The 72,089-nt window shown below is 38.3% G+C and overlaps 1 long non-coding RNA gene and 1 other non-coding gene across 3 annotated transcripts; one reads left to right on the top strand and one right to left on the bottom strand.

The window, feature by feature from the left end:
- The first annotated feature begins 4,548 nt into the window (after positions 1 to 4,548).
- On the top strand, positions 4,549 to 51,092 carry LOC129657180 (uncharacterized). Of its 2 annotated transcripts, none has more exons than XR_008716585.1 (4): positions 4,549 to 4,865; positions 6,416 to 6,579; positions 6,741 to 6,815; positions 50,490 to 51,092. It is a non-coding gene; the product is annotated as an uncharacterized LOC129657180 (long non-coding RNA). The 2 variants fall into 2 exon arrangements; XR_008716586.1 differs by lacking the exon at positions 50,490 to 51,092 and adding an exon at positions 43,135 to 43,221.
- TRNAS-GGA (transfer RNA serine (anticodon GGA)) lies at positions 15,354 to 15,425 on the bottom strand. The gene has a single exon. It is a non-coding gene; the product is annotated as a tRNA-Ser (tRNA).
- Positions 51,093 to 72,089: the final 20,997 nt, after the last annotated feature.

Consider the following 72,089-nt stretch of genomic DNA (forward strand, 5'->3'; position numbering starts at 1 on the left):
CACTAACACAGATTTGGGAACTGCTGAGGTATGTAAAGCAGAGATCAATTCTTGATGGCAAGGTTGACCATGGTCAGGATGGGTAAGAAATTGAGTGAGGTCAGGAGAGGAACTGGGAGATAGGACTAGATGAGAGGGGCTGGACACACAGGAAAGGTCAAGCTTTGACGGATACACATGTTGGAAGGTTTCATGTGGGCAGCTGAAATGGAGATGATGGTCCTTAGGGTCAAGATGTTTTGAAACTTACGGGCTCTGCTGTGACAAATGTTATCAATGTGAGCATCCATATAAATTGTAGTAGAGTGAAGAGTGGACATTAATTATGTAATCCAGTTGCCAAAACTGAAGATTGTAGAGTACTGGATTGGTAAATAGATCATTTAGATGATGGTCAGAGAAAGTATGGTGACTATATATGTAGATTATGAAACAGAGGAAATGGAAAGAGAATAGAGAATAAAAGGATGTCGGCTTGTTATTCTTACGAGAAGAAAATTTATATGACATATAAAGCAATTTAAGCAAGTGGTAAATTAACTTATGCTTAAAATAATTGTGAAGGCAGCAATTTCTGATGAATTAAAGAAGAACAGTTTATTTATAGAGTTACTTAAGGCTAGATCTTAATATGTGAATCCAGGAGAATTAGATTAGTATTGAGGCATTTAAATTACTTCCATTAATATAGATCATTGCAAAAATAACCAAGTGGAAAGTTTGTGGTCTTCAATTTATAAGTAAATTAAGTAAGAGTGGTGAAACTGAATAGACAGTAATGGTCAAGAGCGTGAGTTAAATATTGGCTCTGTTACCTTGGATCCTACTGAATGACTTAAATTATCTTTCTAAGAGCTTTGGTACTGAGTATGTTTAGGGTAAAAAATGTGACAAATATGTTTACACTATCCTTTTTTCCTTTTTCTTTTGAAACAATTTCAGACTTACAGAAAGCTATGAATATTTTATAGAATTTATATATGCCCTTCCCCTGACCTTCCTCTTGTTGTTGTTTGGTCATTAAGTTGTGTCTGACTCTTTTGTGACACTATGGACCAGACCAGGCTTCTCTGTCCATGGCATTTCCCAGGCAAGAAGAGTGGAGTGAGTTACCATTTCCTTCTCCAGGAGATCTTCCCTCCCCAGGGAACAAACCTGGTTATCCTGAATTGGCAGGCAGATTCTTTACCACTGAGCCAGCAGGGAAGCCTGAGCTTCCTTTAGTGTTAACTATTTATATAACCATAGAACAGTTAATGGCAACCCACTCCAGTACTCTTGCCTGGAAAATCCCATGGATGGAGGAGCCTGGTGGGCTGCCATCTATGGGGTCACACAGAGTCAGACACGACTGAGCGACTTCACTTTCACTTTTCACTTTCCTGCATTGGAGAAGGAAATGGCAACCCACTCCAGTGTTCTTGCCTGGAGAATCCCAGGGACGGGGGAGCCTCTTGGGCTGCCATCTATGGGGTCACACAGAGTTGGACAAGACTGAAACGACTTAGAAGCAGCAGCAGCAGAACAGTTATTGTTAAAATTAACATAATGCTATTATCTAAATTATAGACTTTATTCAAATTTAGTCTAAACTATAGATACTATTCCAGTTCACTATTTGTGTGTGTGTGTGTGTGTGTGTGTTTCCTTACATTAACTTTATTATTATTATTTTTTTACTTTACAATATTGTATTGGTTTTTTTCTGCTAATATATTTGCTTCTGTACCAGAATCTGACCTAGAGTTTTACGTTGCATTTAGTTTTTGTTTCCATATTCCTCTTCAATATGTGACAGTTCCTCAATTTTTTCTTGTGTTTCACTCTTTGACTATTTTGATGAGTACCTATCAGTTGTTTTGTAGAATGTCTCTGCATTTGACTTTGTCTGATGTTTTCTTGTGTTAGGTAGTTAGCATAGGAAAAAGAAGTCCAGAATGGCGGTGGCTAAAAGACAAGGACGGGAAAAGCCCATGAAACAGAACAAAGGAAGGTCTAAGGACCAGAGTGAGGACCTCACGTACCCTTGCCTAGCCCAGTTTACATAGGGCAGGCCCAGGGGGAGGAATAAAACATAAAAAGAGGAGCCAAAGAGTCGGGGGTCTTTCTCTCTCATGCACACACACTTGCTCTCACTCTTTCCCGCTCTCTTCTCTTCGTGTCTTTTGGGTCAGCATGCCCTCATGCCTCGGGGATATATTTTCCTTTATTTTCTAAATAAAACTGACCTGTAACACGGAGCTGTGACACTGGTCTGTCTGAGGGCTGTAACGCTGGTCTGTCGCTTCAAATTTTTGTTGTGATGAGACAGATCCGAGGACATTACACAACCCCCTACATCTATGGTGCTGTGACTCTGATTTAACCTGGCTGAAACAACCTCAGAGTGGACCCCGCAAGGAGGAGGCCAAGCACAGCAGGAACCCAACTCAGTGAAAGCTCCCACGGTGGAAGCTGAATGCGAAGAAAACCCAGCCCAGGGGAAGTGACAAGAAGCCCAGTGTGCTGCAAACCCGGACAGTGAAAAACGTACTCAGCAGAAAGCTCGTGAGGCTCAGTCTCAGATTCCAGAAGACCTCTGGTTAAGGTAGGAGGTCCTTGCTCCTATGGCTGGAAGGACATATGCCTAGGAAAATCTTAATTCCTTTACAGTCTCTCATTTCTTGTTTCCTTGAACCCCCTGCGAACAGGCAAGTGGCAGTGGGTGCAGTTGAGGGACTCTGGAGAGGCTACTCCTCAGTGTGTCCTGAAGACTGCACTATCTGCTGAGCCCCAGTAGTTGTTACCAAGGCTGGAGAGGGTTCTTCTGTCTTTAATCTTCTTTGTGCCAAGGATCAGGCCAATGAAAACTGTGAGCACAGATCAGGTATTTAGCAGATTTTCCAGCAGGTTATGAAGGGGATTCCTTGGCATGTTTTTCCCACTGCATTTTCTTCCCATCCTTCAGCTCATCTCTCCCAGGACTTGAGCCTGGCCAAAACCCATGATGCCTGGCTTCAGAACATAATGAAGCTCAGGTTCTTGATGTCTCATTGCAAAAATTCAGTTGGAGACACAGTGATAGGTAAGAGGTGGATTTGTTCAGATTCAGAGAGAAGCACACTCTGTGGGTGTGGGCCATTGCAGAGGGCAAGTGTTTCGGCCATGGAATATGGTGTGGCTAGTTTTTGTGATCTGGGTGAATTCATATGCTAATGAGTGGGAACCTCCCACTCCTCTGTCTCTTGACAGTGCCTGGGAACTGTCCTGCCACCTCTGGGTGTGTCATTTAGCTTACAGATGGGGGAATCAAGGTTTCATTAAATCTGACTTGTCACCTTAGACCCATTGATTTTAATAAGTTTATGCTATGCCCTTGTGCGGTGTCATTATTTCAAAAGTTGTGCCATGCCCCCTTCCCTTCTCCTTCATGCTCTTTTCCTGAGCCACATGTAGGCCCACAATGTTGCCTGTACAATCTTCTGGATGGTCAACCAGCAAACAGCTGGCCTTTGGGAAGGATATTCTATATAATATTCAAATCCCTCTAGATATTCAGGCCTTCATCTTCCATGTTTCTTGCAATATGTGCAACAATAGTATCTCTCAGTGAACCCGCTAGGGCGGGCAACAGGCCACAATGCCTGCTAGAAGTCCATCTGTCTGCATCCCTTCAAAGGCAGTTGGGCTTCCAGGGATAATGTTTGCCACTTTGGGAGTTAGCCTTGCAGGCCATTTGGGCACAAACCCTTTAACACCCTTCTCCTAAAGTTTCAAACATACCCCCGGACCAAATCTCCACTCCACTCTTATGGGACATCTGGTCTGTTGCCTCTTATCAATTTGTTCTTAAGCCACTTACTAACTCCTACAACCAGGCCCTGCCCCCTTGTAGGCAACATTGCTCCAACCCACTTACTATTAAAATACTCTTAATGTCCCTGACAGGGCCAGATAACCCATTCGTTTGTCATTACTTCTTTTATTACCTAAAGTGGGTCTATGACAATGAAATGTTTACCATTGGAAAGCCCTAAGCTGCTCTTATGGAGGACTAGGGGAGGAAATCAGTGACTTAAAATCCCTTAGAGCAGTAAGAGGATAAGGCTTATGACTATTTCACCAGGTTCTCAGTCTCAGGGCACAGGCTTGGATTGCTTTACATCATGATATCTATTCCCATCTGCAGTAAACAAACTGGCAATGAGTTAAAATTACAACCCCTTAATCCTACCCAGCACTGGTCACACTGGAGACCTTGGGATTGCCCAACTCCAGTCCGGGGGTCCCAGGAGGTCGACCTGCCTAGGGATCTGGTCCTCGAAAGGTTATCATGCCTCAACCTGCTTGGGGATCTGCCAGTCCAGGAGTCCCAGGAGGTCATCACGCCTCGACCCGCCCAGGGAACCAATTCTCAGGCGGCTGACCTGCCTCGACCTGCCCAGGGATTCGAGCTCCAGGAGGAGGTCACACCTCAGCTTCCCTGGGATTTGCACCCTGACCAAGGGATGCCTGGCTCTCAGGTTGCAACAGGAATGGGAGAAGAAGAAAGAAACAAGGCATCCCAGATACTGGCCACCCTCTAGGGAAGCTCTATGGCAAACCTCGAGTCCTTAAATGACAAGGCACGAACAAGCCAGATGCCTAATCTGTGGACAGGCGAGGCATTGGGCCAAAGAGTGTCCAAACCATGACAAGTCTCCTGAAACAGCTTACTACAAATGCCATCAATGGAGACATTGGGCGGCACTCTGCCCTCAGGATCCAAGAGCCTCAGGGTCAAGCTCCAAGACTTATCTCATGATGGTTCAACAGGACTGAAGCGGCCTGCCTGTCATAGATAACCATCACAGGGCTGGAGCCAAGGGAGTAACTGAATGTGGCAGGTAGGTCTGAGAATTTCTTGTTTGACACAGGGACTACTTACTCTTTCCTGACCTCCTACCCTGGAGCCTTCTCCTCCCAAACCTGTACCATTTTGGGTGCTACAGGAAAAACAATTACTAAAAGATTGACCCAGGCACTTCTTTTTTGTTGGGATGGACAAATATTTTCCCACCAGTTTCTTGTGGACCCTGAGTGTCCTACTCCCTTATTGGGAAGAGATATACTCACTAAACTGGGGTCCACCCTTGTGATGGGAAGCTTTTTAGCCCCTAGAGCCCTACAGCTTCTGGTTACTACTGAGGAACCCACTACACCCTCTTCAATAGAGAGGGACCAAAAACTATAGGAGGACAAAGTTAACCACCAGGTGTGGGACCAGGGGACTCCTGGACGAGCCCACCCAGCTGAAGCAGTCATCATTGTCCTCAGAGATTCAGCTCGGTTTCCTAACTGGAAACAATATCCCCTCAGAAGAGAAACTCTGGAGGGACTACAGCCTCTAATAAATAAATTCCTTGCCTGTGGGCTATTCGTCCCCACCAGTTAGCCATGGAACACTCCCTTTTTGGGGCCCTTTACAGTGGGAGACTGAAACCTCAGCAGGCAGATGGACTGCCTCCAGGAGCCTAAGGATTTGATCACCATATTTGATTGGGGACCCTCGGGTAGTCAATTAGCTTCTTTCTTTCCAAATAGCAGCATGTACATGTAGCACCAGAAAGGCATACTTGGAGTCAGTGTCAATGGCTACTCTTTTTCCTTTTCCCGGCTTTAAAGCTTGAGTTAGGGCTATGAGCTCAGCTAATTGGGCTGAAGTACCTGGTGGCAAAGGTTTAGTCTCTATGGTCTCAAAATTGGAGACTACTGCATATCTGACTCTTCTTTCTCCATCCAAGATAAAGATGCTTCCATCAATATACTAGATTTCCTCAGGATTGGTCAGAGGATCTTCTGACAATCCCTATCAGAGTTTTCTCCAGTGGTCCAAGGTTTCTAGGCAAGAGTGAAAGGGGAGAGAGCCCTTGGGGGTAGGTAGAAGGGTTGGCTGGGTTAAGAACCTTACAAGGGGATGTAGTGAGGCCTGGATTTTCCATTAGCACTAACTTGATATCTGAGGATCAGACACCTGATGTCTGATCCTTTGGTCAGATATCCATAAATGGCCTCTCCAATTCAGGAGTTGTTTCACTTGGTGACTGCTAAAAATATAATTAGTTTGCCTCCAAGAGAGAGATATAAGCATCTTCTATTAGGATTGCAAGATACCAAAGGCAGGGAGGCCAGTCTTGGGCGGTTGGGTTGAGCCTCTTGGATAAGTAAGCTACAGGCTGGGGCTCAGCCTGTAGCTTAGATCCCAACCTTTGAGTGAACACTCCCAAGGCTATTCCTTCCTTTTTGTGGTAAAAGTTGGGATTCTTTTTCTGCGTCTGGCAACCTCAAGGCAGGTGCTTGAGTTAAGGTTTGTTTTAGAATAGCCTCTGCCTTCTTCTGAGGGGTTCCCCACATCAGTGGAATTGAATCATCCCATACCTTCAAACTTTCATATAAGGGCTCAGCAATTAGACCATCATTGGGTATCCAGATTCTACAATATCCAGTTAGCACCAGGAAAACTCGCAATTGTTTTCAAGTTGTGGGAGAAGACACCTGGAGGATTCCTTGTACTTGATCAGAGCACAGCTTCCTGGACCCGTGTGTAATATGAACTCCCAGGTAAGTGACCTTTGTCTTGGCCATCTGTGCTTTAGCATGAGAGACTTGATATTCCCTATCTACCAAAAAGTTTAGAACCTGAATTGCATGTTGTTTGGCATTTTTCTCATCTGGAGAGCAGATTAGTAAGTCATCTACATATTGTAATATTTTCTCATTAGGTCCCAGGTCCAGATCTAGGAGATCCCAGCTGAGAGCCTGCCCAAACAAGTGGGGGCTATCTCTGAACCCCTGAGGTAATACTATCCAAGTCATCTCTTGATGTTTTTCTCCTGGAGCCTCCCACTGGAAGGCAAAAAGATATTGGGATTCTTTAGCCAGTGGTATGCAAAAGAATGTATCTTTGAGATCCAGGACTGTAAACCACTTGGCACTGGATGGGATTTCTCCCAAGATTACCTAGAGATTGGGTACTGTGGGATGGAGGGGGACTACAACTTCATATATGATCCAGAGATCTTGAACCATTTGCCAGGTTCTGTCCTTTTTCTTTACAGGGAGAATTGGGGTGTTCCACGGTGAATTTATGGGGACCTATAGGCCACAGGCAAGGAATTTATTTATTAGAAAAGCTGTAGTCCTTCCTGAGGGGATGTTGTTTCTGGTTTGGAAACTGAGTGGAATCTCAGAGGACAATGACAACCAGTTCACCTTGGTGGGCTCATCCAGGAGTCCCCTGGTCCCATACCTGGTGGTAAATTTCTCCTCCCATAGCTTCTGATCCCTCCCTATTGGAGAGGGTGTAATGGGTTCCTTAGTAGTAACCAGAAGCTGTAGGGCTCTGGGGCTGAAAAGCTTCCCACCACAAGAGTGATCCCCAGTTTAGTTAATATATCTCTTCCCAATAAGGGAGTAGGACACTCAGAGACAAGACGAAACTGGTGGGAAAATATTTGACCACCCCAGCAACAAGAAGTGCTCAGATGAATCTTTGAGTAATTGTTTTACCTGTAGCCCCCCAAATGGTACAGGTTTGGAAGGAGAAGGCTCCGGTAGGAGGTCAGGAGAGAGTAGGTAGTCCCTGTGTCAACCAAGACATTCTCGGACTTACCTGGCATATCCAGGTGCACCCTTGACTCCGGCCCCATGATGGTTATCTGTGACAGGCAGGCTGGCTGGAGCGGGCCGCTTCAATCCTGTTGAACCATCGTGAGGGTAGGCTTGGCGCTTGACCTTGAGGCTCTTGAGTCCCGAGGGCAGAGTGCTGCCCATTGTCCCCACTGATGGCATTTGTAGCAAGCCGTTTTAGGAGACTTGTCATGGTTTGGACACTCTGGCCCAGTGCCCTGCCTGTCCACAGATTAGGCATTTGCCTCCTGCCTAATCCTTCTAGGACTCAAGGTTTGCCATAGGGTTTCCCTGGAGGGCGGCCAGCATCTGGGATGCCTTGTCTCTTTCCTTTTCTCCCTTTCCTGGGCCTTGGCCTCCTTCTCCTGTTCTCTCTTATAAAAGGTACTGGTGGCTGTCTGGACCATCTCATCTAAAGAGGCAGCAGGGTCTTGCTGCTGTAGCTGTTGTGACTTTATCCTGATGTCTGATGCACATTGGGACAGGAATTTGTCCTTTAAAATCACCTTTTCCTCATAAAAGTCTAAGGCCAGACTGGTAAACTTTTGGAGGGCCTCTTTTAGCCTTTCCAGAAAGGCAATGGGGTTTTCATTGGGTTCCTGAGTTATTGCTGAGACCTGGGCATAGCTGGTTACTTTTTGCTGTGGTGCTTTTAGTTCTGCCTTTACACAGATCAGAAAATGATCCATTTCCCAGATGTGCTCAGGGTCATTATAATTCCAATTAGGATCTGAAGAGGGGACAGCAGTTTCCCCTACTGGGTATTTTAACATTTGATATGTTAAGCCCCGTAGCATACCTTCAGGCTTCCTTTAAGACCGTAGCATGCTCAGGGTCAGATAAAGTTTGACTAAATATGACCGTGATGTCCTTCCATGTCAAGTCAAAGACCAAGGTAATGTGTTGGACTGTATCTGTATATTTGCCTGGGTTATCTGTATAGCTTCCCAGGTCTTGTTTGATCTGTCTTGGTTCTAAGCGGGAGAAGGGCTTATGGACCCAGGTTCGTCCAAATTTTTCTCCAGTTTCAACTAAGGGACATACTCGAGTTGGCTTTTGTGGAGGGGGTGCTCCCAGATATGGGGGCATGTTTGGATACAAGGAAGGGGCACCAGGCACCTCGGGTGCCATGGGAGGTGAGCCTTCATGGGGGGCTTCCTTCTCTTGGTTGTCTGTTCCTAACACCATTTGCCTAGTAGGCTCACTTTTAGGGCACACAACAATCCCATACTTCAGACAGAGTTCCTTCATATCTTAGAAGAAAATTTGGACATAGGGGATCTCTGTCCATTTCCCTTGTCTTTTGCAAAATAATTCTAGCTGCAGGATGGTATTGTAATTTAAACTCCTATCCTCAGGCCAGTGTTCCTTGTCCCCAGAAGATACTATGGCCATGCAGTGGCATAAAAGAATTTTAAGTGACTTCTCCTTAGAGGATCAGACATCTTCCAGTTATCAAAGATGCATCTCAAAGGCATCAGTCAGGAAGTGGATTGGTTATTTCCCATCTGAAAGACAGTGATGACAGGGAGGAAAGGAAAAAAAACTAATAGGCCTCCTTCTATTTTATGAGTGGACTTCCTTAGCGGTGAATCTTTGTGAAGCTTATCCTACCCAGTAATGTTGCAACCTGAGAGCTGGGCATCCCCAAGTCAGGGTGCAGATCCCCAGGCAGGCTGAAACATGACAGCTCCCTGGAGATCAAATCCCTGGGCAGGCTGAAGCAGGTCAGCCTCCCAAAAACTGGGTCCCTGGGCAGGTCGAGGCATGTCGACCTCCTTGGACCCCTGGACTGGCGGATCACTGAGCAGGTTGAGGTGTGACAGCTTTCCGAGGACCAGATCCCTAGGCAGGTTGAAGCAGGTCGACCTCCTGGGACCACTAGACTGGAGTTGGGCAACCCCAAGTTCTCCAGAATGACCAGTGCTGGGTAGGATTAAGGGGTTGTAATCTTAACTCATTGCTGGTTCATTTACTGTGGATGGGCATAGATATGATGTAAAGCAATCCAAACCTGTGCTCTGAGATTGGGAAGCTGGTGAAACCGCCATAAGCCTTATCCTTTTATTGCTCTGATGGAACATAAGTCAGTAATTTCCTCCCTTAGTCCTCCATAACAGCAGTTTAGGATGTTTCCAATAGTAAACATTTCATTGTCATATTTAGGTAATAGTAGAAGTAGTGACAAAGGAGTGGGTTATCTGGTCCTGTTAGGGACATTAAGAGTATTTTAATAATAAGCGAGGTGGAGTAACGTTGCCTACAAGGGGGCAGGGTCCTGGTTGTAGGAGTTAGTAAGTGGCTTAAGAACAAATTGATAAGAGGCAATAGACCAGCTGTCCCATAAAAGTGGAGTGGAGATTTGGTCTGGGGGTAGGTTTGTAACTTTAGGAGAAGGGTGTTAAACGTTTGTGCCCAAATGGCCTGCAGGGCTAACTCCCAAAGTGGCAAACATTATCCTTGGAAGCCCAATTGCCCTTGAAATGATGCCACCAATAGATGGACTTCTAGCAGGCATTGTGTGCCTGTCAGCCACCCTAGTGGGTTCACTGAGAGATGCTATTGTTGCACATGTTGTAGGAAACACAGAAGATGAAGGCCTGAATATCTGGAGGGATTGGATGTTATACAGTATTTCCCTTCCAAGGGCCAGCTATTTTCTGGTTGACCATCCAGAAGATTGTAGAGGCAACATTGTGTGCTCAGGAAAAGAGCATGAAGGCACAACTTTTGAAAGAATGACATAGCCCAAGGGCATACCATAAACCAATTTAAATCAAATGGATCCAAGAGGACAAATCAAATTCAAGTAAACCTTGATCCTCAATCTGCAAGCTAAATGACACACCCAGAGGTGCCAGGACAGGTCCAAGTCACTGTCAAAAGACAGAGGAGTGGGTGGCTCCCTGATTGTTGGAATGATCCTCACACTCATTAGCATATGAATTTACCCAGCTAGCAAAAACTAACCACACCACATTCCATGGCTGTTGCACTCCCTTCTGTGATGGCTGACACTCTAGAAGTGTGTCTTTCTTCGAGTCTGAACAAATCCACCTCTTACCTGTCTGTGTGTCTCAGTGAATTTTTGCAATGAGACATCAAGAGCCTGAGCTTCATTAGATCCTGAAGCCAGGCAGCATGGATTTTGGCCAGGCTCAAGCCCCAGGAGAGAGGACTGAAGGACGGGAGGAAAAAGTAGTGGGAAAAACATGTCAAGGAATCCCCTTCATAACCTGCTGGAATATTGCTAAATACCTGACCTGTGCTTACAGTTTTCATTGTCCTGATCCTTGGCACAAAGAAAATTAAGGAAAGAAGAACCCCCACCCACTTGGGCAACAGCTACTAAGTAGCCCCTGCCACTTAGTGAGAAGTTCCTCAATTGCTCCCGCTGCTGCTAGCCTTTTTGTGGTGGGTTGGAGGAAACAAGAAACAAGAGATTGCAAAAAAATTAAGATTTTTTTTTAGCCATATGTCCCTCCAGCCATAGGAGTGAGGACCTCCTTCCTTAATCAGAGGTCTGCTGGAATCGGAGACTGAGCCACGTGAGCTTTCTGCTAAGTTTGTTTTTGCTATCCCAGTTTCCGCTATGCTGGGCTTCTTGTCACTTCCACTGCACTGGGTTTTCTTTGTGTTCATCTTCCACTGTGGGAGCTTTCACCGAGTTGGGCTTCTGCTGTGCTTGGCCTCAGCCTTGCCAGGGCCAAGCCAGAGTTGTTTCAGCTAGGTTAAATCCGAGAAACAGCACCATATATGTCAGGGAAGTTTGTAATTTCCTCGGTTCTGTCTCGCTGAAGCAAAAATTTGAAGTGATGGGCGGACCAGTGTTACAGCTCAGTTTTATTTGGCAATCAAAGGAAAATACATCCTCTAGGGTTGAGCGCAGGCCGACACAAAAGAGGTGAAGAGATGAGAGAGAAAGCTCAATTTTGGCTCCTCTTTTTATGTGTTTTTTCCTCCTCCTCCTGAGCCTGCTCTGGGTAAATTGGGCTAGCCAGGAAGGCTGTTCACTTCACCTGAGGTTCTCACTCCGGTCCTCTGACCTTCCTTTGTTCTATTTTCATGGGCTTTTCCCTTCTTTGTCTTTTAGCCACTGCCATTCTGGACTCCTTTTTCCTATTCTAACTACCTAACAATAGGAATTTAGGTTAATGCCTCATTACTGGAACCTCTAAAACTACTTAATACTATTTCAGCATGGATTTCAAAAGTTGAAATAATAATTTAGTCAAGCCCTTTTATGATAAGTCTTGGCTCATTTCCTGGAAATCTAACTTGCCGGGGTCCAGCCCCAGTGGATCCAGGGAATTCGAAGCGGAGATGGCTTTGGCAATCAGGATACGATAGAATTAAAGATATGAAGAGTGGCTAAATAGGGATAGCTCAGCGAAGAAATTCAGTGAAGAAAAGAGGCTGAATAACTTGGTTTACGTGGAAAGCCAATAAAACTCCAAGACAAGGAGTTTGCGTCACCTACGTAGGCCACAGGCGTCCTCCCGTTCTCCTGAAGGAGAGGAGACACTAAGGCCTCCCTGGTTAGATCTTAGAAGCCCAGGCAAAATTAGTAGGCTTGACGAGCCTCCACTCTCCAGATGGTAATTCAGCCAGAAGTTGAGAGAAAGAACTACATGGGGAGACCAAGCTTCAGTGAGCAAGGCCCGCACTTTATTTTCTGAAGTAGTTTTTATACCTTAAGTTGTACATAGAGGATAATGGGGGATGGGGTAGAGTCATGCAAGGACAGCAGTCCTTGATCCTTATTGAAGCCAGGCTTTCAAACTTATCATATGCAAAAGTTTAGGTGATTTACATCATCTTCTGGCCAGGAGGCCTGTTAACATTTTATGATGCTTTCTTCAGAAAACTTATTTTTCTCTAAAGGTGATTATTCTATAGTCAGGCGCCACCCTCCGAAAGCATTAGATAAAGTTGCATTCCTATAGGGCAAAAGTGTGGTGGGCTATAACAAGAAAAGAATTAACTCAAGGGTCCAAGGTTACAAACATTAAAGCTATTACTTACATTCTTATACACCAATTATATTAATCAATACACTCCCAGGGACACAGTAGGTAAGGGATATGGAAACTTAGCAGCAAACATTGGCCCAACAAGTGAAAAACCCATCACCAATACAATTTCTAATCAACCCACTATACTATACTAATAATCTTCTAACTGCTCAAAGGAATCTGTATTTAGAAAGTTTAGAACATCTCGTGCCTCTCACAGTTGGGAGGCTGTGAACAATCACATGTGGCCAGAAGAACCTGTTCAGGCAGGCTAGAGGACTTCCAAAGGAGTTTGTGAACTAAAACACTCTTGTCACACCCAGAAACTTTATTAACTTGAGCTGTAAGTTAACTCTTTTTCAGAGAGAGGTGGTGGGGGACAGCCCCCCGTAAAGTCAGAGGTATAGGTGAGAGCACAAAGCAGTAAGGTAGGCAGACTCTGGCTTTGGGGGTAGATGCTCGAGAATTTCCAGGGGTACTCCTGAGGCTCGATCCCACCTTTGCACATGCCGAGCCTCCTTCCTCATGACCTTTGCCATGGGCAGGGTTCCTCACGCTGGCTCCCAGCACTAACTGAATGATTATTAGAAACTAAAAAGACTCAGATTGGCTATTTGAAATTTTTAAATATGTATTTCATTAAATCTCTTGCCCATATGCCCATTTGTTTCATAAGTGCAAAATGCAGATATAAAGTGTCTGATAATATTATTGTTCAAAGATGGTCCTTCAAAACAGACTTTCAAAAAATGTTTAATAAAATAGTGTTGAATGAGTTTGAATTAATAAAAACTAAAGATTTTTTTTCTTTTCCACATTAACTCCAAACATTAGGTGGTTTTAATTGACAAGCAGCAGTACACATATCAAATGTAATTCTCAAGGCATGAAAACAAATATTATTTAATCTTATACCAGTGTCTCCACATAATGATACCTAGTTTAAGATTCTAAAAATTTTAAAGTGGGTATTTAAATACTTCCTGGGCATTCAGCTTTATCATTCTGGATAGATTTATATGTCTTTTCCTGGCATTAATATCTTCAAATTCAGTGTCCCTATATAAAAATTTTTAACAAGACCTCAGCACTTTGTTAATTATAAAACACATACTCTTTAAATTTATCTTAAAATATAGATTTTTATATTATGGTTATGTTTCATAGTTGTGTAACACGGAGGCAATCTTCTTCTGTTTATTTTATTTTGGATGAAAATATCAAATATTAGCAAATATAGGTATACGTTTGCACCTATTTACATGCTTTTTTTTTTTTTTTTTTTACTTTTTTGATGCCTCTGTAAATACTACATAGTACAAAAGAAATCACAAAATAGAGATATCCCAGAAAGTTACCAGATTTAATGTTGTTCTAATAACAAAAGCAATCTATTTAAAGATATTACAATTGATATGTATAGTTGCTAAGCAACAGAATAGAAAAACCTAGAGCAAGTTTAACTCAGAATATGTGGCTTGGTCTTCATTAGCCTCTGGCAAGGTTATACTTTGGGTGGCAATATCAAATTTTCAGGAATATATTTTGTATCATTAAAATATTGACATCCAGTTCTAGAATAAGATGCCATAGATTCATTCCTCACTGTTTCTCCCCTCTAAATATGACTAAATACCCAGAATATCATTCAGTAGACAGTAATAAAATGATTCTGGAAAATTGAAAGAAGAACATGAACTGCTTAGGAAACTTAGGAGTTGAAAATAGGAAAATGATAGAGGAATTCAATAAAATTAAAGGCCAATTCTTAAAAAAAAATGTCAATACAATTGATAAAACTCTACCAAGATTGGCAAAGATAAATGTTGAATTTTTAATATTCACCTTCATTTCATTTTATCCTATGCACATGAGGAGTTCTGGATTATAAACAAGATTTCTCATTAAATACCTTATAGAAAATAAATGCATCCTATTTACCCCCTTCCAACATTTTCCCTCATCCACATCCTTAGGGAAATGTGATAAATCAGGTAAACTGTCTTACATGAATAGATAGATACCCTGCAGGCGGGAGAAAAGGCAGAATGATTTTTCACTGCTTAATAAAAGGAAAGGAGGCAGCTGCTCCCCTTAGTTTACAGAATATCTTCTTACTGCGACTGTTTGATATGTAAATAATGTCTTTCCAGAAGCCAGATAGCCCTATGTGCCTCACACCTATAGATGTCTCCAAGTTTCTAGCTTCATTTCTTATTGAAATATAAATATCTAAGGAAATAATGTTGTAGAATTCCTGGGCTTTTGGAGCTTAACCTCAGAACCTAGTTCAGGGTAATAGCCACCAGCTCTATCTAGAAAATGAAAGAAGTTTTTAATCATTCTTCCTGATCACTGTAATTAGCAAGGGCCAAAGGATATAGATATCATTATTGTGATAGGCAAAATATTTCAGGAGGCTCAGGTTTTATTCAGGAACTTTGAAACGTCTAGGGAAGTCTTATTTCACTATGTAAGATAAGAGGAGACACAAATAACCAATGTGAGGAATGAAACAGGGAATAACAGAAGAATCCTGCAGCCATTAAAAAGTGAAAGTGAAAATGAGGTCGCTCAGTCGTGTCTGACTCTTTGCGGCCCCATGGACTGTAGCCTACCAGGCTCCTCCCTCCATGGGATTCTCCAGGCAAGAGTACAGGAGTGGGTTGCCATTTCCCTCTCCAGAGGATCTTCCCAACCCAGGGATCGAACCCGGGTCTCCTGTATTCCAGGCAGTCGCTCTAACCTCTGAGCTACCAGGGAAGCCCCATTTAAAGGACTGTTACAAATATCTTTATGCTCGTGAATTTGACAGTTTAGAAGGAATAGACGAATTCCTCAAAACAAACAAACTACCACAACTCAGCCAAAATTGAATTGATATCTTGAATAGTTCTGTAATTATTAAGGACATTGAATTTTAAATCTACTGTAAAGAAATATCCAGGAACAGGTGGTTTTAATGAAGAATTTTACCAAACATTTGATGAAAGTTAAAAATATTATGCAATGTCTTCCAGTAAATATACGTGTAGGGAATACTTCCTAACTTATTATAAGGCAAGTATTACCCTGACAACAAAAGGCAGCATACACAAAAACAAAAAGAAAACCACAAAGCAATATCTCTTATGAATATGGATGCAAAAATTCTCAATAAAATCTAACAACCAGAGGTGATAAAAATAAAAATCTAGCAACCTCTCCCTGATAAAAAAATTTCTCCCTGCAAAAAAATAGCGGAGTATAAAAATCATCTCTCCAGTAAAAGTGATAAGGACATTGGCAAAAACCATCAAAAACAACTTTTCAGAAATTTAAAAATTAACTGGAGTTACCTGGTGGCTCAGTGTTAAAGAATCTGCCTGCCTATGCAGGAGACACGAGTTCGATCCCTGGGTCAAGAAGTTCCCCTGGAGAAAGAAAGGGCAACCCACTCTAGTATTCTTGCTTGGGAAATACCCATGGATGGAGGAGCCAGGTGGGCTACAGTCTGTAGGGTCACATAAGAGTCAGGCAAGACTTAACAACTGAACAAGAAAAATTAACTAGGCTTGCAACTATCTGTGGACAATCTATTCAAGAAAAAATATAACCAAATCTTATGAAATTTATGGCATCTTATTTTGCCCTATTTTGATCCTTCCCTCTCCTCTCTAGTTCTGAGATAGCCTTGAAAGCTAATAGCTCAGAATCACAGTGAAAACTGTTAACCTGATACACAATGGAGCACTCAAAAGAGCAGTTGCATCTCTATCAAACACTTATTTTCAGGAAATTGTCATTTTTTTTTTTAACCTGTCTAGCAATATTCAGGAAATCTCCATTTCTAAGGATTTTATTTATTTGACTTGACTCAGAGATCACTTAGTGTGAACAGCCTTTTCCCCCAGGGGCATTTGTTGAAAACAATCAGTGGCAATTATTTAACGTCATACCATACTGCAGTGGTATTAAAAGTTGGGGCAAACAATTAGCTAAAAAAAAAAAAAAAAGGAAAAACTGAGTAGTGTAATTTCCAGAGGAGGCTTTGATAAGTGTTGACATATTCTTGGATATCTAAAAGGCCACACATAAATAGGATTCTGCACATGCTCAGAGAAGACCCAATGAGACCCTATGCTCTCTCACTTTTGACTGATCTTGAGACACCATAGAAAATGAAGATTAGGTCAGAGGAGTGACCTGCCTAGCAAAAGTGTTGAGGGTTTGCTCTATCACATGAACAGAACCCCTTAATAAAGACTGGGAGACTTTTTAGCTCTTTACATTTAAGGAAATCTTTGTCTTATATAAGTAGCTGGCCGCTAAGCTAACCAAGCACTGACTTCAATGAGTTTACACAACAGAGATTGGACTTTACAAAGTTAGTTCAGAAAGTGATTAAACAAACAGATGACAACAGGTCTTGGGGAGAGGGAAGAAAAAATTCCAGATTTGTCTCATATTTAAAATGTCCAGCTTTCCACAACAACAAAAAATACAAGACATGTAAAGAAACAAGCATGTATGACCTAACATAGAGGAAAAAAAGGGAACTATCCCTGGGGAAGTCTAAGTATTCAACTTACTAGACAAATACTTTAAAATAACTATCAAAGAACTAAAGAAAAGTATGAGAACAATGTTTCCTTAAATAGAGAATGTCAATTAAGAGGTAGAGCCATATTTAAAAACAATAGGTTTTGTGGAGTTGAAAAGTATGTTAACTGGAATGAAAAATTCAGCAGGGGTCACAACAGCAGATATAGGCAGCCAGAAGGAGGAATTTGCAAACTGGAAGATAAGGCAAGGCATTTGAGATTATCTTCTGGGAACAGAAAGATAAAGGATAAGGAAAAAAAATAAACAGAGACTTAGAGACCTGTGGAATGCCATCAGACATACCAACATAAATATAACAAGAGCCCCCAAAGGAGAGGAAAAACAGAGGCAAAAGTAATATTTCAATATTATTTGAAAACTTCTCAAATTTGGTAAGTAAAATTAATCTGCACATATAAGTAGCCCCATGATCTCTAAGTAGAATAACCTCAAAATGACCACCACCTACATACCATAATTAAAATGTTGAAAGCCAAAAACAAAAACAATCTTGAAAGAAGCCAGAGGAGTGACTCATCACATACAAACAACTCAGTAAGATCAATAGCTGCTATACAGTCAGAAACGATGGAGGCCACAAGGCAGTGGACTGACATAATAAAAGTGCTAAAATTTGTGATGGTTATATGAAGCTATACAACTGGTAAAATTCCAGGGTGCTACCTACATAAGTATACACACACATAAGTGCATATACAACTGGTAAAATATGAATAAGCTTCATGGTTTATACAAATGTCAAATTCCTATTTTGGTACTGTTGACACTGGGAAAGTCTAATGAAAAATCTAAGGACCTATTTATAAATTTCTTTGTAATGTTCTATAAATCTATACTTATTCCAAAGTGTATTTAAAATATGTACCAAACTTTAATTTTATGAGTACTCCATAAAATATTACTGTTAAAGAGAAAATTCTCAAAGTTCCTGAAATAATACTCATCAAAGCTGAGGCCAGTTGCCTTAATTTTACTTTTGTTTCTGTTCTCTGAAACTTTTAGAATGAGACAGTAAGTATACCATCAACCCAATGCCAAGATGCTACTGTTACATTCCTGAAGCTGTGCTTGAATTGTAGTGTGACCTTAAGCTAATCATTGAATTTATGTATCCCTAAGAATATTCAGCTGCTTCCTAACAAATGATTCTACACGTGATATTAGTCAACATGTATTTTAGTTTTTTTTTTAAAGAAATGGCATTTTATAAAAAGATTGATAGTCAAAAAGATTTTTTGAATAAAATTAAGTTTCTACTTACAGTAGAAAATTGTCCAACAATGTGCATAGAAAGTAAAGGCTTTCATGAACAAATGCTGTGTCTCAGTGATACTGACCTATTTCACTTTATAAATTGCATGATATTCAAATCTGTGACTCACAGTAATCTTAGTTATCTCTTTTTTGTTAATATTTTTCATAGGATCATTGAATCCATAGGCTTCTCTTTATCCCTAAAAATTATTTTCTCCTTTTTTAAAAAAAATTCTATGGTGTTTAATTTTGGAATATTCTGATGCAGCCTTCTCACTTTAAGTGCCACATTAAATTAAAATGCTTTTGATTTCATTAACTGAGCTCTTACCCATCAACAGCAAGGCAAGTCGTAACAAAAACCACAGTTTTTGCCTAAAATCTTAGCAGTTCACTTACAGCGTTTTGGGAAAATTTTAATTTACATAGTGACATGAAAAAATTTTGATTGCTTTTGGAGACTTTGAGAATTCTTTGATTGACTGTCATGATCGAACTAAGAAGATCATGGAATGTTCTTGCTTACATGATTTTCTCTTTACCCAATAAAATAAAATATTCTCCAAATTCTAGACTAAAAATGCACCTATGACACTGCTCAAATCATATTGAATGTGAAATGAAACAGGATATCTTCAATAATGTTCAATTCATGAAACATTAAAAAAAGTCTTTATAGTGCCTTCTCCCTTGTGATGTCAGAAATTCTTTTCCTTCCTTATGTAAATCTGAGCTTTAGACTTTAAAAGTTTCAGGGTCAGAAAAAGAAAACATAAAAATCTAGTGCGGTCACCTTTGGAATTTGAAGAAAATCCAAAGTATGCTAATATATTGGTCTTTATAGAACAAATGTTTCTTTAGAACAAATGTTTTATTTCACATTTTAGAATTTTTCTCTGCTTCTGATTTAATTTGTCCTTCTGACCACTTCAGGATAATCGGCACAATAATATAGTCATTTTTGGTGAATATGTAACTCAGAATTAGTACAAGATCCAGGAGCATTAATAGGTGGTCCTTACAGGAAGTCAATTTTGGAGAAATTTATGGTTGGAATCTAGTTTCAGTGAACACAAGAGTTTGTTTCAGGCTTAAAACAAAGATGGGCTTTTATGCACAAGAAAATCTTGAGAACTAAGGAGACTGCATTTTCTGAAAGATGTATGTAAAATATGACCCTTAGGAAAGAAAAGAAAAAGACTTGTAATGTCCTTTCTTAAGCAGGGTGACATTGTGTTACTGCTTGAGAATGTATGAGTTGCATTTACTGAAATTGCAAACACCAAAATATCTTTTAAGTGCCACCATGAGTGCTAAGTGCTAGGTTTTTTTTTACAAAGTAGTGTTTTAAACAGTGCAAAGGTTGTTTTTCATTAGAAGGTATCCAGTCACATCCAGTAGTGTAATCAACCCATTTTTTTCCTTTGTGATCGATTGAATTCAGTAAAGACCTGACCTAGTAGAAAATTTAGATGTATTATTATTTATATCTAGTGTTCATCCTGCTATATTAAAGGTGTGGTATGAATAGACTTCGGAGAAGGCAATGGCACCCCACTCCAGTACTCTTGCCTGGAAAATCCCATGGGTGGAGGAACCTGGTAGGCTGCAGTCCATGGGGTCGCTAAGAGTCGGACACGACTGAGCGACTTCACTTTCTCTTTTCACTTTCATGCATTGGAGAAGGAAATGGCAACTCACTCCAGTGTTCTTGCCTGGAGAATCCCAGGGACGGGGGAGCCTGGTGGGCTGCCGTCTATGGGGTCACACAGAGTCGGACACGACTGAAGTGACTTAGCATAGCATAGCATATGAATAGACTTTGCAATTATAATCCAATTTTCATGATTAAGAAGTTCCTTGTATTTACGTTTGTTTCTATTATCTGTTTTGTAGAACATCTCGTTCATTCTCTTTGAAAAAGTGGAGTGAAAAGTGCATTTGACCTATTCTCCCTGTCTTTAAAAAAAATGCGTGCATCAGGTATTCAGAATTAGTTTAATAATTAGCCTTGATTCATGACACACTGTCATCAGTGAGCCCTGCATGGCCACATGAAAAATTTTATTTTCGTATGACACAGATGAACCTATCTATGCAACAGAAACAGACTCACAGACATAGAGAAGAGACTTGTGGTTGCCAAGGGGGAAAGGGTGGTTGAAGGAAGAATTGGGAGTGTGGTATTAGCAGATGCAAAATAATGTATATAGAATGGATAAGCAACCAGGTCCTAGTGTACAGCACAGGGAGCTATATTCAATATCCTATGATAAACTGTATGAAAAAGAATACATATATGTATAACTGAGTCACTTTGCTCTATAGCAGAAATTAAACACACTGTAAGTCAACTTTAATAAGATTTAAAAATTTTAATAATATAATTATAATAATATTAGTGAATGTACTGCCAAATTAAAGATCTATAGGACTGACAATAACTTACATTTATTGTGATGTTCCTTCCACTGAGAAAAGTTTACTTAAGAAGTTTTTTGTTGTTGTTGTTATTGGTTGGTTCAACTTTTTATTGAAGTATAATTTATTTAAAATACCACATTAATTTCAGATAACACAATAATGATTTGATACTTTTATACATTACAAGATGATCACCACAAAAGTCCACATCGTTATTACAATGCCACTGATCATATTTCCTGTGCTGTGCATTACATACCTGTGACTTACCTAACTGGGAGCTTGTACCTCTTAATTTCCCTCAGATATTTCACTCATCTTCCACCCCATTCCCCTCTGAGAAACATCAGTTTATTCTCTGTATCTGTAGTCTGTTTCCATTTTCTTATGTTTGTCAATTTGTTTTGTTTTCAGATTTTGTGTATAAGTGAAATTATACAGTATAGTCTTTAAGTGTCTGATTTATTTCACTTAGAGTAATATGTTCTAGGTCCATTCCATGTTGTTGTAAATGGTAAGATTTCATTAAAAATTTTTTAATTCCATATATATATATATATGGAATCTTACTCAGCCATAGGAAGTGTATATATATATATATATGTGTGTGTATACACCACATCTTCTTTTCATTCATCTATCAATGGACACATAGGTTGTTGCCATATGATGGCTATTGCAAATAGTGCTGCTATTGAACACTGGGGTACACGGATCTTTCTAATTTATTTTTAGTTGAGGTATAGTTGATTTAGAGTGTTGTGTTACTTTCTGGTGTATAGCAAACTGATTCAGTTATACATATATATACATATTCTTTTCCACTATGGTTTTTATAGAATATTGACTACAGGTCCTTATACTATGAAGTAGGGCCTTATTGTTTATCCATTTTACACATGTATCTTTTTATTTTTATTTATTTTTAAATGTTGATTATTTATTTATTTTGGGGTGCTCTGGGACTTTGTTGCTATGTGTGGCTTTCTCTATTTGCAGCTGGTAGGACCAAGCTCTAGCTGCTGAACTTGGGCTTTACACTGCGTCAGCTTCTGCTGTTGCAGAGCATGTGCTCTATGGCACGTGGGATTCAGTAGTTGTGGCTCATGGGCTTAGTTGCTCTGTGGCATGTGAAATCTTCCCAGACCTGGGATCAGAACTGTGTCCTCTGCATTGGCAGGTGGATTCTTAACCACTGGACCACCAGGGAAGTCCCACATGGATCTTTTTAAACTAGCATTTTTTTTGTTTGTTTGTTTTCTTTGGCAAATACCCAGAAGTGGAGTCGCTGGATCATATATGGTAGTTCTATTTTTAATTTTTTGAGGAACTTCCATTCTATTTCATCATAGTGGATGCACCAATTTACATTCCCACAGTGCACGAGCGTTCCGTTTTCTCCATATCCTCAAAAACACTTACTGTCTTTTTGATAATAGCCATTCTGACAAGTGTGAGGTGGTATCTCATTATGATTTCAATTTGCGTTTCACTGATGATTAGCCATGCCGAGTATCTTTTTACATGTCTGTTGGCCATCTGTATTTCTATTTAGGTTCTCTGCCCATTTTTAAATTGGGTTGTTTGTATTTTTGATGTGGATTTGTATGAGTTCTTTACATATTTTGGATATTAACCCTTTATTAGATATAGCACTTGTATATGTTCTCTCATTCAGTAGGCTGCCTTTTCATTTTGCTAATAACTTCCTTCACTGTTCTGTTTTGTATCTTTATGATCATACCTTGAACTCTTTTTTAAAAATAATTTGCTATAACTATTAATGGTTATCCTTCCTCTGTAATATATTCCTCATTCTTCCTAAATCTCTGTGTTTATTTCTGTGTGTTTGGGATGTTGTTTGCCTTTCCTGATTTTGTTGCGGTGCCTTTGTGTAGGAGAAATCTTTATGGGGACTGACAGCACCTTTCCCTGTGGTCACCAGAGTTCTGTACTCCAGGGGTGCCCCCTGTGTGGGCAGGGTGAGCCCTTTTGTTCATGATGAGGCCAGATGCTGTGAGCAGGCCAGTAGGTGGAGCTGGTCTCTGGGCCAGTTGCTGCTAGGCCTTCCTCATCAGCAGATGCTGGCCCACTGGTGGGTGGGGCTGGGCCCCCAAATGGCTGGCTGCTTGCCTTGGGGGGTCTTAGGACCGCTGTTGACCTGCTGTTGAGCTGGTAAGCCCTTGGCACTAATAGGCCAGAGAGAAGACTCCAAAATGGCCCTTGCCACACGGTGTCCTCATGTTAGAATGAGCTCCTAAAAATGGCTGCTGCCAATGTCTGTTTTCTCGGGGAAAGTCCCCTTCTCCCCGTCTTGTGGTGGGGGGGGCGGGGAGGCCCTCCAGGACTAGCAGTGGGTCTGACTGAGGCTCCTATCAAATTATTGCCTCTGTGCTGGGACTAAGAGCACGGGAGATTTTTGCATGCACCTATTAAGAGATCTTCGGAGAAGGCAATGGCACCCCACTCCAGTACTCTTGCCTGGAAAATCCCATGGTCGGAGGAGCCTGCATGGGCTGCAGTCCATGGGGTCGCAAAGAGTTGGACATGACTGAGCAACTTCACTTTCACTTTTCACTTTCATGCATTGGAGAGGGAAATGGCAACCCACTCCAGTGTTCTTGCCTAGAGAATCCCAGGGATGGGGGAGCCTGGTGGGCTGCAGTCCATGGGATTGCTGGGAGTCGGGCACAACTGAGCGACTTCACTTTCACTTTTCACTTTCATGCATTGGAGAAGGAAATGGCAACCCACTCCAGTGTTCTTGCCTGGAGAATCCCAGGGATGGGGAGCCTGGTGGGCTGCTGTCTATGGGGTCGCACAGAGTTGGACACAACTGAAGCGACTTAGTAGTAGTAGTAGTATTAAGAGATCTTGCATTGTACAGTCTCGTCCTGGTTTCCAAACACAATTTTTGTTATAGAGAAGAGAGCTTCCTTTAGAATCCTTTTTCTAATTGGTATTCTGAGAGCTACAGAACACCACTTTGTTTCCAAGACAGTTTACGTTGTGTTAATACATGTGTCTCTTGTACAAGTCCACATAAAGGAGCACACGAGAATGTATAAATCCACATCTGTATACATCTGACTTAAAAGCAGACTTTCATAATGCTATTTACCCAAGAGCTAAAAGCAAGGTGTGCTTCTCCATACGTGTTTGTTGTTGCTTTTGCATCATCACCATTTCTTATTGATTGCCAATTTGTTTTCCCCTGCTTTTTCAGGCCTAAAGATTGATGCTGTTTTGGGGTCTAATTACCCAAGCTGTTCCCAATTACCTTTTCAATGTATTTTTTCTAAAATGCCTGCAGCTTATGGCACTACCCCAAATTGCCTGTTTAGCTGAGGTGCTTGCTCAGCATGTCTTCCTCCCACAAGCGTGTCACCTTCAATGAAGTCTCACTTCCCTACAGAATACTTTTTATTTGCATTTACATATGTCAGCCAAATCCTGTCCTTCTTTTGCACTTTGCATTTTAATTAGGCTTTTTCACCATGAAATAACCATAATTTACAGGGAATTGGTCAGAAAATGCAAAGGAGAAATTAATGGGAAGAAATATTTTAATGAACCAATATTTTTCCGTTTTTTATTAAAATGTATAAGTAATGTTTTTCAATCTAAAAGTGTTATGTTATTTCATAGTAATTGCATTTTCCTAGAGAGTGTTTCTTAATTAAATGATACATTTAAAAATTCTTTTCATAAGGAATGTCTGTAGCAACAGAATAGCTGAATTTGCGTCTCCTCAAAGGGACGGTTGTATCCGACTCTTTGTGACCCCATGGGCTATACGGTTCATGGAATTCTCCAGGCCAGAATACTGGAGTGTTACCTGTTTCCTTCTCCAGGGATCTTCCCAAACCAGGGATCAAACTCAGGTCTCCTGCATTGCAGGTGGATTCTTTACTAGCTGAGCCACCAGGGAAGTCCAAGAATACTGGAGTAGGTAGTCTATCTTTCTCTAGCAAATCTTCTCAACTCAGGCATCGAACCAGGGTCCCCTGCATTGAAGGCAGATTCTTTACCAGCTGAGCTATCAGGGAAGCCCTTTTCACTTAGGTATATATCATAAACTATATTTAAGAGTATTGAGGAAAAATTACAGAAACAGGAAACACAGCTTTGAGTATCAGTTTAGCTTCTAGATCCTGAAAAGTGATATTTATTCCCTTTGAGTGGTGGGGGGTGGGGATATGTTATGAACAAGAACTGGAAATTTTAGAGGATTTGCTCAAAAATTGTTGTGTCCAATACATAAAATATATGTAAAGGTATAGAAAAATTCAATAGCAATGTTAGTAAGCCTGTTATTTTATATATATATATATAGCTAGTATATATATATTTGTGTGTGTATATATAATATAGAATTTTTTTTCATTTCAAACACACATAAAGTATTTACAATCATTGATAATATGCTTGTCCCTCATAAAAACCCCAACAATTTTGAAAAGATTAATCATACAGGCTAGATTCCCTAATCAGAATGCACTAGGATTAAAAATCAGTAATAAATGGCTAGCTGTCAAATATACTATGTACTAGAAACATTTAAAAAATACTAAATAACTAGTTGAAGAGGATGTCAATAGTTAGGTTACTAAAATTTTAGAACCAAATGGCAAGGAAAGCATTTTATGTCAAAATATATGACATATATTTAATTTAGCACTTAGGAAAAGTGATACATTTCTATATATTCTAAGGTACAAAAATAACTGAAAAAAATGAGATAAATGGTCATTTCAAGAAGACTAAAAAGGAGTGATGAGTGAACTGAAAGAAATAAGAATTTTAAAAAAAGTTTCAGATATAAATTTCTATTGATTAGATTGACCAAAAAGTTACAAAATTAGTTAATATTAAGTACTGGCAGAAATGTTGGGAAGAGGGACCTTCATTCACTGCTGTTGGAGTGACAACAGGTGATGAGATTCTGTAAAACAGTTTGGTGGTTACTTAGTGAAGTGATGTCTATATATGTATATATATAAATATATTTGTTGTTATTTAGTTGGTAAGTTGCATCCAACTCTTTTGCAACCTCGTGGACTGTAGCCTGCCAGGCTCCTCTTTCCATGGGATTTCCCAGACAAGAATACTGGAGTGTATTGTCATTTTCTTCTCTAGGGTATCATCCCAGGAATTGAACCCGTGTCTTCTGCTTGGCAGGCACAATCTTTAGCAATGAGAAACCTGGGAAGCTCATATATGTATAGATACACACACACACACATATATCTTACATCTTTAGTGTAAACTGAGAAACTCAAAACTCTTGCAAAGATACACACTGAGAATGTGCAAGGATGTTCACTGCAGTGCTGTTTAGGGTAAACAGATGGAAATTGAATGGCATTTAAGAGATAACAATCTTTATGTATTTTTAAAAACAACATTAAGACTGTTATTTCTTTTTTAGAATACACACATTTAAATAAACATATAGACAGTGTTTAGAAGTTGTATTAGTGAAGGGACAGGCTAGACTGCTACTAAAAAGGGACTGAAATGTACAGAGACACAAATTAAATCAAAGTTTATCTTTGTCCCCAGTAGAAACCCAGAGGTAAGTTGTCACATGCTGGGAGGGTGGCTCTGCCATTGATACCTGGCTCCCAAGGTTCCACTAGCGCCACCATCCTCCCAGAGGTAAGAAGGTGTACTTTTGCAAATGTAAGACAACTAACAGGGCTTCTTCCTCTTCCAGCAGACCCTTAAGCATGTTTATTCTTATTAAACTGCTGTAAGTCTGAGTGCCTGTAATGTGTTCTAATAATTGAATGACTATCAATAACAACCAACCAAGTATAACTCAGTTCTTCTAAATTTTCTTTCCTGTGAAAACCAACATTAATAAGACACAGACATGTTTAATCTGCAAAGCTTTGGCATTTATGATATATTCGTGTACATTAACTTATTTCACTGATTTGAGAACATGAATAAAAAGCATTCATAATGCAGACATTTGCAGAAATTTGCTTGGAGTGTCTACAGTTTAGTATATTTCTTATTTGAAGAGCATCTTGGAATGCTGCTTATGCTTGGTCAATCAGTATGCTTCACCCTCCAGCTAAGATGGGTCCTCTTGCTGACTCTGATGTTTTGTTTTTATAGGGCAAACACAATTTACATAAAATTAAAAATCTACCTGGCCATCATAGACATGTCAGAGAGAAGTAAGCACAGAAATCTTCCTTCTAATAGTGTCAAACTTCCGTCTAGCTGGTAACACAGTCCCTACCATGTCACGGCATAAGCAGTTCACTGGTTAGTATCAAGTCCACACTGACTCTGCCAAGTCATTAGTCAGTCAGTCAATTGACTGATAACTGTCACCCAGTGAAGGGCAAATTAGTTTGGTGTTTTATGTTCTGCCTCTATCTTATGTTTGAGCATCCATTTAATATGTCATAGGACATAAGGAAGCAGGTTAGAAAAAAAAGATACAGAAAATTAATATACTTGAGAAGCAGCTCAAGGAGAAGTGCTTAAAAATATTTGAAATTTACTTATAAGACATGTTAAATATTTGCCTACATCACTTATGTTTAATATGATCAGTTTAGTCTGTTTATTTTACTTGATTTTTCCCTCTGAGGAAAATATAAGAATAACAGGTGTTGACCCTGATTTTATTTATATTTGTGCCATGATTGATAGCACAAATAGTTCAGTTTATTTTCTTTGTCAGAGCAGTTTTGATAAATGGGTTGCCCTGATTGTATGATACGGACCTTGCTTCTCACTTTTCTCAGTCATAAGGCTACCTCTGAACAGAACAGATTTATTGGTGACTCTCCAATTAGGTGAATAGATCAATAAAATAAAGATGACTGATAGAGACCAAAAAACCTTATAAGCTTTCCTTTGGTGCACTTCTTTCCAAATATGGGGGACATTTTCTGATATTCTGTCTATTCCTGGCTTTGTAATGAATTTTACTCTTAATTAATAAGACTTTATCATAAAACATGTTTGAATTATTTTTCTTACGTAAGGACTGAAGTGAGCTATTATGCATATTAGAATAGAGAGCAATGAAAAAAGAACAGAAGCACTGGCTTTTACCTCTTGTAGCTTTCTTGACAAGGCAAATTGCTCTAATAGAAAGGTGCTTGGAATCTGAAGAAGCCTGTTATTTATGCAGGGCATGGACCCCTATGGGCAGCCACAGGGGTACAGTTAAGGGGTACAGCGAGGTTTTGTTAAATCCTTTAAAGCTGGGCACATCCTGAGGATATGTCAAAGGGCAAGACAACCTTGTTTGTGAGGCTTCTCCTGTAAAGGCTGTCTTTGCACCCACACGGAAAACAGAACGTGCTTAATGTGGGAAAGGGTCTCGGTTAGTATTTAGCTGTATAATGTCTTTCTTTCAGAGAAATATTGGGTTAGGTGACAAAGACAATGTGGACATTGAGACTTTTTGCTTCTGGCAGTATTATTTCTATTTCCGAAAGCAGAAACAACTCTGCCCCCTACTCCTCAGGCAAGAGAAGCATCTCCTGAGCAGCAGATGGGGCTTCCGTGTCTTCACACGTTGCCCTGCACTTATCTTCAAGGGACATTTTAAATGCTTATCTTAAATATATTTGTGTCAAATGGAATAATGAGAAAATGTGCACGTTTACGTATACTTACGTAACTTAAGTAACTTACGTATACTTACGTATACTTACGTAACGTATATTACGCTGTTGTTGAAAAATGAAGTTTTCTATATGAGTGGTTTTTCCAGATCCCTCGTAATATACTCACTGAAGATCCCCATGTTTCCTCTAGCATTTACTAATGACAGTTTATGACAACGCTTTCCATCATCCTTCTTTCTAAAACGGTGACATGAAAAGATCTTGAGCTCTTCCCAGTGTCTCAGTGTGTTATAATCCTGGCTTGGGTGGTGGCAGGAAGGGACCACCAGGCTTGTGGTCAGACAGAGTCCTGGCAGTAGAATGAGGGTTGCTGTCAGGAAGCAGTGGGGGAAGGCTGGGCAAGAGGAAAGTGGGGATCAGTGATGAGCCTCCAAAAGCAACCTGCTCATACAGATAGGAGACATCACACTAGACCTGCCTGACAGGTGGCAGGCGTTTCAAATCCAGGTAGATGTGACTGCGGCAGCAGGGAGTTCTGACCAGAAAGAATGGGGATTTGGGCCACAGAGAAGGATCAAGCATCCAGGAAAACAGAATGAGGTAAGGTCTCAGAGATTCTAGAGCCCTGAACACAGGCCAGGTCAGCCACTAACGTGGAGAATAAGGCCAAATCCCCCGTGAAAGGTGAGAAAGGAACTAGAACATCAGTTTGGTTCCTCAAATCCCCATTACCCTGGTGGTGGTGGGGGTCACTATGTCAGGTCCAGCTCTTTGCGACCCCATGGTCTGTAGCCTGCCAGGCTCCTCTGGCCATGGGACTTCCCAGGCAAGAATACTGGAGTGGGTTGTCATGTCTTCCTCCAGGGGATCTTCCTGACCCAGGGAGGGAACCCACATCTCCTGCATTGGCAGGCAGATTTTTACCTGAGCCAGCAGGGAAGCCCAAGATTAGGAATCACAAAAACCAAATTTTCCAGTTTAGAATTTGGAAAGTCTTGAAGCTACAGGCAATAGTTTAAGGGGTTAAAGTAACAGAGGGTTAGCGTTGATAAGCTGGTCACTCCACGGATGCGTTATGAACATCAGCTTCCTCATTTTACTGGGACGGAGCTATTTCCGGGGGTTCTAGCTACCTACCCACAGTCTATCAAGTATCACCTCTATCATCTAGCTATCTGTAAAGTACTGTTTCACTTCTCCCAAGGTTCTATACCCTACCTCTAATTTTTTTTTTTAATTGAGCCCATTTTTAGGTTCGGGTAGAGTCTCTCTTACTGTTGATATTGGAATAGTGGAGTGGGTAGCCATGTAGCCATTTTCTCCTCCAGGGGATCTTCCTGACCCAGGGATCAAACCCACGCCTCCTGCATTGCAGGCCCTGACATAATCTAGAACTGGTACAAGGAAAAAGAGGCAGTTACTCTAATCTAAATATCTTTTCAAGAAAATTTCTTCTAGGCTAGTACTGTTAGCCTAGTTCATTCATTATATCATTTATTTATCTTTAGAAGTTTTGTCTGACAATTAATAGTGAATCTGCAATGGATGCTATTTTGAACTTTGGAATGATAACACAAAGTTATCTAAGAGGTATACTTGATTGTTCACATCCTCCAAATCTTTATATTTCAGCCTAAAAGAAACAGACAAAAATAACACCAAAAATGATGATTAGCAGAAGTAGAAATGTCAGCACAGGGAAGTATGGAATCAAGCAGTTAAAACTGTATAATTAACAGGCTTAGATCTTTCCCTTCATTTTATTTACTTTCCCATACTTACCAGTTTTTCTCATGTATTCACTCTGCTCTTCATTGTTTTGTTCCTCATTATATTATCTTATTTCCAAATTTCTCTTTCTTCTTTCTTTCAAGAAAAGCATTTCCTTTAAACATGCTTCTTCATTATTTTATCTTCACCTATTCTATTTCTATTACCTTTTAGTTATTTTTTGATTCTATCTTTTCAAAAGCTGCATCAAGGATCAAATAAAACAAAACTCAGCAGTAGTTCAAAGCTGAAAATATTATTAAAACTGCTAGCCTCAAGGAGATATTTTACATAAACATGTCTTACAACCTGACCTCAAAGTCGGCCAACTGGGCATTTTGCCTGGCTGAGGGAGGCAGAAACTTGAAGGATGGGAAAATTTTGTGGGTTTTTTCATCTGCAGGCATATGCTTCTTTTAGCCCAGAGGTAGCAATGGGAAAGGGTAGATATCAGACTATTAAGAGTGGGTTGTTGAAATCGTTGGAAGTTTAAGTATATATTTATCTGCAGCCATCAGTTTGGTTATCAGTGTGCTTAAATCCCCAGAATATCAATCTTGGTTGTAGTTATATAAGTACCTTTAAGTCAAACCCAAGACTTCTTCAGTGGGTCAGAAATGATCTTTAGTACAAAATATTTTGAAACCACTAAGGAAATTTGGATTGGAAAAAAGTCGTGGGAGAGTATTTCAGATGACTAAAATTTGTGGCTAAGATCATTTCCTTCATGTCCTCAGTTGGTAGGGTTACTGCCTTGTCTGTCCAAAATAACCCTTTAAAAAAACAGCAGACATGCTGCTGAAGAAGCTGTAGCAGCAGTGGCCTCAGCCCTCTCCTCCTCATTTGCATTCTCACTCTGGACTTTACCTTGTTTTCCTATTTTCTTAGCACCTCATACCCCATGCAAATGAAGCAAAAGGTGTTGTACGTGATGAAAGTATGATACACACGTGAAGAAGGCAGTGATATTGGTGCTTCCCTCCCTTAGAACACTGGCATAAAGATTTCTTTTTTTTTCTTTTTTTTTTTTAATGATATTATACATGTTTTAATGCCATTCTCCCAAATCATCCCCTCCTCCCTCTCCCACAGAGTCCAAAAGACTGTTCTATACATCAGTGTCTCTTTTGCTGTCTCGCATACAGCGTTGTCCTTACCATCTTCTAAATTCCATATATATGCGTTAGTATACTATATTGGTGTTTTTCTTTCTGGCTTACTTCACTCTGTATAATAGGCTCCAGTTTCATCCACCTCATTAGAACTGATTCAAATGCATTCTTTTTAATGGCTGAGTAATACTCCATTGTGTATAGGTACCACAGCTTTCTTATCCATTCATCTGCTGATGGGCATCTAGGTTGCTTCCATGTCCTGGCTATTATAAACAGTGCTGCGATGAACATTGGGGTACACGTGTCTCTTTCCCTTCTGGTTTCCTCAGTGTGTATGCCCAGCAGTGGGATTGCTGGGTCATAAGGCAGTTCTATTTCCAGTTTTTTTTTAAGGAATCTCCACACTGTTCTCCATAGTGGCTGTACTAGTTTGCATTCCCACCAACAGTGTAAGAGGGTTCCCTTTTCTCCACACCCTCTCCAGCATTTATTGCTTGAAGTCTTTTGGATCACAGCCATTCTGACTGGCGTGAAATGGTACCTCATTGTGGTTTTGATTTGCATTTCTCTGATAATGAGTGATGTTGAGCATCTTTTCATGTGTTTGATAGCCATCTGTATGTCTTTGGATAAATGTCTATTTAGTTCTTTGGCCCATTTTTTGATTGGGTTGTTTACTTTTCTGGAATTGAGCTGCAGGAGTTGCTTGTATATTTTTGAGATTAGTTGTTTGTCAGTTGCTTCATTTGCTATTATTTTCTCCCATTCTGAAGGCTGTCTTTTCACCTTGCTTATTTTAATTAGATCCCATTTGTTTATTTTTGCTTTTATTTCCAATATTCTGGGAAGTGGGTCATAGAGGATCCTGCTGTGATATATGTCTGAGCGTGTTTTGCCTATGTTCTCCTCTAAGATTTTTATAGTTACTGGTCTTATGTTTAGATCTTTAATCCATTTTGAGTTTATTTTTGTATATGGCATTAGAAAGTGTTCTAGTTTCATTCTTTTACAAGTGGTTGACCAGTTTTCCCAGCATCACTTGTTAAAGAGATTGTCTTTTCTCCACTGTATATTCTTGCCTCCTGTGTCAAAGATAAGAACACTGGCATAAAGATTTCTTTCTCATGTTGGCATTAAAGTATGAAAGGCAATGGATTCTGTACTGGCTCTAGCACTGAGTAGCTGCGTGAACCTCAGCAAAAATCTTTATGTTATTAAAGGAGTAGTTTCCTCATATATAAAATGAGATGATTGTAGTAGATGATTGCAAAAGTTCCTTCTAAATGTAACATAATGTGATTTAGATGCAATACAGGTAGAATGGACAAATTAAAGATAAACTATTTTTAAATTATTAAAAAAAATTTTAAATCCTTTTGAAGAGTAAATTAGTACAGTGTCACTTCCTGAATGGTGGCATTAGGAACTTTATGGATCTGTCCCCAGGAAGGCAACAATAATTGGTAGAAAATCTTAAAAACAGCACATTTTTAAATCGTTGGAAATTGTCCTGCACACACACAGCAAATGCAGAAACATTTATTTGAAGAAGAAAAAAACAAAAAAACCCCACATCTGTTTGACCAAATATTATGAAGAAGAGTGAATGTCTGTGGCACTTGAGTCATGACCCTCTCCACTCCCTCCAGGTATGTGTGGCCAAAAAGAGGACACTATAGATGTCCTTGGCTCCCTATCAAGGGATGCAGTATCTCACCTGAGAGGCAGTTCACCGGCATTTCTCATTCTCTCCAATTCCAAATTTAAGAGACAGAATTATGAAAAAATGAGGCTAAGAGGTTGTGAGCTTCTTTCTCTCATTCCCTTTCCAAGCATAGATTGGAGGCTCTACTCCAAGTGTGGCAAGCTAAGAACATGCGGACTCGGATTGCCCCAGCCCAGGGCAGCCATAGAGTGGACATTCCATGCTGGAAAAAGGGAGTTTAGAAGGCCAGATTCAAAGGAAACTATCAAGAAAGGGGTAAGACAACCCATAGAATGGGAGAAAATACTTGCACACCATATCTCTGTTTCACACTTAGGAAATGGCAACCCACTCCAATATTCTTGCCTGGGAAATCCCGTGGACAGAGGAACCTGGCAGGCTACAGTTCATGGGGTTGCAAAGAGTTGGAATGACTGAGCACAACTTAATAAATAAAAAGACAATTCAAATTAAAAATGGGTGAAAATCTGGATATGTCTCCAAAGAAAATGTACAGATGATAAATAAGCACGTTTTCAGCATCATTAGCCTTGAGAAATGCAAATCAAAATCTTCACATAACACTTCACAAAGATTATAGCAAATGTTTTCAAGTATGTGGAGAAACTGGAGCCCCCCTGCACTTCTAATGTTCTGTAAAATGATGTAGTCACTTCGGAAAACAGTGTGATGGTATCTCAAATGTTAAAAAATATAACTACATATGACCCAGTAATTCTGTTTCTAGATATATATCCAAGATGAATGAAAACATACATCTACACAAAAAATTGTACAGAAATGTTTTTAAACTGCATTATTCATAATAGCCCCAAAGTGGAAACAACTCAAATGTCCATCAACAGATGAATGGATAAAATGTAGTATATTCATACAATGAAATATTATCAATAAAAAGGTTGTCAATTAAAAAAATGAATCTTTGATTGCATGCTATGCTACAGCATGGATGAACCTGGAAAATGTTATGCTAAATGAAAGAAATCAGTCACAAAAAAACTGTAATATATCATTTTTATGGAATACTCAGAATAGGCAAATCTATAGAGACAGAAAGAGGAGCTTCCCAGGTAACTCAGTGGTTAAGAATCTACTTGCCAATGTAGGAGCCACCGGAGATTGAGATTTGCTCTCTGAGTGGGGAAGATCCCTGGAGGCGGAAATGGCAACCCACTCCAGCATTCTTGCTGGGATAATCTCTTGGACAGAGGAGCCTGGCAGGCTACAGTGGGGTTGCAAAGAGTCGGACTTGGCTTAGCGCCCACACACACAGAGACAGAAGGTTGCCTAGGGCTAAGGGAGCTGGGTTGGAATGAAATGAAGAGTAACTGCACATGGATGCAGGGTTCCTTTTGGGGTGATGAAAATATTCCAATATTGATTGTTGTGATGGTACAATCCTGTGAATACACTAAAAACCATTGAATTGTACACTTTAAGTGAATAGTATGGCCTGTGAATTATACCTTAATAAAACTTTTATAAAAAATGTAAATTAGTACCATGACCAATGTGTTGTAATTATATACCTTTTCATTTTACTATTTGATTTTGTACTTAGTTTATGATATGATTGCCATGCAAAATTCTGATTTAGTTGAAATTATCAATGTTTCTTTGTGGTTTTTATATATTGTATCTTACTTTAAAAAGGAGATACCTAAAGCAAGATTGGCGTCAAGTTTCCATTTTTTGTTCTAGTACTTTCACTGGTTGTGCTTTTTTTTTTTAAGTTTAAACTTTTTAATCTATCTGAAATTAGTTCTTAAAAATTCTTTTCTTTCTAATTGAACCACCTTTGCCACCGTATACCACTTTTATCATATACTCCCTGCTGACACTTATTTAGGATGACATATTTCTGAAACTCTCCACCTAATCATGAAACTACAGCACATTTTTTAAATGACTATAGCTCTCAAATGAATTTTGAGTAACCATTATCATAAATTACATGATCTCTAACATTTCAGAATTTTTATGGCTTTCCTTGCATGCTTATTTTCACTGTAACTTTGTAATCAGCTAATCTACTTTTTAAAAAATAGATATTGAATATTCTCTTGGTGTTTTTGTTGGAGTCATATAAACTATGTAGATTCATAGTTTAGACGTCTTTAAAATACTGAGTGTTCATATGCAATAAAAAGTTGCCTTTCTGTTTATTCAAGCCTTGTTTTATGGCTTTTAGAGATTTAAAGTTATCTTCAGATGGAATTAACACATGGCTTAAGCTTATTTTTAGGTTCTGTTTATTTTCTCTTGGTTTTGGTGTCTTATAAACGGGGTTTCTCCCCACTTACTCTATATACTTATTTGTAAATAGAGAAGCTTGACTCCTGTATATTAATACCTAGGTAATTATTTTTTCTAGAAATCTTACTTGATCATCTTGGATTTTCTAGTTACAAAACTAATAATTGTTTTCTTCTGTTCAATTCTTAATGGTTCTTTTTCCTTTCACTTCTCTATATTGACAGCTACATCCAGATAAAACTCATAAAATACTGGTGAAGATGTAGGCAACCTTGCATTGTACCCTAATGGGGAATGCTTTCAGTGTCTACCTAGTAAGTATGATATCAACTTGTTTAAAAGGCATGTATTTTATTTCATTAGAAAGGATTCACCTATATCACAATTTCATTAAGAAAGTCTAACAGCTGTCTCCAGGGTTCCACAAAGTACTACCTCAATCCTTGCTACAAAGCAGATTCTCACTCCTTGCCTCTCCTCCTGCTTAACTCAGTTCCAAATTTAAACTTCAAAGTCTGATTTGCATGTCTGATTGGCAGAACCTACATTGTCCCCACCTTGCTAGATTCATGTGCGACTGGACAATGGAGATTTTAGACTTCCAGCCTCTAAGGACAAGAAAAGTATGCCTGAAGGAGGCTTAAATGGTTATTGAGAAAGACAGTCTACAAAGCCTGCCACACTATTAATATCATGAATTATATTAAGAGAATTGTATATTAAACAATTTGTCTTGTTTTCATATTTCAAAATTTTAATAATTTCTGAGGGGTACAGAAAGTTATATTGACCAATGTGAGACAGGACAACTAATGGAGCTATTTGGCATCCATCTCTGTCTGGAGTAACTTTTCCCACCTTTTTTGCGAGGCCTGAAATCTGTCTAGGCCCAAATACCACCACCTAGAGAAATCCTTCTTTGTTGACTTTTCTTGGCACTAGCTTTTCTGTCTGATCCTTCCAGGTAGCAGCTTGGGAACCCCTGGACTCACTGGGCACCCTGTGCTGTGCAGCTCAGGGGCGGGAGCCAGCCCCCTACCCTGAGCCAGTCTTCCTGTGTTGAGAGCACCATGATGTCCTCTCTCATCTTTTTGAGAATAGCCATTCTAACAGATGAGAGGTGAAATCTCATTGTGCTTTTGATTTGCATTTCCCTAATAATTAATGATGAAGGTGAAAGAGGAGAGTGAAAAAGTTGGCTTAAAGCTCAACATTCAGAAAACGAAGATCATGGCATCTGGTCCCATCACTTCATGGGAAATAGATGGGGAAACAGTGGAAACAGTGTCAGACTTTATTTTTTGGGGCTCCAAAATCACTGCAGATGGTGACTGCAGCCATGAAATTAAAAGACACTTACTCCTTGGAAGAAAAGTTATGACCAACCTAGATAGCATATTCAAAAGCAGAGACATTACTTTGCCAACAAAGGTCCATCTAGTCAAGGCTATGGTTTTTCCTGTGGTCATGTGTGGGTGTGAGTTGGATTGTGAAAAAAGATGAGTGCCAAAGAATTGATGCTTTTGAACTGTGGTATTGGAGAAGACTCTTGAGAATCCCTTGGACTGCAAGGAGATCCAACCAGTCCATTCTGAAGGAGATCAGCTCTGGGATTTCTTTGGAAGGATTGATGCTAAAGCCGAAACTCCAGTACTTTGGCCACCTCATGCAAAGAGTTGACTCATTGGAAAAGACTCTGATGCTGGGAGGGATTGGGGGCAGGAGGAGAAGGGTACGACAGAGGATGAGATGGCTGGATGGCATCACTGACTTGGTGGATGTGAGTCTGAGTGAACTCCGGGAGTTGGTGATGGACAGGGAGGCCTGGCGTGCTGCGATTCATGGGATCGCAAAGAGTCAGACACGACTGAGCGACTGAACTGAACTGAATAATTAATGATGCTGAACATCTTTTCAGGTGCCTGTTGACCATATCTATGTCTTTTTGAAAAAATACCTGTTCAGATCTTCTACCCATTTTAAAATCAGGTTTGTTTTTTGCTGTCCAGTTGTTTGAGTTCTTTTGTATATTTTGTATGTTAACCCCTCATTGGATATATGATTTGCAAATATCTTCTTTCATTCAGTAGTTTGCTTTTTCATCTTGATGATGGTTTCTATTGCTCTTCAGAAGCTTTTTAGTTTGACATAGTCCCACTTGTTTATGTTTGCTTCTGTTCCCTTTGTCTTTGGAGTCAGATCCATAAAAACATTGCTAAAATTGATGTCAGTAAGTTTACCATCTGTGCTCTCTTCTTAGAATTTTATGGTTTCAAGTCTTATATTCAAGTCTTTTTCTATTTTCAGTTAATTTTTATGGTGTATGATAGTGGTCTAATCCTCTTTTTTAAAATGTGACTGCTCAGTTTTCCCAACAGCATTATTGAAGAGACTTTCCTTTCTTTATTGTATATTCTTTCCTCCTTTGTTGTAAATTAATTGTTTATTTTAGGGCTCTTGAATTGTATACCTTTTTTGTGCCACTTCCATACTGTTTCAATTACTGTAGCTTTCTCTGTACAGTTTGAAATCAGGGAGTATGATTCTTCCAACTCTGTTTTTCTTCTCATGATTGTTTTGTCTATTCAAGGTCTTTTGTGATTCTACATAAATTTTAAAATTACTTGTTCTAATTCTGTGAAAAATACCATTGAAATTTTGATAGAGAATGCACTGAATCTCTAGATTGCTTTCACTAGTATGGACATTTTGAAAACATGTATTAATCCAGTCCATGAACACAGAATATCCTCTTGTTTGCTTGTGTCTTCTTCACTTTCTTTGTTGATGTAGTTTTCAGTCTACAGGTTTTTCACCTCCTTGGTTAAGTTCATTTCTTGGTATTTTTTGATGCAATTGTAAATGGAGTTTTTCCTTAATTTCTTTAATACTTTATTATTAGTGTATAGAAACACCACAGATTTCTGTATATTGAATTTCATATTCTATGACTTTTATATACTAGCATTTCATCTGCAAATAATGACAATTTTACTTCTTCCTTTCTTATTTGAATGCCTTTTATTTCTTTTTATTGCCTAATTGCCATAGCTAGAACTTCCCATACTATGTTGAATGACAATGATGAGAGTGCATATCTTTATCTTTTTCCTCATCTTAGGTAACTTTCAGCTTTTCTCCATTGAGTATGGTGTTGGCTGTGCATTTGTCATACATGGCCTTTATTATGTTGAGGTATATCCCCTCTGGGAGAAGGCAATGGCACCCCACTCCAGTACTGTTGCCCGGAAAATCCCACGGATGGAGGGCCTGGTAGGCTGCAGTCCATGGGGTCGCTAAGAGTCAGACACGACTGAGTGACTTCACTTTCACTTTCCACTTTCATGCATTGGAGAAGGAAATGGCAACCCACTCCAGTGTTCTTGCCTGGAGAATCCCAGGGACGGAGAAGCCTGGTGGGCTGCCGTCCATGGGGTCACACAGAGTTGGACAGGACTGAAGCGACTTGGCAGCATATCCCCTCTATATCTACTTTGTTAAGTTTGTTTTTCCTAGGTGGATGTTGAGTTTCATCAAAAGCTTTTACTGCATCTGATGAGATAATCATATGATTTAATCTTTCATTTTGTTAATGTGATGTGTCATCGACATGATGACATTTGCAGATACTGAACCATCATTGCATCCCTGGAATAAATCTCACTTGATTTTAGTATATGACCCTTTTTGTGTATTATTGAATTCAGTTCTCTAATATTTATTGAGAATTTTTGCATCTGTATTTGTCAGGAATGTTAGCTTTTAATTTACTGTTTCATTACTAACAGTATATAAAGAAGGTTGTTACCATGTGGTCTAATCAACAGTGAATATTTTAAATTATACTTTATTACTTTGATAGGTATAAAATGATATTTTGTTTCTATCTCTATTTCCCTTTCGATTGTGTGTGTATGTTTGAGTAGTAATGTGGTCAGTTTTTATTTTCCTGTGAATTTTTCTTTTCCTTATTAATAGGTAGAAATATTTTACAATTTCTGGCCATTCCTTCTCTGCTGTATAATTTTAGTTGGATATTATCAAACTTTTGTTGTTGTTGTTTGTGATTTTCTTGATAACATGATTATTGTCAAGAGCTACCAGATATCCAGTTGGTCAGCTAGAATAATGAGCCAAACTGAAACTAGCAATTAAAACTTAATTCACTTACTTAAAGTGCTGGCTCCCTCAGTATCTCATTTTTCCCCCCATTGGTTGGCTCCAGGTGAGAGTCAGTCAGATGAGTTGCAATGCATGTGGATGAAATTGTGTCTTTACAGAGGGAGCCCTATACTAAAGTCTCCTGCTATTTTATGAACCTGAGTCTTAAAGGAGGGGCCAGGAATGGAAATATTGAGTCATGGAAAAAAGTGCTTCAGGGACATTTCCCATCCCTTGAATGGGAAGTCTCAGTGGAGGCACCTAAAAAACGTCTAACCAGAGACACTCTCCCTCTCTCACTCTTCAATAAGGCTAGGAATGCAGATCTATGTGTGAGCACGTCCAAGAGGGTGATCCAGGGGCTGAGAGACTGAGTTTTTGACTCCTCCTTCTGAGAAGGAGTCTTCAAACTCCCTCTGAATGCACTGGCCCTGCACCAAATTTGAACTGGGGAGGACAGCTTTCCATGCATAAGAATTGCTAGGTAAAGGTTTTAATTACTGATGCTTGGGCTTGAAAGATCACACATAGGATTTTGGCTTGAAGCCAAATTATAAATAAAAATGACTAATCTTTGGTTTTCGCTTGTGTGTGTGTGTGTGTGTGTGTCTGTGTGTGTGTAAACATTTAGTTCTTTACATTTTCTGGAATGAATCTTCCCATGTTGCAGTAAGTAGGGATCTACTTTACATTGTTAAGTCCAACACTCTATTTTAAGATTATTTTAATTTACATATCTGTAAGAAAGAAAAAATACTTCCAATTAACCTATGACCTTTCATTAACTGTAAGATGCAGACTGATTTCAGAAATAATAAAATATGAAAAGGTGTGAGTCTTAGAATCAATGAAATATAATAACTTATTTTTTTACTAGTCTATTATCAGTGGTCTCTCTAAATACCAATTGTTAAATGCATGCTTTTATCACTAATGTGAAATATTTAACAATAAATATGTCCACATAAACATAGGTTTTTTTTTCTAATTGAAAAACATTACAATATTGTATTGGTTTTGCCATATATCAACATGAATCCGCCACAGGTGTACACGTGTTCCCCATCCTGAACCCTCTAAACATAGGTTATTCTGAACTCTTCTATCTGTTCTCTTACTCTTCCATTTATTATTATGTTAATCAATTCAATTTTAATTTTGTATTTAATTTATTCTTTAAATGCTGGATAGTGTCTTTTCTCGTTATTGTTTCCTCTAATTCTACTAAGTTTCTTGCATTTTTGCATAATTTTTTCTTACATATAAAGTTCAAAGTTTTATAAAAATAATTTATTCAAGCTTTATAAAAAATATTAACTATGATTATTATTTCTCTGGATTAACACGTAATTTTGGATAGAATTGACATCACCAAGCTTTCCAATAGATATTTAAATTGTTCCATTTTTTGAACTTATAGTGCATATTTACATTTGTGTAAGCTAAAATTTTGTATTTATGGTAAAGTTCTGAAAGTGAAATTGTTGAGTCAAAGAATATGTAATTTTTTTCTTTCTCATTTAAATATTTTTGTAATTTAAAATTTTTATATATATTGCTAAATTTTTACTCTAGAACTTGTTTTAATATCCCATCAGTAGTGTACAGAGGTATTTGTTTTCCCACACCCTCATTAACACTGACTGCAATAAAATTTAGAAACACTTTATACATATCTAATAGTTTTAAAATAATATCTTATTGTAGTTTTATTTGCATTTCCCAAATAATGCATGGAACTGAGAAGCTTTTCATATTCATATTCATACAGTAAAATATCTACTTTACCAGTTGGAGTATTTATTACTAATTCTGTTTGTTCCCCAGCTGATCAACATATTATTAATAAACAACTTTATTTCCACTTAGTAGGAAAACCCTTACTGTCTCCTTCATTATTCTACATATCAAATTTGTTACTCTACCCTCATTTTCATATTCTGGTAGCTGGTATCTTTTTCCCTTTGAAAGTTTTAATCTCATTATCACAGATGGAAAAATAAAACATTTTGAAATCTGTGATTAAACCATTCCTTTGGGCCAAGTTTCCCTCAATCATGACTGCTCAATATTCCTGAGGCAGTTGCTGAACTCCTAGTTTATAAATATACACTTGGCTGGTCACCTAATAATACAGCAGGTCCATCTGGAAATGATTTTCTCTTTTCATATACTCCACCAAAGTTTTCCAAAGCACAACTTGTTAGCATGCATACCAGTCCACTACACTTCCTATTACAGCATTTGACCTTGAATTCAAATATCTTGGATTTTGTTTGTTCATGTTGTTGGAATCCATCCTAATCACTTTTCAATGTATCAATCTTTCCCCCACTACAACAAGGTTTATTTAAGGCCTTTTTCAGAATAGTCACTAATATAGCCTTCAGACTGTTTATGCCCCAGGGGCTGAACTCCTGGACAACCCCTGAGAAAAGGAGGTATTATTAATCCCTACCACAGCCATCTCACGTTGCTCTGTGTCAGTTGGTGTTCACTCACCCAAGTCTTACCCACATTCAGCTGGAGGTCTGTGCTGATAGAAGGGAATGTAGTTGCTTCGGTGGTGTCGGATCTTTGCGACCCCATGGACAGTAGACTGCCAGGCTCCGCTGTCCATGGGATTCTCCAGTCAAGAATACTGGAGTGGGTTGCCATTTCCTCCTCCAGGGGATCTTCCAAACCCAGGGATTGAACTCAGGTCTCCTGTGTCTCCAGGACTGCAGGCGGATTCTTTACCCACTGAGCTACCTGGAGCAGATAAAAATGGAAAAGAAAATGACTTAATGAAGTCATGGAGACACTATTATCATAACAAAGGTATAATTCTGGAGTGCAACAAGATCATGTAGGAGTTTTGCTTTAAGAGCCAGCCTATACTACACTTTAATAGCCAGCCTATGCTGTAGCCTATTGCTATAGCAATGTCCTAGGGACGTTGCTGTAGCATTTCAAGTAGCTCATCACCTTGCATCTTACCTCAAAGCAGTCACTGATGGACAAGACAAAATTACCACGGTAGAGTAAAGGCACTAAAATTCATCTCCAATTTCTTAGAGAATATCAAGTTATTAAAACCCCTCAACACCAACAGGACTTCAATCCAGAGGAGCTGAGTGGTCCTCTAATAATGTTCTGATGCCATGGATTATGGTCACACCCTGCATGTTATATCCCTCCTTACCCAAGAGTGCATGGACCTTGACAGATTACACTATTCTGTTGAGTTTTACTTAAGCCTGTGGAAATACTCAAACAGGTGAAGAATTTTAAGAAAGATTTTTATTTTAATTCAGGATATCTGCCCACCATAAGGTCTAAGATAAAGCCTATACTTAATGCTGTATTAAACTTTTGGTTTCTAGTAGGTATTCATTCTCTGCAATCTAAACAGAAAACAGAACCCTTGAGATTGTTTTAATGTATATTAAAAATACCAACTAGAAGTGGAAAATTAGAATGCTTTAGTGGATACTTTAGGAGGGAGATATCGTGGGGCAATGAATAGAATGATACCAGCAAGGAATACCATCTGTTTTTTCACATCATTCCAGCAGCCTGCCAATATTTTGGAAGAGTTGTGAACCATGATAGAAGGATCCTACTGTTTCAACAACTATCTGCTGTGTTCCAGGCTTCCTCAGTGGCTCAGTGCTAAAGAATCTGCCTGCCAATGTAGGTGATGATTTTGCCTGATTAAATTTATAAGTACCATTGTTGATTCTGCAATCAAATGCTTGAACAGCCACACTTAGTGTTCTTTTTAGGACGTATCTTTTAATTTTTTGTGATATAGGTAAGTTGAGAATTTACCAAACCTCAAGTTCTGGATTCTTTTTGCTTAACGATTCCTTCTTCAATTCATTTCTCTCTTTACACATTTTACTATAAGCAGTCAGAAAGGATCAAGGCACTTCTCCAACACTTGGCTTAGAAATTTCCTCAGTTCAAAATCCAGTTTTATCACTTGCAAGTTTTGCTTTCCACAAAACACTAGAACACAGTTCAGCCAGGTTGTTTGCCACTTTATAACAAGGATCATGTTTCCTCCAGTTTCCAATAACATATTCCTCATTTATGCCTGAAACCTCACCAGAATCATCCTTAACGTACATCCTTCTAGCCTGCACTCGACACTCTTCCAGCCTCTGCTGATTACCCGTTTCCAAAGCCATGTCTACATTTTTTTTGGTATTTCTTACAGTAGCACCCTATTCTCAGTACCAAAAGCTGCCTTCGTCTGCCGTAACAAATACCACCGATGGAGTTGCTTAAACAGCAAAGGTTAATTTTCTCACAGTTTTTGAGGCTGGAAGGCCTAGATCAGTGTTAAAGGTTCCAGAGTGGTTGGTTTCTGGTGCTAGAACTCTTTTCCTGGCCTGTGGGTGGTTACTTTCTTGCTCCCTCTTTGTCAGGTGAGGATACAGGGAAAAGGCAGCATCGACAAGCTGGGGAGAAAGCCATCACAAGGAAGCAATCACGCTGCCACCCTGATCTCAGATGTCCAACCTCCTGAACTGTGAGAAGACACACTGCTTTTTAAGTCCCTGGTCTGTGGTATTTTGTTATGGCAGCCCAAGCAGTTTAAGGGACTCCGATTGATGTTTGGTTTGCCTTAATTTTCATTCTGTTGAACTTCCTCAACTCCTTAAAATTATAAAAGTGGTGAATTTTAGCTTCCTTGCATGTCTCTACATGTGTGTCTTTTGTCTTGTATAGGAATGAAAAGTTGGGATGAAATATTCTGGACCATAGTTCTTTCCTCTAGAAATCTATTTTCTTAGCTTCCATGAGAAACTTGTTGCTGTTTTGATTTTCTTTCTTCCGTAAGTAATCTATTATTTCCATCTGTAGGCTTATAAAATTTTCTCTTTATCTCTTTCAGAAAATTCTTTACCTACTTCCTTTGAAATTAATCTTGTTTTAAACTCAGTGGGCCTTGATATTGACAATTTAAACTTTCTATTACTCAGGGAAATTTTCTTCCATTATCTATTTGATTATTTCTTCTTGCCCAGTTATCCCTTTCTCTTTTTAGAAAGCCCTGAATCAGTTCCATTGCTCTTATCTTTTGATTTGTGATTTATGTTATTTTTGTTCTGTTTCCTTTGACTTCCCACAAAATAATATGATTTCCAGCATATTTAAGCTTCATATTGAAACTAAAAATTTTGAAATGATACTCCTCTTTCCTTAAACTATTTATTTTGTAGTCCTCTGATTATTCCACTGTGCTATGTTGTAAAACTTTAAGAATTTACATTATAGCTCATTCAAGATTGTCTTTTATTTTTCCAACTAAATATATCATCAATGGTAACCACTGCTCTGAACACTTGGCTGGATCTAACTCCTTAAAATTAGTGTGTTCTTATGATATGTAATCTTTCTCTGTCTACTCATGTGTTTGGGTGAGGGTTTCCTCAAACATGCTCTAAGTAATCATTTCAGGTTCTCCAGGAAACTCATTTGAAATGATTAGGGATACAGAATGTGCTTCTTTGCTGTTAGACAAGCAAAAACTCTAACAGCTCCTAGCTACACTGAAGGAGAACAGTTGATTCCAACAGTCACTTTCCACTAAAATATGCTTAACTACATCCTGATTATTGAAGTTCTATCACAACTATACATATAGTGCATGTCAAAATCCTTTAGAGGACCTATTCCCTGAAAAGAAAACAGCATATCCCTTGTCCTCCCCCTCCACTGTATGTAACCTACAACAAAAATGATAAGTGTAAGAAAATCCAACCATGTTGTGGTCCTCATGTGACACTTTAAAATCAATCAGCAAATACTATTAATGTCTAAATTTTCACATAATCCCTGATTTACTATTTCACGCAGCACTTGCTTGTTTGATGAAGAAATTAACCCAACAGCATACATATTGTGAGCAGGCTGGTGGTTCATCTATGTCTGTTGAGGGAATCCACCCAGTTTTCTGAGCTGGAATGCACTAGCAGCTGTGAGATCAAAGTTTTGTTCAGCTCCTAGCAGGAAGGAAGATCTCCCAGGCCTCAAGACATGAGTCCTCCTGTGGGGCTGTAGGCTGGGGCATTCTAATGCTAACTTCGCCTGGCATTGATTGCCCTGTTCTCTCTGGAGGAGAAGCTTCAGATGTGTTTGAAGCTATTACTTTCCAGGAATAAGTTTCACTTGAAATACAAGTTGAGCTGTCTCTAACAGAATAGGGAAAGAAAGGGAGTCATAGATATCATAGATATGTGCTTAGGCAGCTATTTTTTAAGGGTTTCTGAAAACATGCTTTCAATGTAATTTTTAGGAGAGAACATCATTCAGTGTCCATAAAATGAAACGAACAAGGCTCATTTCTAGTTTGACAATTTGCTGTCCACAGAATATTTCAACATTACTTGAATTCTTTCCTTTATTGAAAAAAAATTGTCTTAAGAACTAGAGTTGGAATGATGCATAAAATGATGTAGCCTCAAGTGCTTTTTACAAGAGTAAGTGTTTTCCAGGACTAGATTCAATTAACTGCATTAGTTTAAAGAGAAGTCCAATTTCCTATCTACCATCGTTGATGTTCAGAATTATACTAAAGTTATCTGTATGAAAACTGGTGATTAGTACAGGAAATTGACTTTACAATTGTTCAACATTTTGAAATTCTAAATTGCGAGTTTCCTTGGAGATACGTGTTGATTGCATCTTTGGTATTTTGGAATGATAATTACCTTTTCGTCAAAACTATCAAAATGGACATGTACATTCATTCCGTCTATGCCTGTTTCTCTCTGACTTACTCAGATTCCTATTGGAGAAGAAAGTATAGTCAGCAATACTGGCTTCTTCCCAGGTTGATTTAGGGATGTAATTTATCCACATCTGACTCTTCCCAGAGTTTTCTGCACTCCCTTTCCCCTCACTTTTCAGTTACACTCAAAAAGGTGAAAAATAACTTCTCATAAAAAGAATGGGGGCAACTGTTAACATCAGGATAGGACTCTTTCATAGCTTTTTGCTAAAATTTCATTCTCTATGTAGAGAATTAGTCACATGTTTATTGAGTACAGTTGAGTAATGCAAATGGTTGAACAATGGTCACAGAGAAGACAGTAGAAATGATTCTCTTATTACAGAGACATTTTACTCATACTGACTTAGAATAAAGATGTCAATTCTTTTACAATATCTGAAGAAGATATATAATATAAAATAATATTAAAATAGAAGGAAGACAGTTTTTATTCATTCCCCACCTGCAGAGGGAAAGCAAATCACATTCAATTAGTCAGTTTAGAAGTCACTTCTGATTCCTCTCTTATCTCTGTTTTTGTCTTGTTCCAGTGGGAGGAGAGCTATCTTTTTGTACTTGATGAGCCTGGAGAAAAAGACATTCTTCCATTGTGTCTCTGGTATATCAGAATACAAGTAAAACATACGCTTTCTCTGCTCTTGTTCCTGTTCGTGCTCCAGAATGAAACAAGATTGAGCGGTTGAGTGGGAGGGTCAGGAGTTGTGATGCTGCTCTGTGCCCCATTGGAGTAGGCTGTGGTTCCCCAGCTATAGGTAAAGCCATTCAGTTCAGGAAGATAGAGGTCAAAAACCAGGTATGTGTCATCTGAGGGCCTTTGCATTCATTGTCTCCTCTGCCTGGAATGCTATTCTCTCAAATATGCTGGCATTGTTCGTGTCTTTGCTTAAATGCTCCTTTTTTAGTGAGGTCTTTCCAGATCTCCCTACTTAAAATAGCAATCCTTACCACTCCTTAATACCTATTCCTTGGTATGGCATGTGTGTGCTTAGTCGCTCAGTTGTGTTCGACTCTTGTAACCCCATAGACTGTAGCCCGCCAGGCTTCTCTGTCCATGGGATTCTCCAGGCAAGAATACTGGAGTGGGTTGCCATTTCCTTCTTCAGGGGATCTTCCCGACCCAGGAATCGAAGCCGGGTCTCCTGCATTGCAGAAGGACTCTTTACCGACTGAGCTACGAGGGAAGTCCTGATATGGCATATAACTTGTTATTTCATCGTTGCATTTCCATACAATGTAAACTCCATAAGAATGTGAGTTAACTGCTCTGTTCCCAGTGCTTAGTTTTCTTAGTTCCTTGCATACCTCTCTTTTAAGAAAATTTATTTTATTGATGTATAGTTGAATGTTGTGTTGTTTTAATTTCTACTTTACAGCAAAGTGATTCAGTTATATATATATATATATATATGCTGCTGCTGCTGCTGCTAAGTCACTTCAGTCGTGTCTGACTCTGTGCGACCCCCTAGATGGCAGCCCACCAGGCTCCCCGGTCCCTGGGATTCTCCAGGCAAGATTACACTGGAGTGGGTTGCCATTTCCTTCTCCAATGCATGAAAGTGAAAAGTGAAAGTGAAGTCGCTCAGTCGTGTCCGACTCTTCGCGACCCATGGACTGCAGCCCACCAGGCTCCTCCGTCCATGGGATTTTCCAGGCAAGAGTACTGGAGTGGGGTGCCATTGCCTTCTCCGATATATATATATATACACACCCATTCTTTTTCATATTCTTTTCGTTGTGGTTTATCACAGGATATTGAATATAGTTTCCTGTGCTATGGAGTAGGCCCTTGTTCTTTGTCTGTTCTCTATATAATAGTTTGAATTTGCTAATCCTGAACTCCCAATCCACTCCTCTCTGCCCCTTAAATAGTTTTTGAATAAATGAGTCAAAGTGTTCTATTTTGGCCTTTCAGTCAAGATGTGTTCTTAAAGTTAGTTTTAGCACAAAAACCTGAACTTTGGAAAATAAAGTTAGTACTACATTCTAGTTCCTATGTAGCTTTTATGTATATTTCTCAAATTTGTTAGCCCCTTTGGTGAAAAGGATTGTGATTGATGAATATCCCTAGGCCCCAAGAATAATATATGAAAATTATAGACTGTATCAGCCAAAGTTTGCAAGTTTTATTGGGAAGAGAGTGGGTAGAAGACGCTATATAGGGATTTGGTAGATTCACTTTCATTTTTGAATTTGATAATTATATATATATATATATATATATATATATATAATTATGTACCTGGCATAATTATATATATGGCAGCTATCTTGGAGTTAAAGGATTATGAGTTTCCATTTTCATTGTATTCTTGAGTAGTTTACTTCAAATTTTCTAAATGAATATACATGGTCTATGGATTTCACAGGAAATGGTAAGCTCTAGTGAAGAATAATTCTAAAACAAAGGGGAGGAGCTTCCTTTGGTAATAATGTATTCCACTTGGCATGTTGAAAAGAACTTCCTGTCTTCTGTTTGCTTGAGAGCAACCCTGCCTGCTGGAATGCTGCTACATGCAGAACACCTGAACTTCTAGACCTGAAACTGAGCCCAGCAGTTCCCATGTTCACACAGTACATTTTCTCAGAATAATGCTTCCTTCATAGCATTAATTTATTATTTTCCAGAATAGGGTGGCCTTCTAATGGGAGTAGTTTGTCATCTAATTAAGGTGACTGGCAGGTTGCAGACACATAGTTCATTTTAAAAAGGATTTGATTTGAATTTATACTCTAACCATACTCTGCAAAAGATTTCATTAGCTCAATATTATGCAGTGCCAAGATGTTTGTACTTGTTCGCAAGAAAAAAGATTTATTAATTCATTAAAAAATGTACTTATTACCTGCTATGTTTCAGACACTAGCTTAAGCCCCAGCAACATGGTGTTGACTTCAAACAGACATGGTCCCTGACAGATTTTACTGTTCTCAGGGGAGCCTGCTTAGTTCTCAGGTAGCCTTCTCTTCCACTCATATAGTTTCAATAGCATTTCTTTAGTCTCAAAAGCCCCTTGAGAATCCCAATAACTTGTATTTTTTTTTGTTCTATAAATTTTGTTTCAGAGCCAGATATGGCAATGTTAGCTGATTTCTATGATTTTTTTTTTAAACAATGTTCTTTATAATGTGAAGAATACACATGTTCCTTGAATTGTGTAAGAAAAAGCCAGTTACTCTTTTGCTGTTATTTTATGCTGGAGCCGTGTGCCAGTGTAGTTAAAATACAGGCACACATACATATATCACTTTCAGACTGGGGTCTTATATTAAACATTTACTCATGTGTCTATTATGCTTTATTCTCTATCTGAAATTTCCTCCTCCTCATTCCATTTGCTTCTTCTCAATCTTCTCTTGGGTATGCCCTGTTCAGTCCTTTTCAAGCAGGTCTGTCTCCCTTCTGAGGCCCTAAAGCACTTATGTTGTGCACCATATGGTCATTTGGAACTCGCGGTGGGAAGAAACCATTGTCTATCACTGTTATTCACAGTTGCCTTCTGTTTGGCGTGCAGCTATGCAAGCTATTTTTAATATGTTCAGCAAGAAAAGTATCTGATGTTTTTAAAAGTAGAAACAAAACTTACATGAATCTATACAGTTTGGTACAGAAGTTAAATATATTTAATTTTAAATCCTTGAAATGTGAACAGTCTGTTTCTGACTAGAAAAAGATAGTCATGAAGAAATATGCCAAGCATAACCATCATTTTTTTGCTGTTCCTTTTTGTCCCCAATTATAGGAGTGGGTGGTTGCAAATGATGTTTCTTCCTTTTGCAGAACTATAGCTAAAGCATTTGTAAAAGCAAAACTTGGTATAAATGCTCAAATCAGCGCTGTAAGAGACCTGTTTCAGGGGAATAGGCTTAGGTGGCCCTGTTAGTTGAGGCTGTTCCAAAGGAGGCTTTAGGCACCACATGAGTTTTCTGTGTTTTCTCTCAATATGGTTAAAATAACCTATTGAGAATGGTTAAGTGTTGATGATGGTAAATTTTTTTTTTTTTGATGATGGTAAATTTAATGTGCTGATGCCTCACCATACATAATATAATAAAGACTGACTCCACTTTTTTGATGTGTGATGGTTGACAGTTTCTAAGCCCACCGTTCTCTTTCTCTTTGCTCAGCTCTGGACAAGCTGATAAGAAAGCCTAAGTGCTGCCTCCTTTGGTCCTGTTGATTCAAACCATGGAAACTCCTGCCTATGCATAGGAACCTTCTTTCAGCCCTACCTGCTAACTACATTAAAAACCCCAGTCCTCTTCCTTTCCTTGATGTCTGAAGCCATTTCAGACTTTCTTGGGAGGCCTCCCTGCTCTGCTTAGAAAAGCTTCAATTATGTAAGTAATAAACCATTTTCACCCTCCTGGTGTGTGTAATGTCATTGATCTTGACATGAACCAAATGGAGGGGTGATGACATCTGCTTTTAGCAAGGTAGCCACAAAAGCTAGTGTTTGAACTATAAAATTTTGCCATAGATTGCATTTGCTTAAAACAATTGACTTTAATGTGTTTCTGTTTTTTTTAATAGTAAAAACATAGATTATTAGTTTACAATGGCTCTTATGTATCTGAACATATGAGGAGAATGAGATGCACGGGTCATAAAACGTAGTATAAAGCCAGAACAGTGCTCACCTGGTAACTGATTCTCAAATTACAATTGTGAGTCTTAAAGAAAACAGATCTATACCTGTGGCGGATTCATTTTGATATTTGGCAAAACTAATACAGTTAGGTAAAGTTTAAAAATAAAATAAAATTAAAAAAAAAAAAAAGAAATTAGTAAACCCCCCCCCCCTCATGGAAATCGATCTGAAGAAATTCTATGGATCTACATATTTTCAATATTATCTATATATAAGCAGGGGAGATATGTAAAGGTATAAACAACAGACCATAAGTGAAAGTGTTAATTGCTTAGTTGTGTCCAACTCTTCGTGACCCTATGGACTGTATGTAGCCCTCCAGACTCCTGTCCATGGGATTCTCCAGGCAAGAATACTGGAGTGGGTTGCCATTTCTTTCTCCAGGGGATCTTCCTGACCCAGCGTCCAAATCCAGGTCTCCTGCATTTCAGGCAAATTATTTACCATTCCAGCCACCTGGGAAGCCCCAACTGACCATAAGAAATTAATTAAATAAATGATGATGCATCTCACTGAGGGATTATTATCTTCTATAACTTCACTTTTAAAAAGACAATTATTTTTAAATATTGTAAAATGGAGAAAATACTAATGACATCATGGGAAGTTAGAAAAGCAGAATTCAACACTTCCATTTTGGGAGTCAATATTGTGTTGGTCAGAAGGGATTATCATATAGTGGTCAGCAACAACCTAACATCTCAATGGTTTAGGACAATAAAAGTTTGTTACTCTTCACACACACACACACACACAAAAAAGAAAACAGATCTATTCATCCATGTCATCTTAGACACTTAAACCAAAATAGGGGCTTAATGTGCTATTCTTAGAAACCTGTAAATATTATGATGGGAATGTAGAGGGCCTGCCATAGGGCTTGTTAATGGCTTTGTTAAGTTTACATATAACCTAATCAACCAAGTGACTCTTGAAGTCAGGGGATCCTGCCAATGTAATTTCCAAACAACCTAGTAATAGTTAATTCTGCTCCTCTACTAGATAACTTATCATTTATTTACCACTGCGTTCTAAGCATGTTGATAAACTCTTTTCGTCTATCAGCTTGTGTAGTTCTCCAGGAATCTTTATGAGGTAGGTTTCAGAGATATCACTTATGAGCAGATGACACTTGTATCAGATATTCTCCAGTCCAGAGCTGCACAGGGATGTCAGGTCTGCTTGCCTCCAGAAACTGTTTTCTATTAACTGCCTTGTGCTTCAGACCCAGTCTCTTGTGTGTGCTCTACTCTTGGTATACCTGAAACTTACTGGAAAATTATGATTACTTTTGTATGGACCATGCTCACAGAGAATCAAAGTGGCATTTTAAGAGTAGTGAATAGGTATTTGCACCCATAGCTTCGAGTTTCCACCATTCTCTATACAATTGGTTGTCTGGAAAATGTACCCTCCTAATGACTTTATTCATTTATTTATAAAATTACAGAGTTTGATTAGGTCACGGTTTCTTTTCCTGGGATTCAGAGAACCCTGAAGTAATAGGAAAATGTTATTTTTATATGTGCATATGAATTTTTCTAGAGACAGTATTCATAACATATCTCTTTCTCAAAGGGCTTCATAAAAAATTATAAGAATGCTCAACTGAATGATTAAATTCTCTTGCAGTTATAAAAATATTATGACTCCTTGCAGCTTGAGGATGATAGACAGAGAGTAGAAAGGATCAGGAAATGATAAAGAAAGAACTAGATTCCATATTTTTTTAAACTATAATACTTGGCTAACATTTTTTCTAAGCCTGGAATTTAAAATAAATTAAAAAAAAACTGTAAGAATTTCTTTTTAACATAGCCCAAATCTACATCTTTATATATATATGTGGGAAGAATAATAAATCTGGTTTGACCAATATCTAAACAAAGAGAACTTAATGGTGGTGTTATAAAGTATAATCCATTTAAGTGGAAAAATATTAAATTCCATAACCATTCCCTGCTTGAATAAATCAGTAGGGTGTTTAGTTTGGAAAATAAAGGTGGAGAATTATCTATTACATTGCATTAGCTGAACTTGAATCTTGTGTCCACTTGACTTTAGAGTTTATATATACAATTATTAAGAAGTCGTTTCCTTTTCTCTTTCAAATAAATAACCGAAAATGCTGAACTCTCTGATTATGTGGAGCTATGGACTTTCAGGGGAAATAAAGATCTTATTATCATTCAATTCCTCATATTTAAAAATAATGACATCCTGGGGGGATAATAACAGAGTACATGTATCCTGATCATATAACGAAATGACCACCGGAGTGAGTACAACAGGGAAGAGGCTATTTAATATCCTTGATTGCTTTCCACAGGTGCAGAAAATTTCAATGAGAAAGCATCAGCTTCTTGCTAGAAATTTTTCCACAGTCAAAAGTTTATGGGAAAAAAATCTTAAGGATCATAGATAGCACATAATGTCATTGTCTGGATTTATTAATTGTGCATGTCATCTGTCCATGAAATACACTATTGCCATTAGACTGTAGTCGTATTTGTAAGAAAAGGAAGTTTGTCAAAAAGATTATGATCATTATTCCAATTGATTTACATAAATTTAACCAAGTTTTCTTCTCTCGTGTTGTTGGAAGGGGGTGTTTGCTATGACCAGTGTGTTCTCTTAGCAAAACTCTATTAGCCTTTGCCCTGCTTCATTCTGTACTCCAAGGCCAAATTTGTCTGTACTCCAGGTGTTTCTTGACTTCCTACTTTTGCATTCCATTCCACTATAGTGAAAAGGACATCTTTTTGGGTGTTAGTTCTAGAAAGTCTTATAGGTCTTCATAGAACTGTTCAACTTCAGCTTCTTCGGCATTCCTGGTTGGGGCATAGACTTGGATTACCGCGATACTGAGTGGTTTGCCTTGGAAATGAACAGAGATCATTCTGTTGTTTTTGAGATTGCATCCAAGTACTGCATTTCAGACTCTTTTGTTGACTATGATGGCTACTCCATTTCTTCTAAGGGATTCTTGCCCACAGTAGTAGATATAATGGTCATCTGAGTTAAATTCACCCATTCCAGTCCATCCTAAAGGAAAGCAATCCTGAATAGTCATTGGAAGGACTGATGTTGAAGCTGAAACTCCAATATTTGGCCATCTGATACGAAGAGCTGACTCATTTGAAAAGACCCTGATGCTGGGAAAGATTTAAGGCAGGAGGAGAAGGGGATGACAAAGGATGAGATGGTTGGATGGCATCACCGACTCAATGGACATGAGTTTGAGTAAACTCTGGGAGTTGGTGATGGACAGGGAGGCCTGGCATGCTGCAGTTCATGGGGTCCCAATGAGTTGGACATGACCGAGCGACTAAACTCAACTGAACTGAACCAAATTTTCAAAAAAGTAACAAGTGTTCGTTTCTGTGGTCATCACCCATTCACTTTAAAATTTGTTGTAATTTGGCTCTTACATCTCAAGCACCCAGTCTTTATTCCCTTCTTCATTCTTTCCAACTTGTTTTTCCTACTTGCTCATCAACAAATCTTGTCATCAATTTTAATAGTTATTTCTGAGTGATTGACCTCTGTATGTATTCAGAAGACACTACTGATCTCTAGCTCTTTTTAAATAACTGTCTTCTATTACTTTCTGTGATTATTTTTACTCCTCTGGTTCTTCTCTATTCTCCTCATTTATTTTTCTTCCACTATCTAAAAATAGATTTTTCACTAAGGTATTTTCAGTCCTTTCATTCTCTCTAAACTTCTTTTCTTGAGTGATCTCATTTTAAGGGTAAATTCCAAGTGAAACACAATCAATGAGCTCCTATATATTTACTAAAGACATAAAATATTGTGATTTAAGTGAACTATGGTGGTTATTGAATAAGAAGACTTAAGGTTGCAGTAACTTGTCCAAAATGCACTAGTAAAAAGGCGAAATGAGACTCACATGTTCTGCTTCTAAATGTGATCGCTGTTTCATTATACCAGGACCCAGAGGTCACAGCTCAGAGAGGTAGAGATGGAGCCAAACACAGTCATAGGTAAGGCTGCTCACTATACTTTAATTGTTTTAGATTAGATACAAAAGAGATTGCTTTAGGTGACAGTTTGTCAAGATGATGATTTATTTTCTGTAATTAATGCTCCATGTCTCTGGTTGGTTGTTTTCCCTTCTATATTGGCATTTGCTATGGCTCTTTTTCTCTTGGCTTCCTAAAATATTCTACAGGTCTTCCAAGACATTTCCTTTCTTTTCTTTCTTTCTTTTTTTTTTTTTTTAATTAAACTTGTTTATTTATTTTTTAATTTTATTTTATTTAACTTTACAATATTGTATTGGTTTTGCCATATATCAAAATGAATTAAAATTCTAAGTTACTTTCAGCAAAGGAAATAACGCAAGATATACTTGGTTATTTCAAATTTAGTAGAATATATAGCCTTTCCTCATTAGTGTAACTTTTACTGAACCAGGTTCATTTTGCCCAATATACAGAAAGCCAAAACTCTGAGACACTGAAATTTGCAGCAAAGAGAGGGTTTATTCACAAGGCAGCCAAATGAGGAGATGGTAAATTTCAAATCTGTCTCCCTGAAGGCAAGGGGCTGAGGGTATTTATGGGGTAAAGAATAAAGAAGCAGGGTGATCTGAGGAGCGGGGAGCATGGGTAAAGATGGTTAGACGAGTGTTCTGTGCAGCGGTAACTAAGTTATGGACCTCTGCACTTTTAAAGATGGAGGCACTTAGCATAATCTGAGGGGGGAGTTTTCAGCTGTCTGCTGACCTAGTGGACATCCCCACATGCCTGGCTAGAGGCTCGGTGGCCCTGTCTAATCTTAACTGGCTCATCTGGAATTGGATACAGCTCACTCTAAGTTCTTGGAAAACAACTTAGACAAACATCTGTTTAATTAAGCTATGTGCCACTCAAAGGACATTCAAACCTTTTGCAGCAGCAATTAAAACAACTTTGATTAGTGAAGGCAGGTTACAAGTGAAATGGATTTTACTAATGATTATGCTAGGTTTCATAACTTAAATTCCTCTGAATGGGACTACTAAAATAAATATACAATCCAATACCTATCTACTTGGGTGCTTCACAGGTTTCCATTTGTAGCTGTTGTTACGTTACCTAAGATTTTCTTTCCATAATATTCATATCACTTTCTTTATTAAAAAGTCACTTTCTCAGTGAAGCTGTTACCATCTTTTCTAAAATTTAAACCCCCCACCCTTCATATCCTTTTCTCTATGTTTTCTTTCTTTGCAGAATACATACTGCTATCTAACATACATCAGATTTCCCCTTTAGACTGTCAGCTCCCTGGGGGAAGGGTTACTGTCAGTTTGGCTCAGTCTTCTACCATCAGCACTAGGAGAAGTGCTGGATCCTGGCAGGTGCTTCTCACAGGCACCACTGTGTTCCACACAGAAACCTTGTTCACTTCAGTAAGATCAAATGAAGAAATTATGCTTCTAGAACAGGACTGCAAGAAACTCAATTTCTTAATCAAAAACATGGATAAGATGTCAATGTTGGAAGAGAGGACATCTACATAGTATGAAATACTGAAGCCCTATCTTTCACATCAAAAATCACTCTCTTTACTGACAATCTTTGTTCTTGAGATCCTGATTAGCAATTCTATCCTTACTTTCGGTTGTCATTTCAAAACACTGAATACCTGAGATTGTGTATGTTTTTTGTTAGGAAACAAACGCTTCTGTCAGTGCTGCCAAATTCCAGGATGAAATCAAGGAAACAATGTTTTGCTATTCCTTTTCATGTTTTCTTTTCTTAAAAAAAAAGTACAAGTAACAAAGGAAGTGTGGGTTGTTATCAGAATTTGTTATCCAGGCATGAAGAAATTCAGATGTCAGGAAGCCGGCATGAATCCTCTCCATTCTTGCTCTTGAACCGGGTTGGAGGACAAGGTCAGCTGGCAACTTTACTTCCTTTTTCTCACGAATTTTCTGATGCCTCTTCAGAGAAAATTTTTTAAAATGACTCTCTTCACTGCAGTGTATTGCAGTGTATAAAGTTAAAATTTTCAAAAGAAAAAAGACCATTAAGGTGGACTCAATTCACCTAATATTACACCAGAATTTGTAAAAGTAGATTTTGATCTCAGAAAAGGCAGAAAGTCTCATGGTGTTTGCATGATTCTGAACCACATACCTTCTTTTCTTTGCTTAGTGTAGCAAAAAAGAGCATAAACTTTGAAGGTAGACAGACTGAGATTTCAGTCTCAACCTCAGAGTGAAATAGCTTTGTTACCAGGGACAAATTATTTTACTTGTTTAAATCTTAGTTTCTTACCTGGGAATTTTGCTTAGCAGATTTATTAGGACTGTTGTGACTATTAAATGAGATCATTTATATGATATATATGATATAAAGTAGGCAAATAAATACATAAAATTATTTCCTTCTTCTAACACACATAGGGCCACACATCCATTCTTCTCATAACATTAATGTATTGGGATGGCCAAAAAATTTATTGAGGTTTCTCATCTTATGGAAAAACACGAACAGATTTTTTTTGGCCAATGCAATGTTTCATTCCATTACTAATTTAAAGAAAATGGTGTCAGAGAATTTAATTTTTGACTATGTTCTAGTCCTGTCCTACTTATTTGGCTAAGTATTTTGACAACTTGCTGACAATGGCAAAAAACAACTCAGACATTTTTAAAAGGGGTAAGTAAACTTGTAGGAACTGTGATCAGAAAACTGGGTCAGAATTCCTAGATTTATTTTCAGTGGCTAAATGTTGAGGTTTTGTGGTGAATTTCTATAACATTGGTGCTTTCTCAAGACATTACTGTCTCAGCAAGTCAAATTTAATGTGCTTGAAAGTATTATCCTTAAGATTACTACTGTACTTTTTTAAAGTACTTAGTTACCATTTTTCATTTTGGGTGAAAATGTGTTTCATTTATTATAGTTTTCCCCAGCAAAAAGGATTTAAACTTCCTGAAAATCTGTTCTTGCTCTCTGTTCTCTTAGTTCTCAACAAGTGAGAAAATAATTCTGTAAGCCTAAATCATCTGAACATAAGTCTTACATAGCCCTTTATGGGATTTCTAATTAAAACAGATGGCAGAGGCTAAATTAGAAATAGATCTTTTGCTTAATGCATTCATTATTTTACATATTAATGTAATTATTTAAATAAATATTTGACAAATATAAACATATAATATCTCTTCTTTGGTCATGTTCCATGACTCCAAGTTTGATTACAAATACACCACATTAACACCGAACAAGTACTGTGGTGAAGAATGTTTTAATTATTAATGTTCTAAAGGGCTTCCTTGACCCTTCTAGAAAGAACCAAGTCATAGGTGTTAATTAGTATCCTTGTCAAACTATCAAGCAGTTACCAAAATAGGAATAAAAGGATTACTGAGGCAGAAAGAAAGTAGAATCTTTAAATGTATATTAGTTAGAAAATGAAGACTCAAAAGGGCTTGTTTCAAACAGCAATTTGTAGCTTTATTTTCTTTAACCTAAAAAAGGTCTTAAAGATCTTCTAGTTCAACACCAACACATCCCTCACTCCCCCTCTGCAGGAGTATAGTGTCTCACAGCGACCCCCCTAGGATCCCCTATTCTAGCTCCCTCTGCTCATCCCCCAGCTACTGGCTGCTTTCCTGCAATCTTTGGAGGATTGCAATGGAACTTTTCACAGGTAGAGGTTGCTGGAAGTACAGAGAGGTCTTAGAACATTCTCTACACGCCCAGCCCCCATGGTCTATGATTGGTACAGGAGTACAAAAGCCCAGCTTCTTTGCAGAAGTGTGTGATCACCTTGAGATAAAATTTACTCTCCAGAGATGCTCATGGTTTCAGGCTGTCTAGGAATTCTCTGAAGACTCTGTGTGCGGTTTGTCTCTCTTCCCTGATTCCACTGTCCTCACAGTCTTTCTGATTATTCCTGCAAGCGTGTGTTACATTCTTTCACTGGAATCCTTGTCTTAGGTTACCTTACAGAAGAACTCACCCTATGTCACGTTCTATAACATTTTATGAAGAACTATATTAGATCTAAGCAGGTTAAGTGCGTAGATACAATCATGAAATTTGCAAAATGAGAGTGGGCAGAGGGTGCATGTACTCAGTGTTTAAAAGGCAGCAAAATCCTTAGAGCAGTGATTTTAGTTGTGGATGCCCATTAGAATCACATAGGGAGTTTTAAAAAACAAACAAACAAAAAAACTAATGCAAAACCATATTCTATACATACTAAATAAGAACCTCTAGAAGTGAAGGTGTGGCAGTGGCATTTTACATGCCCTGGGTGATTCTAGTGTGTAGCAAATACTGAAAACCACTGCCAGAGAGTTAAAACACATGGTAACATATTTAACAGACATAGTGAAATTAGAGGTAGGGTTGGGTAAGATGAAAAGCAAGGGAAATTTGAATGTGGCAATGTTAGATATTCTGTTTATTCTTTCTGATTTGATAGGGAACCAGGAACAGATGAATTTTTTAAAGCAAAGTTTATAGTTTTGCCTGGCATGGATAAATGAATAGAGCAGACAAGACTACGCTTAAAAACCTTTGTTGTAAAAAAAAAAAAAAAAAAAAAAACCTTTGTTGTTTGATATTGAACCTGTAGAAACTGTCTATACTTCCACCATATGCCCTTCCCCTCCCTCACCCACTGTTTTTTGAAATACATGGGTCTCTCTGCTGACCTTTTGTTTTCTTATTTTTGGCAGAATATGGACGCTGAAAGTGTTTCTTTTTGTTTATTCTCTACTCTAAAAGCATTAGGCCACTGACACTTGTCCTCCAGCCAGCAGAAACCATAGGAAGATGGGAATGCCCTAAAAATCATGAGGACACAGTGCAGCATCACTCCAGGGCATCATTGTCTTTGGGGAGCTCAGAGCCAGTGACTTTGACTGTTTTAAGAGACCAAATATCTAGATTTTATGAAAATCCACATATAATTAAATATTTACAGATGCATGATTATATGTATATATATATATGTATATATATATATTTAAATTTAAGAAACTGTGATGACTGACGTGGTTATCAGAACCTCTGAAATAAATTTGTGTGCTGAGTTTTTCCTGCGGGTTACCAGTTTTCCACCTCTGAGTTAAGGTATATTTGTGTGTGTATACATGCTCAGTTGCTTCAGTCCTGTGCAACTCTTTGTTACTCCTTGGACTGTAGCTCGCCAGGCTCCTCATCCATGGGATTCTCCAGTCAACAATACTGGAGTGGGTGGCCATTCCCTCCTCCAGGGGATCTTCCCAACCCAAGGACTGAGCCTGAGTCTCCTGCATAGCAGGCAGATTCTTTACTCACTGAGCCACCTGGGAAGCCCTAAGGTATATTTATGAATATATAAAATTTTTGAAAACTATTAATTTAATTCAAAATTTTATTTCACATTACTTTATCACCTTTCAGTGATCTGTAAATTTTTCTAGCTTCATATGAGTCAGTCTTGCTCCCCTGTACACTATACACTTATTTATGTATGCTTATGGACACAACATATAATATAGGCACATAGAAGTAAGCATGCACATATATCATTACTTTACATACATTCAAAGATGGAAATTTCCACTGCCATATTCTGGATGGAAATATTCTAATAATGCTTAAGTAGGCTCTATGTAGGGCCAAACTAAAAGATCTTTCAGTGAAATTTTTATATTGCAGCCACACTTCTTATGTACTTTTTCCTTCCTGTTTCACAAAGCTTCTTGCTAATCAGTAATCTGTAGCTGTTCAATATATATATTTGCAGAAGTGCTGTTTTTATGTGAGTTGGAGGTAAGAACATAGAAGAGAAAGGGAAATAAGGATCTAAAAATGTAAACAACTGTAGTCCCTATAAATCAAAATGTAAACCAGGGAGAAAGGTTTGCATCTCTGAAACAACTTATTAAAGGACAAAATTTATGAAAAAAAGAAAAATGCTTTCTTGATTTTAAATGTAATCAGGTCGCAGAGGAAAGATACATAGGAAGAATCTTTGTAGCTATAGAAGAAAAATGAAACAATAGCTTCTCACATCTGCTTATTTATCATTGCAATTAAATATCACAATACTGGAAAATTGAGATCCGTGTAGAAGCAAGATACAGGTGACATATATTTTCTGTAAGTCTGTCCCATGAATAAATGGCTTATTTTTCAAGGAAAAGCTTAATGTTTGTAAAGAAAAAGAATAATAAAGGGACAGGAAGGGAGGGAGGGCTGGTTAAAGAGCAGCTCTTGCTCAGTTAGTGGTCAGGGATGGAACAACAAATAGGAGAGCTTGAACAGTCTTTCGTGTCCATTAATAACTGTCTGAGTGGGATTGGGGTGCAGAGGGAATTACGGCAGAAAGTGTACATCGTTACATTAGGTGTGATTCCAGATGCCAAGAAGGGCCCTATGTAGAGATGCTTGTAAAATAGGTGTGATAGCATTTTGAATTCACACCAAATATTAAATAATCTAATCTATGAGAAGACATAAAGCTGTAAAATATATTAACAATAGATTAACTTTTTCATGTTTACAGTGTTACATATACTTGTATAAGACAGTTTGCTTTCATTTTTTTTAATGAGGAAGAGTAATACTTGATCACTATTTTTTGTTTTTTTGGTTTTGGTTCATATGAAAACATATTAACTGCAAAAGACCTTCAATTGCTATATTGCCATCTTCTTTTCCATGTTTTTGTTTTACTTATTCTTCTCATCTTCATCCTCTTAAAAGACAATTTGTTGTTGTTCAGTCACTGCTACTAAACATAAAGATTGCACTTTAAAATTATGGATCCCATGTCCAGCACCTTTAACCAGTCGGAAGAATGACTGTGGTCACGTATTTTAGACAGCTCTTTGTGGGTCTCTGTATGTTGCACCGCAATGGCTGTATCTCCATGGCGTTGGCACTAGGGCAGCAGATTCTCTGCTCCCCCAGCCTACCCGTGGGGAGTAAGGGAGAATGGAGAATGTCTGCCCTGCTTGGACTTCCCTCAGCTTTGGTTAAACACTGTGGAAATGCAGCTAGTTTCCCCCTTGAGTCTCCTTGAGAAAAGTAGAACATTTTCTTCCTTTTGGGGAATAAGTACACTAATACTAGGTTGCTTTCAAATTTTAATAATCATTTGGAACATTGCTTAACATGGAAGGAGAAGAGAAATACTCAGCAATCTCATGCATGTACCTCAGGCTTTCAATTTCATCTATTCTTTTAATACATTAATTTACTTATTTATTACTTATGTTATATCTACTCTGGAATAAATAAGAAATGTTCTATCAGTTAGAACATAAATTAATTAAAAATTCAAATTATTTTGATGGAATCATTATTGGTAGAACACAGACATAAGTAGGAGATTTCAATATCTCATTTTCAGTTAAGGATAGATCAACCAGACAGAAAATTAACAGGGAGACAACTTGGGGACTGGAACAACACCACAAACCACAAAATTCCTAACAGACATACACAGAACACTTTACACAGAAAGAGCAGAACTAACATTCTTCTCAAGCTTTATATGGAGCATTCTTCAGGATAGATTATGTGTTAGGTCACAAAGTTTATCTTAACACATTTATAAAGACTACCATGTTGTCTTTTCTGAAACCAGTGGAATAAAACTAAAAATTAATAATAAAATAGAACTGGAAAATTGATAAATATATGACAATTAAACACACACTTTTGAAAACTCAGTGTGTAAAAGAAATCTCAAGAATATTGAAAATGAATGAAAATGAAAAGACAGCAAATCAAAGCATGGGGTACAACAGAAGTACTAAGCGGAAGTTTATAGTGGTAAGTACATCAAAAAAGAAGAGAGATCTTAAATAAACAACTGGATTCTACACCTTAGGCAGCTAGAAAATGAAGAGCAAGCTAAGGCCAAAGTTAGCAGAAGGAATGAAATAATAAAGATTAGAGTAGATAAAGTAAGAAAACAGAAAAACAATAGAAAAATGAACAAAGCTGAGTTGTTTCTCTGAGAAAAGTCAAAACTGGCAAATCATTAAAGTAAACTAAGAAAAGCAGTAGACTACTGGCATGAGATGGTTGGATGGCATCACCGACTCAATGGATATGAATCTGAGCAAACTCTGGGAGATGGTGAAGGACAGGGGAGCCTGGTGTGCTGCAGTCCATGGGGAATCAGATACAACTTAGCGACTGAACAACAACTGGCGTAAGACAAGTACATAGACGGACGAACGACGTGGAGAACCCAGAAATCAAGTCTCACATTTATGGTTGAATGATGCTTGGCAAAATTGGTGATGCTACACAGTGGAGAAAAGGTAGTTTCTTCAACAAAAATAGTAATGAGAAAACTGGATACCTACATGTAAAAAAGAAAATTAAACCCTTGCCTTATACCACATGCAAAAATTAACTTACGATTGATTACGACTTAAATAAGACCTGAACTCCTACAAGAAAATAGGGAAAAAGCTTCATGACACTAAAATTGGCAATGATTTCTTGGATATAACACCAAAAACACAGACTACAAAAGCAAAAACGACAAATGGGACTACATCTAACTTAAAAACAGGGCAAAAACACCACCTTTGGAATGGGAGAAGATTTTTACAAACCATATATCTGATGAGGAGTCATATGTGGACTATATAAAGAAATCCTATAACTCAAAACCAAAAAAAAAAAAAAATTGCTTTAAAAATGGGCAAAGGACTTGAAGAAGGACTCCAAAGGAGAAACACAAATGTCCAACAGGCATATATAAATATGTTCGACATCATTGGTCATTATGGAAATTAAAGTAAAAACTGTAGCTAGATTTTGCCTCACACCAATTAGGATAACTGTTATTAATAGACAGACAACAACATGTGTTTGTGAGGATGTGGAGAAATTATAACAATTATGCAATGTTTGTGCAAATGTGAAATAGTGCAGTCATTATGGAAAGCAGTATGGAGTTTCCTCAAAAATTACAAATAAAACTACCATATGATCCAGAAATCCCATTTCTGGGTAATTATCAAGAAAATCAAGATCTTGAAGAGATATTAGCATCCATTACAGCATTATTCACAGTAGCCAAGATGTGGAAACAAATATTCATGGATAGATGAGTGGATGAAGAAAAGATATTATATACAATGGAAAGGAGTATTTGGTCTTAAGAATATAGGAAATTCTGCCATATATGACAACATGAATAAACTTTGAAGATATTATGCTAAGTGAAATAAGCCAGTCACAAAAAAGGCACATACTAGATGAATATTTATACTTCCACTTATTTGAGGTATCTTGAATATGCAAACTCTTGGAAATAGAAAGTAAAATGGTGGTCGCCAGGGGCTTAGAGGTAGGAAAAAAGTAAGACTATTGTTCACTGGATATAGTGTTTCATTTTTATAGGATGAGAAAGTTGTGATCTGTACAACAATGTACATATAGTTTACATTTTGGGATGGTTAAAGGTGATATGTTTTATGTTATGTGGATTTTAATCACATTAAAAATGTTAAGTATTATCAAATGAAGAGTACACACACATACACCCCTCAAAGAAAAAAAAAATTAAATGGGAAAATAATGAAATAAATAGAGCATTTAACACAAAATATATTATATGAAATAAGATAAAATTAAGAGTATTTGTTGAATTTCATGATGGGATAAACATACTCTTTAAAAGAATAATTCTCTGGATCAAAACCAATATCCAGTTACCAGGAAAAAGAAGTACATCTACAAATGCTAAAGCCATTAAAAATAAAAAGAACTCAGGATGCTTATAATCCCCATCTATATACAACATCTTTAGGATGTTCCAGCAAATTTAATAGGTCAAGTAAAAATTATATTTATACATATTGGCTAAGAGTAGATAAAACTAATTCTATTGACAACCTGTAAAATTTTTAAGCTGCCTGTGCTGTGTTGTGCTGTACTTAGTCGCTCAGCCATGTCCACCCTTTACTGTCCTGTGGACTGTAGCCTGCCAAGCTCCTCTGTCCCTGGGGATTCTCCAGGCAAGAATACTGGAATGGGTTGCCATGCCCTCCTTCAGGGGATCTTCCCAACCCAAGGATCAAACCCAGGTCTCCCACATTGCAGGCAGATTCTTTACTATCTGAGCCACCAGGGAAGTCCTGTTAGCTGCCTACCCAAAGGCCATTTCTACCATTCTTTTTTACTACAAAACTGCAATCTTATTTGGTATGTTCCCATTTCCTTGTTACTTATGATTATGGATTGTATTAATAAACTTTTTGAATACATTAATGATTCATGACATAATATATATCCCAGAGGATTTGTTTTAGAAGCCTCCATAGCCAAATGCAGATCAGGAAGCAACAGTTAGAACTGGACATGGAACAACAGACTGGTTCCAAATAGGAAAAGCAGTATGTCAAGGCTGTATATTGTCACCCTGCTTATTTGACTTATATGCAGATTACATCATGAGAAAGGCTGGGCTGGATGAAGCACAAACTGGAAACAAGATTGCCAGGAGAAATATCAATAACCTCAGATATGCAGGTGACACCACCCTTATGGCAGAAAGTGAAGAGGAACTAAAGAGCCTCTTGATGAAAGTGAAAGAGGAGAGTGAAAAAGTTGGCTTAAAGCTCAACATTCAGAAAACTAAGATCATGGCATCTGGTCCCATCAATTCATGGAAAATAGATGTGGAAATAGTGGAAACAGTGTCAGACTTTATTTTTTTGGGCTCCAAAATCACTGCAGATGGTGATTGCAGCCATGTAATTAAAAGACGCTTACTCCTTGGAAGGAAAGTTATAACCAACCTAGACAGCATATTAAAAAGCAAAGATATTACTTTGTCAACAAAGGTCTGTCTAGTCAAGGCTATAGTTTTTCCAGTGGTCATGTATGGATGTGAGAGTTGGACTATAAAGAAAGCTGAGTGCCAAAGAATTGATGCTTTTGAACTGTGGTGTTGGAGAAGACTCTTGAGAGTCCCTTGGACTGTAAGGAGATCCAACCAGTCCATTCTGAAGGAGATCAGTCCTGGGTGTTCATTGGAAGGACTGATGTTGAAGCTGAGACTCCACTACTTTGGCCACCTGATGCGAAGAACTGACTCATTGGAAAAGACCCTGGTGCTAGGCAAGATTGAGGGCGGGAGGAGAAGGGGACGAAAGAGGATGAGATGGTTGGATGGCATCACCGACACAATGGACATGAGTTTGAGTAAACTCCAGGAGTTGGTGATGGACAGGGAGGCCTGGCATGCTGCAGTCCATGGGTTGCGAAGAGTCAGACACAACTGAATGACTGAACTGAACTGAACTGAATTAATAGCCAAATAAAGCCATATCACTTTAAGTTCCTTTAAGATGGAATTTCCCAAACTGTGCTTCATTGAGAGCTAATGTTTTGTTAGATATTTTGTGTGTTCAGTCATTCAGTCATATCTGACTCTTTGCGACCCCATGCATGGACTGTAGCGTGCCTGGCTCTTCATCCATGGCATTTTCCAGTCAAGAATACCAGAGTGCGCTACAGTTTCCTGCTCCAGGGGATCTTCCCAAACCGAAGGATCGAACCCAGGTCTACCACCTTGCAGGTGTATTCTTTATCAGATCTTTTCAACCCAGGAATCAAACCAGGGTCTCTTGCATTGCAGGTGGATTCTTTACCAGCTGAGCCACCAGGGTATTCCTTGTTAGATATTAATGTGTTACAAAATATTTTTCTTTGATTTCTAGAAATGCTGGGTTAAATGAGATTTTTTACTGCAGGACTCTAGATTCTTTAACAGCTTACTATATAATGTGAATCTTCTGGAGGAGATCATACCATTTAACATAGCCTCTGGATCACAAAGCTGTCTTTATGGAACACCCCCTACCATCCTGAGTGACACCTGTGTTCCAAATCTGCACTTTGGCAAACAAGCTTAGGGCATTTGGCTATACCTGCAGCAAGGTAATTAAAAGAAATGCCAATTAATAGTTATCAGAATCATTAATCTTTATTAAGTTATATTAAAATTTCTTTTTCCTTCTCTGAGAGCCTTTATTCACAAGGTAGCTTTGTTTTCTCCTTTTGTTGGCTTCGAAATTGGAAAATAAATTACACAGTCTGTAGAATATCTTCACATTGCTTTTATTTTGGAACAAAGATCAAGGTAACAGAAGCAGGATGTCATCATTTCTTCCTAAGTACATTCATTTAGCAAATACTAATTGAGAATTGTTTGTGTAAAATCTTAGCTCCCTGGGAGATATTAATTAGTATTATTCATGGCCTTTATGCACAAGAAATCAGTAATAAAAAAGCAGGCATAAACATGTATGCAATAATTGCAGCACAACAAGCAGGGAATAAGTACCATATCAATGGAACAAAATACCGTAGGAATTAATTGGAAAAGCAGATCACCTTTTCCTTTGATGCATAAGCATAGAATACTTAATAAAGAGATAAAATATAATAAGTGAAGTGAGAACTTCAGCTTGACAATCTTAATTATTAATGTCATCAATAAACAAGAGGGCAAGACTACCTGAAGACCTAGAGTGTGGGGGAAAGTCCGGCAAGAGAATTTAAGATGAGAGAAGATTTGGAATTTGAGTTGTAAGGGATAGACTAATTTGTCATCTAGAGATGAGTAATAAGATTGTCAAGTAACTTTGAGAGCCCAATTGAACATAGTCAGCCTGAATTTATGGTAGGTCAGTCAGCATGGTTCTATGATTAGCAAAGTCCAGTGAGAGGAATGCTTCTCTTAACTATCTCTGGCAGACAGTGTGTGCAAATTTAACTCTTTATTTGAGCACAAAGTCTATTTTGAACTATAATAGGCCATTAATCTTCATTGTTATTTCCTCAGGTCATTGGACTTTAACAGAGAGCCTGGCGTCAATATCAAAGAACCATGCACTTCAATGTATGTTTCAGAGTGCCTTCAGGGTGCTGAAATATAAAATAATAGGAGGACTTAGACTTTATCTCATGCTCCAGGTGCTTTTGGTTTTCTGTAAATATTTTACAGTGAGAAGGTAATGTCCTGTACAGTTGTATTTCACTCAGAATACGGTGTCTTATGTTCTAAGTGGTTACACATGATTTATAACTGTTGGTAAGATGTCTGTCAGGCAAATGGTATTATGGCTTATTTTCACTTATCGCCTTCAATAAATCACTTAACAAACAGGGAGCAACATAAAGGAAGCAGTACAAAACAGCACTTAAAAATTCATTTGCCCTAATGTCGTATTATGCAGGGCTTCAATTTGTTAGGAAAACAAAATGGATTTTTCCCTCTAAATATCAGGTATACATCCTCAATATTTCTTGGCCTATTTCCATTAAAGGGCTAAGAGAGCTGGGATTATATTGCATTATTTTATACTTTTATACTTCCTATTCTTGTTGGATATTTCCAACTCTGTAACCACATAAACTCTGAATGCACACTGTAACTCCAAAATGGCCTCAAAAATGAAAATCTTCAATAAGAAATTTCACATTTTTTCAGTATTGCAGTTTGCCATTTCTCTTCCATTCACCATCTGTGCATAAGTAGGAGGAAAGAGAAGGAAGAAAATCTTAAGAGGGAAAGAAAGAATGTATTTATTCCTGCATCTTGACCTGAAGAAAGGAGCCATGCCCTATGTGAAAGTAATCATTTTTCTAAGAGGATTAAAACCATTTCTCTTATTGGGGATTGCTAGTACAGAAGTCAAGAAACAGTCCTTACTTTGATCTAGCAGCCTCCAAGAACATGGACTGCTCGGTGGACCACTGACCCTGAGCAGTGCATGGGTACCACTGCATAGTGTGATGCACACAGAACCAGGGGGGCTGCCCTGCAAACACACCGAGCCCGAGACACAAGTCCCAGGGGTGTGGCAGCTGCTGTTGTGTCATCTTTTTCTGCTTGCACCTGATACCCAATGCTGCTTCTCTTCCCCTCCATGGACAGAAGACTTGGTGACTTACATAGCCAAGCCCCGGCCTTAGAGATGGTTCAGACCAAGAGATGATCAACATATCAGATAGGAACAAATGCCTTCAAAACCTATAATATCCAAACTTTTTTTCTTTCCTAGTTCAAACTTCGGGACAATTGCCTCTACATGTTCTCTAGATTCCGTCTCTGCTCATCTCCTCAAACATCTTGTCTACATTGAGTGTCCTCTCTCAGTTCTGAATTACCAGTATTACCTCTCTGCTGAATTATTCTCTTCAGCATACCCACGTGGTCTAGTTTCTTCCATATTTAGAATAGAAAAAAAAAATCCTGGCTTCTTATCTTTTTGAGCTGGCAATACCTTTTACTTCCTTATGATATAGACAAACTTTTGTCTATAGTCTGCTGCTTTCAAGATCACAAAGGACAAGCATATTCCTTGCTTTTTGGCTTGCTTTGGTGCTTTGTCTCTTCCCATTCTAGGTGGCTTCGCAGAGAGTTGTCTCCACAGATCTGGGCTAGCTCATCAAGAGAACACAAAATATCTCCAGTTCATAATGATCACATTAGTAAGTGACCTCTCCTAAATTACTTTCTTACAAGGCCATATCCCAAGCTAAGGAACTTTCATTATTACATGGTTGACCAGAGTCCCTTGAGTTCCCTCGATTGTCCAGTAAATGTATGTCCCACCACAGGGAGAGAGACCTTCTCATGCAACTTTTTCCAAGTTGTGTCCAGCAGGCCCATGGTATGATGAATAGAAAGGGAATTTGTGCATTCACTGACTCTATTGCCTCTGCACTTTCCTTAATGCATCCAGTCATATCTGTGCATCTGTGGCCTTTGGGTGATAATCTCCAGTGACTTCCATGCTCAGCTCCAATGGACACACTCATGTCTTCCTCTTACTCAAGCTCTCAGTAGCATTCAACATGTGAACTATTCCTCTTTCTTTTTTCCTCTTTTAGTTTTCATCACTCTGGAGCAAATGGGTCTCAAACTTGAAAGCGCCTCAGAATCACCAGACATTGGCTGGGTGCTACTCCCGAGTTCTGTTTTAGTGGGTCTGAGATCAGTCAGTCAGTTCAGTTGCTCAGTCGTGTCTGACTCTTTGCGACCCCATGAACTACAACACGCCAGGCCTTCCTGTCCATCACCAACTTCTGGAGTTTACCCAAACTCATGTTCATTGAGTCGGTGTGGGGCCTGTGAACTTGCATTTTGAGCATGTTCCTAGGTGGTACTGGGAATCACACTGTGAAAACCATTCTACATTCTCATGGAAACTTCTTTTGTCTTTACAAAGTTCCCTTTAAATTATGCCACTATTATATTTGCATCATCTTCTTTGTCAGATTAGCCTCCCTCATATGATCTCTAATTTCTCCTCATAGTTCAGTCCCTTCCTTCAGTCTTCATCCTGTCTTATATAGTTTTAGCCATGTTTTTTTTTTTTTTCTAAATCTCTGGCCTATACATTTTGAATAAAGTTGTCTAGACTTTAAGCCTCAGTCATCACGTGGTGGTGTGGTGAGGATTAGGTTGTAAACGTCAATGAATTTGGCCAAGACAAAAAAAGGTGCCATGATAATAAAGTAGGAACACAACTATGGTAATCAGCCATAGACTATTATTTAAAAGTAGATCTTTAAAAGTAAATACAGAACCTAAAGTATTCTTAGAAATATTAATTTCTATATAGGCAATTTCTGTAAGTTACATTTCCATAGCATTGACTATTTGACATTCCTGTTTAATATCTATAGCATCATTCATGGCTTAAAGTTTTAATATAATTAATCTGACTATTTTAAGTTCTGTTTTCAGTCATCGCCAGAACAGATTTATATAAGGCAGGCATTCTATCAAGTTTTATAATTATTTATTACATAACTTTATCCAGTGCTAGAAATTTTATTAGTAATATGTCTGAAGAGAAGCAGTTACTTAGCAAAGTGAAGATGTAATTATTCAAACAAATGGCTTTTTGACAGCATAATTCTTTCATGTTGGACAGAAACACTCATCACATTTTCATGTGAGGAAAGTGATATTTATTTCTAGAAACTCCTTATAATTGCATTATTTTTTTGAAGTTATATAATCATATTTTTTACATTGAAAAAAATCTGGCATGGCCATCCAGCTCACCTTATGCATACAGGCATGAAGGAATATAAATTATCAAGAATTCCTCATTCCTTACCTTGTCTACCTTTCTTTTTCTTTTTAATAGTTAATTAATTAATTTGATGTCTGTCTTTCTTCATGTTCTTCAGATTTTCATGACAATTTTGACTAACAAAATGCTACTGTTTATAATGTACTGGAGTAATTTTATGCAGTAGGCAGGTTCCTCAAAATTACTTGTAAAATGATTCATTTGGAAAATGTGAAGTGAACTTTAATATTTACATGAGATTTATTTTTCAATAAAATTTTTCAAAAATAAATTACCTTTCTGAGAGATTATTTTTAAAACCATATGTCTGAAAATTGGGCATGTATAGTGTATATTTTGTGGTACCTAATAGAGGTTAACTCCAGTTAGTTTCATAATTGACCTGTGATGAACACTAGGTATAAGTAAAAAATAAATATTTCTGCTTTAAGCCACTGGTATTTTGAGAATTGTTAGTCAACACAGTATAATTTATTCCATCCCAGCTATGTCAACAGGCTGTTTGAGGGGTTTGATCATGGACCCTTTTGTTTAAAAGTTTCATTTCTCTGAATTAAAAACACTACAACATGCTACTAACCAACAAAATATAGCAAAGGTGACAGGAGATACTTGATTATCTTCCATGATATTGAAATATTTATCTTGCTAAGAGACTTTCTCCTTTACTGGCTTTGAAAAAAAAAAAATTGCTGTGTTGTAAGATGCCATATGAACAGAACCAGACGGCTAAGGACAGCCTTAGGCTGACAGTCAGCAAAAACTTGAGACCCTCCTTCTGGTAGCCTGCAAGCAACTAGAAGTTGCCAGTAACTGTGAGCTTACAAGTAGATTCTTTCCCAGGTGGCCCCAGATGAGAACCTAGTTCTGTCTGAGGCTTTGTGGCCTTGCAGGGGACCCAGCTAAACCATGCCTGGATCCTTGACCTGTGGTGGTGGTGGTTTAGTCGCTAAGTCATGTCCAACTCTT

Source organism: Bubalus kerabau, chromosome 7 (assembly GCF_029407905.1).
Source record: "Bubalus kerabau isolate K-KA32 ecotype Philippines breed swamp buffalo chromosome 7, PCC_UOA_SB_1v2, whole genome shotgun sequence".
NCBI lineage: Eukaryota > Metazoa > Chordata > Mammalia > Artiodactyla > Bovidae > Bubalus > Bubalus kerabau.